The sequence below is a fragment of the Marmota flaviventris genome, chromosome 6 (assembly GCF_047511675.1).
Source record: "Marmota flaviventris isolate mMarFla1 chromosome 6, mMarFla1.hap1, whole genome shotgun sequence".
Taxonomy (NCBI): domain Eukaryota; kingdom Metazoa; phylum Chordata; class Mammalia; order Rodentia; family Sciuridae; genus Marmota; species Marmota flaviventris.
Genome location: NC_092503.1, coordinates 125,956,532 through 126,028,620, shown reverse-complemented (window position 1 = coordinate 126,028,620; position 72,089 = coordinate 125,956,532). Strand labels below are relative to the sequence as shown.

General features: G+C 34.3%; 3 protein-coding genes across 3 annotated transcripts; 2 read left to right on the top strand and 1 right to left on the bottom strand.

Annotated features, from left to right (window-relative positions):
* Positions 1 to 16,511: 16,511 nt before the first annotated feature.
* LOC114083596 (putative olfactory receptor 2B8) lies at positions 16,512 to 17,474 on the top strand. Its single transcript, XM_027924875.2, has one exon. It carries the CDS (start codon positions 16,512 to 16,514, stop codon positions 17,472 to 17,474), a length of 963 nt encoding a protein of 320 aa, XP_027780676.2.
* Positions 17,475 to 28,130: 10,656 nt separating this feature from the next.
* LOC114083594 (olfactory receptor 11A1-like) lies at positions 28,131 to 71,095 on the bottom strand. The gene is made up of 2 exons (XM_071613846.1): positions 70,583 to 71,095; positions 28,131 to 28,463 (listed from the first exon to the last, which is right to left on the bottom strand). Exons 1-2 carry the CDS (start codon positions 71,093 to 71,095, stop codon positions 28,131 to 28,133), a joined length of 846 nt encoding a protein of 281 aa, XP_071469947.1.
* LOC114083597 (olfactory receptor 10C1-like) lies at positions 55,176 to 57,313 on the top strand. Its single transcript, XM_071613962.1, is given in 3 exon segments — positions 55,176 to 55,226; positions 55,228 to 56,057; positions 56,921 to 57,313. Coding segments are annotated over 3 exon segments (1,053 nt in total). The 3' UTR covers positions 57,093 to 57,313.
* Positions 71,096 to 72,089: the final 994 nt, after the last annotated feature.

Genomic DNA, 72,089 nt, shown 5'->3' with positions numbered 1-72,089 from the left:
TGTGCATGGTAAGAAAGAGGGGTTTATTTTCATTTTGTTACACATGGATTTCCAGTTTTCCTAGCAGCATTTGTGGAAGAGGCTATCTTTTCACCAATGTATGTTTTTGGCACATTTATCTAGTGTATGAGATAACTGTATTTATGTCGGCTTGTCTCTGTGTCTTCTATTCTGTACCACTGGTCTACAAGTCTATTTTGGTGCCAATACCATGCATTTTTGTTACTATAGCTTTGTAGTATACTTTAAGGTCTGATATTGGGATGCCTCCTGCTTCACTCTTCTTGCTAAGGATTGCTTTGGCTATTCCAGGTCTCTTATTTTTCCAAATGAATTTCATGATTGCTTTTTCAATTTCTATACACTTGGATTTTAATTGGAAGTGAATTAAATCTTTTACACTTTGGGTAGTATGGCCATTTTGACAATATTAGTCTTGCTTACCCAAGAGCATGGGAGAGCTTTCTATCTTCATTTTTCTTTCTTTAGTGTTTTGTAGTTTTTACTGTAGAGGCCTTTCACCACTTTTGTTAAGTTGATTCCAAAATATTTTATTGTGTTTTTTTTTTTTTTTTTTTTTTTTTTTTGAGGCAATTGTGAATGGGGTAGTTTTCCTAATTTCTTTTTCAGATAATTTATCACTGATTTATAGAAATGCAACTGATTTATGGATATTGATTTTATATCCCGTTACTTTTCTTAAGTTATTTGTTTTCTAGTAGAGTTTTTTAGATCCTTTAAGTACAGAATCATGTCATCAGTAAATAATGATAATTTGAGTTCTTCTTTTCCTATTTGTATCCCTTTAATTTCTTTCATCTGTCTAATTGCTCTGTCTAGAGTTTTAAGAACTATGCTAAATAAAAGTGGTGAAAGAGTTCATCTGTGTCTTGTTCCAGTTTTTAGAGGGGATGCTTCCAATTTTTCTCAATTTAGAATGATGTTGGCCTTGGGTTTAGGACAGATAGCTTTTCCAATGTTGAGGTATGTTCCTACTATTCCTAGTTTTTCTAGGGTTTTGAAATATAAAAAGGTCCTATATTTTGTCAAATACTTTCTCTGCATCAATTGATATAATCATGATTCTTATGTTTAAGTCTATTGATGTGATGGATTATATTTGTTGATTTCCATATGGTGAACCAACCTTGCATCACTGGAACGAACCCCACTTGATCATTGAGTACTGTTTTTTATCATGTTTTTGTACACAATTTGCCAGAATTTTACTGAGAATTTCTGTATTAATGTTCATCAGAGATATTGGTCTAAAATGTTTTTCTTAATGGTATCAAGATGATACGAGCTTTGTAGAATAAGTTTGAAAAGTTTCTTCCCTTTCTATTTCATGGAATAATTTGGGAAGTATTGGTATTAATTCTTTTTTATAGATCTTGTAGAACTCAGATGTGAATCCATCTGGTCCCAGACTTTTCTTGGTTGGTAGGCTTTTGATGGTGTCTTTTATTTACTTTGTTGAAATTGATCTGTTTAAATTGATCTGTTTAAATCCTCTTGACTCAGTTTGGGTTAATAATGTGCCTCTAGAAATTTGTGAGTGTCTTCAAGGTTTTCTATTTTACTGGAGTATAAATGTTCAAAATAGTTTCTAATTGTCTTCTATATTTCAATAGTCTGTCATGATATTTCCTTTTTCACCACAAATTTTAGTAATTTAAGTTTTCTCCCTCCTTCTTTTTATTAGGGTTGTTTAGGGTTTGATTTCTGCCCTGATTTTATTTCCTGTCTTCTACGACTTTTAGTGTTAGTTTGTACTTCTTTTTCTAGGGCTTTGAGATATAATGTCAGGTCATTTATTTTTTGACTTTTTCTTATTTTAATGAATGAGTTTAATGCAATGAACTTTCCTCTTACACTGCCTTCATAGTATACCATAGATTTTGATAAGTTGTATCAGAGTCCTCATTTATCTCTAAGAATTTTTTTTATCTCTTCCCTGATGTCTTCTGTTATCCATGCATCATTCAATAGCATATTATTTAGTCTCCAGGTGTTGGAGTAACTTGACTTTTTAATTATATCATTGATTTCTAATTTAATTACATTCTGGTCAGATAGAATGCAGGATAGTGTCTCTATTGTTTTTTGTGTTTGTTAAGACTTGCTTTGTGGCATAACATATGGCCTATTTTGGACAAGGATCTATGTGCTGCTGAGAAGAAAGGGTATTTGGTCATTGATGGATGGAATCTTCCATATTTGTCTGTTAAGTCCAAATTATTGTTTGTATTCTTGAGTTCTATAATTCATTTCTTTAGTTTTTGTTTAGAAGATGTATCCAGTGGTGAGAGAAGTGTATTAAAGTCACCCAGTATTATTGTGTTGTAGTCTATTTGGTTCTTGTATTTGAAAAAGCTTTATCCCCTTTCACTAGCTTTGGTTTGAAGTCCACTTTATCCAATATGAGGATGAAAACCCCTCATTGTTTACGTAGCCCATGTGAGTGGTACATTTTTTTCCCCACCCTTTTACCTTCAGTCTATGGATGTCCTTTCCTGTGAGATTAGTCACTTAAAGACAACATATTGTTGAGTCTTCTTTTTTTAATATTCCAACCTGTCAGTCTATGTCTTTTAATTGATGAGTTTAGGCCATTCACATTTTGGGTTATTATTGAAATGTGATTTGTATTCCCAGATATCTTGGTTTATTTTTGGTTTTTAACTTGATTTTGTTTCTCCTTTGATTGACCTTTTCTTTAGTGTAATTCCTGTCTTTGCTGATTTTCATTGTTGTTTTTAATTTCCTCCTCCTGGAACATTTTACTGAGGTACTCTGTAATGAAGTCTTTCTCACTGAAAATTATTTTAACTTTTGTTTATTATGACAGCTTTTATTTTGTCCTCAAATCTGAAGCTTAATTTTTCTGGATATAAGATTCTTTGTTGACATACATTTTCTTTCAGAGCTTGGTATATATTGTTCCAGGGTCTTCTGGCTTTGAGAGTCTGGATTCAAAAATGTGCTTAGATACAAATTGCTTTCCTGCTATGTCATATGATTTCTCTCTCTTGCAGCCTTTGAGACTCTATCCTTATTCTGTATGTCAGGCATTTTCATAATTTGCCTTGATATCCAACTATTGTAATTTTATACATTTGGTGTGCAGTAAGCCTCTTGTATTTGATTTTCCAATTCATTCTTCATGTTTGGGAAATTTTCTGACATTATCTCATTGAAGAGATTGTGAATTCCTTTGGTTTGTATCTCTGTGCCTTCCTCTATCCCAATAAATCTTAGATTTGGTCTTTTAATGCTATCTCATAATTCTTGGATGTTCTGTTCATGGTTTCTTACCATCTTCAATGTGTGGTCAACCTTATTTTCCAGATTGTACACCTTGTCTTTATTCTCTGATCTTCATGGGGAAGATGGCCATTGTCTCATTGGGGGTTTCTTCTGCCCAGAGGAATCCAAGCCACACTAAGTAGCCACACTATATATTAATACCTCAAATAATTAAGCCACCCTAAATCTTAATATCACAAATAATAATACACAAACACTCAGAAATATATTTACAAAACAAAGCCCTTGATAGATCTAGAGTTCTTAAACTAGACAAAGACAAAATGGCTCCAGTGGTTTATTTAAGGAGGTACCTTAAAGGCAGGGGTACAGTTTTTTGTTGTTGTTGTTGTTGTTGTTGTTGTTTTGAAGAGAGAGAGAGAGAGAGAGAGAGAGAGAGAGAGAGAGAGAGAGAGATAATTTTTAAAAATATTTATTTTTTAGCTTTTGGTGTACACAACATCTTTATTTTTAGTTGGTGCTGAGGATCAAACCCAGTGCCCTGCACATGCCAGGCAAGCGCACTATCACTTTAGCCACATCCCCAGCCCCAGAGGTATGGTTTCAAGGGCAGAGTCTTGCCTTATGATGTCTTTCAGTTAGCAAGGTAATTGACATCTTGGCAGGTCACAGCCATCTCAGGTGCTGTGTGGGATCTTAGGCAGAGCTTAAGGGGGAAGTTCACCTGCATTTGGTGGTCAATCACTGTGGGGAGTGCCCCAGGAAGTTCACAGTGCCAGACCTATCCCCTCAGAAGGCTACTATGTGCAACATAGTCCACACCCAGCCCACAGATGGCTCATGACATCTAATGTTCTGTCTTCCAAGTGATCTAGTGTGTTGGTGATGCTTTCTATTGAGTTTTTTATTTGTTTTTTTGTTTCCTTCATTTCAAGGATTTCTGATTTTTTTTTTCAGAATCTCTATCTCTTTTTTGAAGTAAACTTTTGCTACATATATTTCTTCCCTTATATCTTTATTGGCGAGATCAATGGTTGCCTGTGTTTGCTGTCTTATTTCTTTGTTGAAGTGATCAATTTTGACCTATATTTGCTCATTTAGGTCATTCTATAATCCACAGATTATTTTAATTATGTATATTCTGAACTCCTTCTCTGACATTTCATCAACTGTTCTGTTTATGGGTTCTGTTATTGTAGTATCCTGGTTTGTTTGGAGTACTTTCTTCCCTTTTTTAATTTTTTTTAATGTTGTCTATGTGTCTTCTTTTTTTGCAGTGCAGATCTGAGGTATTACAGTTTCTTCCCTATAATCTTCTAGTATACATTCAGATTATCTGTACCTCATCTTGCTGTTGGCCTTCCAGATCCTGCTGGTTTCCCAGGATGGATGTTACTGAAACTATAGGTGGTGGCAGCAATAGCAGAGGTAACTTGAGATAGCAGTGGGGGTGTTCCAAAATGGATGTAACTTCTTTCAGAGATGGGGCTGAAAGGGTGGGCCTTACACTGGCTTTGGGTGATCTGAGGTCTGGGCCTGGTCTCCAGCATGGGTCTACTTGTTGACAGAAGTTGTCTTGGACCTAACCTGGGCTTGCGCTCCCACACTGGTGGCGGGGGAAGATTCTAGGTCTGGGTCTGGATCCTGCATAGGTTGCAGATCAACAGGAGTGGTACTAGGCCTGGACTTAGATCCAGCATAGGTTGGCAGGTCAGCCAGAGGGGTCCTAGATCAAGGCCTGGGCTCCTACAGGGTTGGCATGGGTCTGCCAGTGGTCGGGTAGACCTGGATCTAACCTGGGCCTAGGCTCCTACAGGCTTGTCAGGGGCAGTCCTGGGTTGGGGCCTGGGTTCCAGCATTGTGCAGAAACTTTTTAATGTGATGATACCAACTTTCTGATTCTTGTTTAATTCTTGAGTTTTAGTAGTCTTATTAAGAAAGATGGTATTTGGGCAAATATGTTGGAGCATCCACCCTATGTTTTCCCAAAACAATTTACCTGTTTCTGGTCAAATTCCTAATTCTTTAATCTACTTTGAGTTGGTTTTTGTACAGAGTGAGAAATAGGAATCTAGTTTCATTCTCCTACATATGGTCATCCAGTTTACCTAGAACCATATGTTAAAAAAAAAAAAAAAAAACTTTTCCCCAAAATGTATTTTTGACAACTTTGTCAGTGATAAGATGACTTTGTCTATGTGAATTTATGTCTGTGTCTTTTATTTTATTCAATTGGTCTTCCTGTCTATTTTTCATACCAGTACTTTGCTTTCTTTTTGTTACTATAACTCTGTAGTATAATTTGAGATCAGGTATTTTGATGCCTCCAGTATCACTTTTATTACTGACTATTACTTTGGCTACTCTGGGTTTTGTATTTTTTCATACAAACTTTAGGACTTTTTTTCCAGTTTTATGAAGAAAGAACATAATTGATAATTTGATGGACATCACATTGATTCTTTAGATTACTTTTGGTAATATGGCTACATTAACAATATTAATTATGTTTATCCAAGAATATGGGAAGGCTTACAATCTTCTAAGGTTTTTATTATTATTATTATTATTATTATTATTATTATTATTATTATTATTAATATTATTATTATTATTTTCTTCAAAGTTTCACAGTTTTCATTGTAATTACATAGATTTATTCCTGAGGATTTTAGGTTTTTGTTGTTGCTGAATTGTTTCTTTGTTTGTTTGTTTGTTTTGTTTTCTTTTGTTTTGAGATTGGTGTCAAGGGAATTGTTTTCCTGGCTTCTTTTTCAGCAGATTAAATTATACTCTAATATACTCTTATATTGGAATATAAGAAAGCATTTATTTTTGTATGTTGATTTCACACCCTGATACTTTGCTAAATTTATAAGATCTAGAATTCTCCTGGTGATATTATTTTGGGGTGTCTTCTAAATATAAGATCATCTCATCACCAAATACAGATAGTTAGATTTCTTCCTCTCCTATTTGTATCCTTTAATTTCCTTATCTTGATTGATTGCTTTAGCTACAGTCTTCAGAATTATATTTATAGGGTTGGTGAGACTGGACATCCTTGTCTTGTTCCTGATTTGAGAGAAAATGCTTTCACTTTTTCTCTGTTCAGCATAATGTTGGCTTTTGGTGTCTTGTATACAGCCTTAATAATGTGAAGGTAAGTTCTTTCTAGTTTTAGTTTCTTTAGAGTTTTTAACATTAAAATGTGCTGAATTTGGCTGAAGGCCATTTTTTTAACCTATTGAGGTGATTATGTAATTTTTGTCCTCAGTTCTACTTATGTGATGGATTACACTTATTAATTTCTGCATGTTAAACTAATTCTGCATCTTTGGGATGGATCCAACTTGATCATAGTGAACAATCTTCTTTATATGTTTTTAAATGTGGATTTATGTCTGTGAGTAGCGGCACAAATCTGTAATCCCAATAATGTGGAGGCTGAGGCAAGAGGACCACAAGGTCAAAAACAGCCTCAGAAATTTACCAAGATGGAGCTGGAAACATACCTCATTGGCAAAGAACCCTTTGATTAAATCCCTAGTACCTCAAAATTTAAAAAAATAAATGCCAATTGCTAATATTTATTAGCAATTTTTATATCTGTGTTAGTGAAGGATATTTGTCTGTAGCCTTCTTGATGTGTTTCTTTACCTGGTTTTGTTATCAGTGTGATATGAGCTTCATAGGATGAATTTGGGAGTGTTTGCTCCTTTTCTATTTCATAAAATTACTTGAGGCAGATTAGATTGATATTCATTCTTTAAATATATGGAAGAACTCAGTTGAGAATCTTCTGTTTCTGTGCTCTTCTTTGTTGGAATGCTTTTTATTATTGCTTTAATCTCAATGCTTGCCATTGGTATGTTTAGGTTTTCCAGATTCTCTTGGTTCAACTTGGTTAGGTTACATATGTCTAGGAGTTTGGCACTATCTTCTAGATTTTCTAATTTATTGGAATATAGTTTCCAAAATAGTTCCTAGTGTTCCCTTGGGTTCTAAAAATGTTTGTGGTGGTGTATCTGTGTTATTTAGCTTTGAGTTGCTGTCCAAACTACCGGTCCATAACAACTTAAGAGAAGAAAAATTTTATTTTGGCTCATAGTTCAAGAAATTTAGTTCATTGTCAGTCAAGTCCATTTCCCTGGCTCCAAGGTGAGGTAGCATATTGTGCTGGAAGGTCATGGTAGAGGGAAACATCTCCCCTCCTGGCATCCAGGCAGCAGAAAGAGAGAGAGAAAAAGAAGAGAAGAAGAAGCCACAAAGAAGATGAATCCTGGCAGGGCAGAACCTCAGTTACCCACTTCCTTCTCCACCCATTCCCCATCTGCCTACTGGTAATGCCCAATGTAAATAGGATGGACTAATTAGATTACAGCTTTCACAATCCAGTCATTTTACTTCCAAACATTCTTGAATTAATATGGGAACTTTTGAAGAACAATATGTTTAAACCTTAAGAATATCCTTTTCCATCCCTAATTCTGTGCATTTGGATTTCTGTCTAATTCCTCTAACTAGTCTGACTAAGGGCTTATCAATCATGTTTACTTTTCAAAGAATAAGTCCTTTTTTACACTGATATTTTGTATTTTTCAGTCTCTATTTTATTGATTTCAGCTCTGATATGGATTATTCCCTGTCTTCTAATGGTTTTGGAATTAATTTCTTCCTCATTATCTAGTGCCTTTAGATGTACCATTTGATTATTTATTTGGAAATTTTCCTTTTTAATGTAAACACTTAAAGTTATGAGTTTTCCTCTTAGGTTTTGATACATTTTATCAATGTCCTTGTTTGATTCTGGGATTTTTTCTATTTCTCCTCTCATTTTTCTTTGGTCCAATCCTCATTGAAAAGAGTATTGTTCAAACTCCATGTGTTTGTGTGGTTTCTATATTTCATGATGTTGCTTTCTGATTTTATTCCATTAGGATCTGATATTTTGTGTTTGCTAAGATTTGCTTTGTGGCCTAAAATATGGTCTTTTTTTAGAGAGGATTCTATGAACTGCTGAAGGGAAAATGAATTCAACTGTTGTAGAATGAAATATTGTATAGATGTCTATTAGGTCCATATAATACATAGTATTATTTAGGTCAGAAGTGTATTTATTGATTTTTTATGTTTTATATATGAATGACTTGTTGGTGAGAGAGTTGTGTTAAAAATCACCCAGTATCAATGCATTGGGGTCTATCTGAAACTTAATGTCAAGAAGAAACCTCTTTATATAATTAGGTGCATCAAAATTTAGGGCATAAATATTTATTATCATTATGTCTTCTTGTTGGATTGTTCCTTTTATTAATATGAAGTGACCTTCTTTGTCTTAGCTTGAAGTCTGCTTTCTTGAATAAAGCTTACCCTTCCACTTTACTTTCAGCCTATGGCAGTCTTTGCCTATAAGATAAGTCTCTACAAACAACACATATTTGAAATTGTTTTTTAATCCATATTGCCAGCCTGTGTCTTTTAATTAGAGAGGTGAGATCATTTACATTCAGGGTTATTATGAAAAATTACTTTTTTATTTCCTGTCATTTTATTTATTTTATGTATTTAGTTAAGTCTCAATTTTCTTTGTCTGTCATTTTTTTTTTGTACCAGGATTGAACTCAGGGGCACTCAACCACTGAGCCAAATCCCCATCCCTATTTAGTATTTTAATTAGATGGGATCTCACTGAGTTACTTAGCACCTCACTTTTGCTGAAGCTGGCTTTGAACTCACAATGGTTATGATCTATTTTACTGCATTTCATTCACTCAGGAGTCTGGGGTTTGTTCTTGAGGTCTCCAATGAGTAGCATTTCTTAAAATATTTTCTGCAGTGCTGGATTAATAGTCATGAATTCTTTCACTTATTCTTTATCTTGTGAAGTTTTTATTTTTGCTGTATATAGCAATCTTTGTTGTCCATTTTTTCTATCAGAATTTAAATTATCTCATTCCACACCCCCTTGGATTTTAGAGTTTGAGATGAAAAGTCTTAAGTAAACTTGTCCCTTTTTTTGTCTTGTGGCTTTTGATACTAATCTTTATTCTCTGTGTTAGGCATTTTTATTATGATGTGTTTTACAGAGTTTCTTTTTTAATCTTGTCTTTCAGTGTTCTATATGCCTCTGGTATGTGGATGTAATTCTCATTCCTAAAGTTTGGAAATTATTCTGCTTTATTTCACTAAAAATGTTCTTAATGCCAGTAAGCTGTACCTCCATGGCATTTTTAATCCCAATAACTCTTAAGTTTGGTCTCTTAATCTTGTCCCAGAGTTCTTGTATATTTGATATTAATATTTTATTTGTATCTTTGTTACATACAAAGTGTTCAAATTTATATACCCTGTTTTTCAGGCCTGAAGTACTGCTTTCTAGGCAATCTAATCTGTTTATAATACTTTCAAGTGAATTTTTAATTTGATTTATTGTAGCTTTTTATTTCCAGGAATTAGATTATTTTCTTTTAGAATCTTTATGTCTTTATTGGAATGGTCTTTGATCACCTTCAGCTGCCTTATTGACTTATTATTTAGATATTCTTCTAGTGTATTGATCATTTCAATAATCAATTTTATAGTCTCTTTAGAACATCACTTGCTTCAATATCTGTGGGTTTCTTTGTTCTAGGGGGCATTTTTGCCAGTTTCCTAGTGAACTCTACCAAGTATACCCTAGACCACACTACAAGAGTTTGTCAGGAAAGTATGCCAACATTTGCTATGAAATTTTGGTTCCACAGCAGAAAACTTCAGTGTGGCCTATTAATGATGACTCCCAACTCAGCTCTACATTTTTCATTTGGGAAATATGGAGCAAGACCAGCTCAGTGTGCAGGCTATAATTCAGCTAATTTTAGACTGCTTTACTGTTTTAGGGTTTTGGAATATCAAATTTATCCATTGTGTTTTTCTGTTCCTGTTTGTTACACTTTACTTCTGTAGTTAACTGGCAATGTTGCCATGCTGGATTGGCACCAGTATACTCATTGTTGTCTTAAGTTCAAAGCACTCAAGTTTCTGGGTCTTTATAATCCTCTCACTGTTCAATATTGAATTTCCATGAATTTATTGTTATCCACCTCACTGAAAAGTAGTACTCCCACAGCTTGACTCCCAAGCTTCAGGTAAAGTAGAAAGTGCAGCTTTCCTCTACTCAGCTATCTTTGATATTGATAATAATCAATGCATGTATTTTATTCCCTTTCTTCAGTGAAAAGTTTTACCAGTAAGTGGCCCTAGATTTTTAAAGGAACATTGTAAGAATTTCCACTGAAGAGATTTAATGTAGTACTGTAGGATAATTTTGTTTTTAAGTGACTCATTCTTTTTTTTTTCAATAGAAAGTATTCAAATATGTGAACTAGCTCAGATTTAGAAGCTGGCGAAGATATTTCCCACTGGGAGAACCATCCAAATAAAAAATCCAGTAGTTTTTTTTTTTTTTTTTTTTAATTATTAGGATGTTCTTAAAGCTCATAAATAAATACAAACAGCACAAACTAAAAGGAATTATTCAATCTATAGGACATGTACTACCAGATATTAGACTTATTTAAATTTATATTAAGACCACATGTAATTGGGCAGTATTTGTACTATAATTGAAAACCAGAAAGTTGAGAGGCAGAACTGTAATTGTATTTGAAAAATATGTGTGACCAGTGATAAAGGGAACAGAGAAGTGTGTTAGGGATAGGGTTTTCAAGAAATGATTTTTCTGTAAATCAGATATTGGCCTGAAAAAAAGGTTAACATTGACATTTATTCTATAGGAAGAAATGGCAAATGCTTTTATATTAATGACTTTTTATAATTCCACATTTTTGTATTATATAAAATTTATTTGCTTTACAAGTATTTCATGATGTGATTTTTCATATTTTCCCCTATGGCTCAGATACTATTTCCATGATTTCTCCTTAATTGAAACTGGGAGTTTGGCTCCCCAAGGTCAAAATTTCTAGCACACCCCATCCTAAAGTCACTCTATTTTGTAAGGATTTTTTTTAAAAAAGATATTCTGGGTATCTATGCATAATTTCAAATATGGTATAAAAGACAAGTCAATATTTTGGTAGGGTTTATATACAAAGAAAGTTAAACCCATCAGAACTGCAGAAAGTGAATCATGACCTTAAAGTGAAAAAATGTAGCAAAACTAAGAGGTAAGGAACATGACAGAACCTCAGAGATGCTTCTTTTAGAGAATGAAAGACCACAGTTCTAAAAGAAGGAAAGTTACTATTATTTGTTATGCTTTTTCTAGATCTTAAATGTATGCTTAGAGAACTGTAATTTTGATAGCAATTTGTCATATGGTTAGTTAGATTACAGCCAACAGCATAAGAGAGGCAAAACTGAAATAAGTGAATCAAAAATAATCTCATCAGGAATATAATTCCTTTACAATAAAAGAATAAAAAATTGGAACTTAGCTGGGAATCCATCTGGTCCTGGACTTGAAATTGATCTGTTTAAATCGTGTATGACCTAATTCAGTTTGGGTAGGTCATATGTCTCTAGAAATTTGTTGATGTTCTTTATATTTTCTATTTTATTGAAGTATAAGTTTTCAAAATTGTTTCTAATCATCTTCTGCATTTCAGCCATGTCTGTTGTGATATTTACTTTATTTAAATCTGAATAGCATGAGTGAATAAGGTGTTGACTTTGTGCAAGCTATTTTTTGTTTTTATTTCTAGAATTATAGCTTATGGGAGTAGCTAAAAAAATGGAGGAAATTATCTGAGTAATTCTAAAGCACAAATGAATCTTTTCCCCTTCAAACTAATGTGGATTTATTAAGAAATCACATTAGAGTTTTGAAACTGACCTAAATAATCAAGTGGATGGGTCCCTATTTACTAAGAAGTCATGCACAGTTTTTTATATAGTAACTTCTTTTTTGTTTGTTTGTTTGTTTTTGATACCAAAGATTGAACTCAGGGGCACTCAACCACTGAGCCACATCCCCAGCCCTATTTTGTATTTTATTTAGAGACAGGGTCTCACTGAGTTGCTTAGCACCTCTCTTTTGCTGAGGCTGGCATTGAACTCACAATTCTCCTGCTTCAGCCTCCCAAGCTGTTGGGATTACAGATGTGTTCCACCTTGCCCAGCTATATATTAACTTTTAATCTGGAAGGAATCACCAGTGGACTATGAGGCACTAAAAATTCGTTTTGGCAATACAAGTTTGCTGACAAAAAGTTTGCTAACATGCACCTTTTGAGTGCTTCAATGAGTTTGTTATTTAGTTAAGTACCATGCACAGTAAAAAAAGATGAACAGGTACTTGATTTCAAGTACAATTTGATTATGTATCTTGCTCACAATTATGTCCTTTTTTGATTAAAAATAAAGATATTTAACTAGTAAGGAAAACATGAAAAAAACTTTGAATGATTGATGTGAGATGTTTAAAGAAGGATATAAAATTATTTTTCAAAGATATCTCCAACTTAGACTTACTATATTATGATTAGTCTTTGAAATCAAGTCCTGTACAATAAAAAAGTCATTCCTAAAGTTTATCATTTTCAGGAAACATCATTAAAATCTCTTTCTTTCCTTTTCCCTTGCTTCACTGAAATTAGTAGTTGAAAATGGCCTCTGAAGGTGTGAAAGTTATACCTGGCTGTGGAGAAAATTTTGAGTTCAGTGAATTCTGGTCTTAGGAACTTTGATTATATTTTTATTGTTTGATCCCCTTTATGAGATCTTCTCTGGAAGTTCTACAATGTCCAAACTACCACCTATGAATGAAAACATAAATGGCAAATGAACACATTACAAGGGAAGAGCATACATTTTAGAAAGATAAAATATTAACATAAAGGAATTAAACTGGCTGTCAAATAATTCTGTGTATTTTTACTATTAATATGATTAACCTGAAGAAAATATTTTAGCCACTATGAAAAGATAACCACTTACAAAAATTTAATAGTTAGTATTCAGACCTTTTTTATTTTATCCATCTCTGTGCTGTTTTATACCAGTTTGCTGAATCTCCATAACAATAGTTACTTGAAGGAATTACCCAAGGACATAAAACTTTTGATTATTTATATCATAAAATATGGTATAAATGAAATATCTGTTCTCTCCCCTTTTAGGAACTGCCTGCTTGAATGATTTAATCATGGATCTGAGAAGGAAGATAAAAAGCTCAATATCAGTTATACTGTATGGAATTAAAAACTGGAGTTCTTGTATTGAGTTTGTGTTATAAATTTTCCATTGCCATAAAGTTTATCTCATATTGTACTTTGCATCTTTCTTGTTTAATAATATCTAATGTGTATTCACTCATTATAAAAATAATAGTCACTGAATAAGATTTATAAAAGCAGAACACATTTGTATAATGAAAATCATTAATAATCTCAAACCTAGAGATAATTCTAATTAATATTTTTGTTCTGTATTTTCTTATGCTTTGTATATACATATTTCAATGATAATAGAAAAATACTTTATATTTTATACTATGCCTATTTTATGTAATATTATGAGGATCATGAAAAAGTAATACATATTTAAAATTAATTTTAGTGACACAAAAATAAATAGATAAAACAAAATATATTCAGTATTCTTTATTCTGAAATAATATTAATTATTCTCACTTTCATTAATATACCAATTGTGCATCTCCTAGAAGGTGAGTAATTATATGCATCTGATTATATATGAAAATAACTTATTTAAGAGAAATTTCAAGATAAATTATAATATTAAAATTGGAATTTCTTTACACTTACTATTTTTGCTGATGTTTCAAACTTTGTTATAAAATATCTTATTTATATAATAATTTTTTGATATTGTGCCTTTGGTAACTGTTCATTTTATGAACTAAGGTTTTTTAATAATTGAATTGCAGAATAGTAATTATTTCTAAATTATGTTAAAGTGTCTCATTATTCCTAACATTTTTACTTATCATTTGACTTTATGATTTTATTGTGATGTGAAGTAAGCCAGCTTACTGTTCTGTCCAAGATAACATTCTATTTTGCTTAGTGTACTTTCTCATCTCCTTAAAATAGTGACCTTAAATTCAGGCATGCAGATAAAATGGAGGTGATCCATTTTATCCATCATTTTACCATATAATATCCAAGGTTTAAATAAAATGTTACTAAATGCTTGTTTAAATATTCACACAGTGCAGTTTTGTCCATTCATCCTGGTGGCTACATACAATAGTAGTTAAAAGCACAGGATTTTAATTGAGGCAGACCAAGAGTAGGCTTGTTATGCCACTTACTACCTATACCATTGCAAGGCAAGTTATTTAACCTTTCTGAAATTCAGCATTATTGTCTATAAAATGGATATGACTAATGAATTTATTTATTTATTTATTTAGAATGAGAATTTTAATATTTATTCTTCAGTTTTCGGCGGACACAACATCTTTGTATATGGTGCTGAGGATCGAACCTGGGCCGCATGCATGCCAGGTGAGCGCACTACCTCTTGAGCCACATCCCCAGCCCGACTAATGAATTTATGTGGATTAAATGAAATGGGAAAGGCACTTAGAGACAAATACATGTTCTCATATGTTCCATCTGAAAGAGTTGATCGCATAGAACTACAGAACAAAATCGAAATTACCAAGAGCTGGAGCAGTTGAGGGAAGGGATTGGAGAGATGATGTTCAAAGATACAAAATTTCAGTTAGGTAGGAGCAATAAATCCAAGAGATCTATTGTATAACATGGTGACTACAATTAATAAAGATATATTTAAATCTTGAAAAATGCCAACAGAGTTGATGTAGTGTTCTCATCACAAAAAATGACAATTACTTGAGATCATACAAATGTTATTAAATTCAGTTATTCTATTATATGTAGTATAGTGCAGAATTTTATATATATATCACTTTTTTCTATGTAACATACAATTCTATGCCAATTAAAAATAAAATAATAATAAAATAGATTGGATTTCCTTAGAAATGTCCAAAATTCTGCCATAAGAATGAAAAGAATTACATATGATTTTATCATAAAAACAAATGACAATTGTATTAAAAGGAAATGATACATATATAGTACTTATAAAAGCTCTTCATTATGAATCATTTTATGAATAATAATGATTAATACTGTTGAAGAGTAATATTTATTTTTATGTCATGCATTTTACATAGTTGAAAGTTTAAATAAAACATTCTTACTTGAATTGTTTTACATGTAAGCAAAATGAAACATACAGATAGTACATGTACAGATGTGTGTGTGCACATGATAATATATTTGGTAATTGTCAGATGCAAGACAAACAACAGAGAATTTTTAAATACATTATTCAGAGCTTTTCCACTTTCCTATGGAAAATCTATTATGTAAGCATACTTCCCAGAAAACAGAAACTTATATGGCAAAGAAGCTTAATTATAAGAGAGCCTAGTTTTAGAATTTTTCTACTTGGAAGTATGGCTAAGCATGTAATACTGATACAACCTATGGAAATCCCCATTGCTTTTGTAGTTTTTTGTTATTTGATATAAATATATTATTTCTTTTAAATATAGATGTGCTTTTTTATCTAAGCAAAGTAAGTGGAACATTTTATGCTATTAGTCTTAGGCATGTTTACTCCTACTAATGTAATTATTTCTTGGGTAAATATCATCATATATTAATTTCATTAGTGTATTGCCTCACATCCTTGAAGTTTTATCCATTTAAATTTAATTACAGTAAGAAGAAAGGATAAATACACTAAGAAGGAAGGATAATTTGCTTTCATTGACAGTGCCTTGGATGGACAGTAATTTTCATCTTCCATAATACAAAACCATTCAAATGTCAGAAGAAAATAAATTGAACTAAAAGATAAAACATTAGAAAACATATTGAATAGACTTAATGAAGCTCCTATGAGGTTTCCACTTTCTTCAATCTTTCCAATATCTTTTATAACAAATATCTTGTAATACATCTAAACTATGTGTATTCTTATAAAACCTCTCTTCATGTGAAAAATCATGGATTAAATGTAATTGCTAAGATATAGATATACTGAACTGTTGATGCTATTTTTCTTACTGAGATAATGAAAAGAAATACATTAATGATTTTATTTGTCTCAACATCCCCTTTCCAGTTTTTCTATTGTATGCAGATTCACAAGCCAACTTTAAGTTCTAAGCACATAATAAACAGGATCTCAAAATTCTACCCTTGATGTTTCCAGCAAGTAGTGCCACAGCAATGAGAAGATTCAACAACACTTTCCATCACCTCAGTGGCTTTGTTCTAGTAGGTTTCTCTGAATGGCCCAAACTAGAAATGTTTCTTTTTGTGATCATCTCTACCTTCTATATATTGACCCTTCTTGGAAATTCAGCTATCATTTTCTTGCCCCACTTTGACACCAGACTCCACACCCCCATGTATTTCTTTCTGGCTAATATCTCCTTTTTGGACCTCTGCTATACAACTTCCACAGTCCCCGAGATGCTGATAAATATACACAATCACAAAAGAAGCATCAGCTATGTGGGATGTATAGCTCAACTTTTCATCTTCCTAGGTCTAGGATCTAGTGAATGTTTACTTCTCTCAGTAATGGCCTTTGATCGATATGTAGCTATCTGCCAGCCTCTCCACTACACAGTTATCATGCATTCTCGGCTATGCCAACAACTAGCAACAGTGACTTGGATAATAGGTTTCAGCAACTCCTTGGTGCAAACAGTGTTGACTTTTTTATTACCTCGCTGTGGCCAATATCGAGTAGAGAGTTTCTTCTGTGAGGTACCTGCCATGCTTCAATTATCATGTGTGGATACATGGATCAATGAGGTGGAGATGTATGTAGCTGTGATTGTCATAAAGGTTATTCCTGTTGGATTAATTCTTTTCTCTTACATCAACATTTTCAGAGCAATAGTAAGGATTCAGTCTTCTGAAGGTCGAAAGAAGGCCTTCAACACATGTGGGTCTCATCTTCTGGTGGTCATCATGTTCTATGGCTCTGCCATTAGTGGTTATGCATATATGGTGCCCAAGAGTAACTCGGCCAAATTGAAGGGCAAGCTTCTTGCACTCTTCTATGGACTCATAACTCCAATGCTCAATCCCCTTATCTACACTTTAAGAAATAAGGATGTTAAGAGAGCAATAAACAAGCTACTAGGGAGAGAACAAGAACAAGGGTGGAACATGGCTTAGGAGAATGCAGTCTTCTCACAATTCACACTCCACACTTCCACAATACCTACTGTTAATTGCCATCATTCATACCACCCCTCCAAATAGTGGTTGATGATGGCTGAATGAATATTCTCTCCCAGATATTAGAGCTATAAAAATAATGAAAATTCACAAATGTTAGATGCCACCTTCTGGTTAGTATATGTTGTCTTTTCTGGTGAAATTTTCAATTAATAAGCATATAACTTCTTATCCCACAACACATTAAGACTACTGGAAAAGGCAGTAATCCTGAGACTTTTAAAAAAAATCAGGAAGATGACTGCTTGAAATGAATAAATTAAGCCACAATGTAATGTACCGATAATCAAGCTGAAACTTCATTTCCTCTTTGTATATTTTTAGATTATTGGAAGCACAATATTTTTATATCTAATTTTATTTTAATCAACTTTTGGATGACATTCTCCATGAGTCAAGTGGATGCTATGGTCATCTACATTGTTCTGGAGAAAGAAGGGCACACACATAATAACTCTGTACAATGCTTCCAACTCATTTTTCATGTATCTGGTAGCTTTTGTAGCATATTTCTTTAACAATATATCTCAGTTTACAGAAGTTTTTCTTCATGGTTAAAACATGAAGAACACAAGTATATGTACATATTTCAGCAATGGCCTATTGATCTGAGAGACATCTTGCTGCCAAATCAGTGTGTATTTGATTCTTGGTGTTCAAACATTTTTGATCAGCATTATCATAGCTATTCTTAGCAGGCCAAATTGATATGGAATAATTATTTTTTTTCTCCAAACTTAGTGGCAAGAAATCCAATAGCTTCTGAGTTTTTCCCTGTACATGGGGCAGATATCCTTGATACCTCATTTTAAGGACTCTATTATGTATTTGTTGGTGAATGAATGGTCTGTATTTTGATAAAGGTGTTTGGACTTGACACAATTAAGAGTCTCCTGTATGCACTCTGAAAATGGTCCAAATATCTAAAAGAACATTCCTATTAGCAATGTATCTCATTATGTTTGTATCACTTACTTTGTTATCTTCTTTTATAGGTTGTTGTGTACACATAGGAAATAGAAGGAAAAAAACAGAATGAATGTTCATCTAGGTGAGGTTACAATAGAAGAAGTGGAAAAGAGCATCCACTCTCAAAGATTGTAATGCAATAGATCGTTTTATGAATGTGATATACACACCCTTTCCAGATATTTCTGGGCAGTGGATATGGAGCTCATTCCTCTCACAAAATATAGAAAATGAGCAGTTTGAATATACGATGAAAATTTATATCATTTTTCAAGTAATATGTACATAATCAGCTCTTCTTTCTCAATCCAACCCTCACAAATTTTAATACTATGAAAATAAAAATGCTATTGTGTTTTTTCTAACAGTATGTGTGCATACATATTTGTGTATCTATAATTTGGGGAAGATATAAAGGGATTGAAAAATCATGTTTCTAATAGTACAAAAATCCTAGTCCCAATTATTTCCAAGGAAAAATTTTAATATCTGTCTTTTCACAAGAATTTCTACAAATGTGGTGTTTGCTATTTAATGAAATAGGTAATAGATTTGGTAATCATATTTAAACTTTTAAAATACACTGATGTATTCTGTATTTTATTTTTCTTAAGATAAAAGTTAATGTTCAAGTGAAAGGAGTTACTTTATGTTAATATTAATATTAAACTGGTAGCTGAGTTATTGGATAGACAGAACTAAAAAAAAAAATGGAGAGTTCAATCTCCATTTGGAGACCTGATATTAAATCAATACAGAAAAATGAGTGCTACTAAACAGTGACTATTCTGATTAGGCATCCACTGTGATTTTCCTGTGTATCAGTAGCATGGAGTGAAATTTTAAATATCACAAGTGCATGCACAGACCATGAATTTTGGTGCCATTTCTTGGTAATATATAATAATTATAACTCTGGGAATTTTCCATTAAAATTTTTGTTTTCAAGATTTTTCTGTTATTAGATACAAGTGGTTCCCTTTATCATATTAAGGAAGTTCCCTCTATTGTTAGTATGCTACGTATATTTTAAACATTTTTTTTTACTTTTTAAAAATCTATTTATCTTTAATTGATAAAAATGTATATATTTATGGTATAAATGTGATGTTTGATATATGTGTTCATTGTGGAATGATAAAATTAAGCTAATTGACATATATATATTACCACACATTTATCATTTGTGTATATTGAGAAAATTTAAAACATGCTCTCTAAGCAATTTCAAGTGTACAGTATATTCTTAACTATCATAATCATTATGTGCAATAAACATTTTGAATTTATTCATAATGTATAACTGAAATTTTGTATCCTTAGACCAACAAAATCTTCCCCACTGTACTACCCACACCCATTACCCAGCCACTGATAACTATTATTCTGCTCTCCACTTGTATTAATTCAACTTTTTTTAGATTCTACATAAAATGAGATTATAAAGAACTGGTCTTTCTTGTTTAACTTTACATCCCACAGGCTCATGTCACAATGATAGAATTTCATCTTTTAACAGGGTTTAATAGTACCCTAACATGTATGTATAGCACAATTTTTAACTATTCACAAAATGATGAGACAATTAGGTTGAAATGGCATTTTTAAAAGACTTTTACTAAATATATTGAAATGGTCATAATATTTACCTTTTATTTTTTAATAAGACAATTATATAGTTCAAGGTAACAATAAGACATTCTATTTGGGTATAATCTGCTAATCATAGAAAATAATGAAACAAAATAAAAAGAATCACATGGATCTATTTTTTTAAATCACAATGGTGAAAAGAAGTGTGGAAAATAAATAATACTTTGTCAATTGCTTAAACATATAAAATCAATATTGACACTTCTCTCTCAAAAATTATCACCTGGCACACACCTGTAATTTCAGCAACTCAGGAGGCTAAGGCACAGGATCAGGAGTTCAAAGCCAGCCTCAGTAATTTACCAAGGCCCTAAGCAACTCTAAATAATATATAAAAAAGGGGGATGTGGCTCCATGGTAAAGCATTCTTGGGTTCAATCCCTGGTACCAAAAAAAATTATCATATGACTATAGATATATATGGAGTAGCAAAATAAAAAAAATAACATTAGAAAATATCATCATGAAATTGGGGTTGACAATTTTTTTTTTTTTTTAAGAGAGAGAGAATTTCAATATTTATTTTTCAGCGGACACAACATCTTTTGTTTGTATGTGGTGCTTAGGATCGAACCCGGGCCGCATGCATGCCAGGCTACTGTACTACCACTTGAGCCATATTCCCCAGCCCCTGACAAAGTTGTTTTTGATAATGCATAAATAACATGTAGAAGGAACTGACATGCAAATTGGACTTTATTAACGTCAAAAATTTCTGCTAATCACAAGACATTAAGAAAGAAAAAAAGCAAACCATATGGTGTAAAAAGATGTTTACAATACTTATAATATCAATGGCTGAAACAGAATGGATAAATAACACCCTAAAAATCAAGGGGGAAAAACATAAAATCCTAACTGAAAGTAGATCTTAAGTTTTTGAAGAAGTACTTACAAAAAAAAAACATATTTAAACTGACAGTCAATAAGTCAATACACAAAAAGACATTCAACCACATTAGTATTATATAAATAAATATTAGACCCCAAATTTTATACTATTAACCAAAGTACCTAAACAGACTGGTAATTCCAAGTGTTGATGAGAATGTGAGCAGATAGATTTTTTTTACATGGCTAATAGGTGTCTAAGTTGGTTTATCATCAACTTTAGGAACTGTAAGGCAGAGCACTTACTAAATTATATATATATATATATATATATATATATATATATATATATATATATATAACCACTCAGTAATTCTACTCCAAGTTATTTGCACTAAAATACATGAGTTAAAATGTTCATATTAGCAGTATTCATAATAAACCCAAATTTAGGGTATGAATTCACAAATGGGAAGAAGTTCATTCCAGGTGAGGAGGTCCTACAATGCTAATGCACTAAAGATAAAGCATATTGGTGTGTAGAAAGAGTGAGGAACTCACTATTACTTTAGCCACTAAAATGAGTTCAGATCACATAGGCCTAATTTCATGAGGTCAGCATTACTCTGATTAAAAAAAAAAAAAAAAAAGACAACATAAGAAAAAGTAAATAGAACTACAGACCAATATGCCTGATGAACATAGACTCAAAATCTATACAGAAAGTTAATAAATCAAATCCCAAAACAAATAAAAATATAATACATCAACCATATTTGGTTTTATTATTAGAAAGCAAGTTTGGTTTAACATCTGTGCCTAAATGACACAGTTCATCTAATTAACATAATAAAAAACATAAATACTGTGATTTATCAAAATTTAACATTTTTTCATGACAAAATATCTCAACAAACTAGAAATAAATTTCCTCAATATGGTTAAGTACATTAATGTAAAATGTGCTACTAAAATCATTATCAATGATGAAATACTCAATGCTTTCTTCTTAAAATTAGCAACAAGGCAAAAAGACCTGCTTTCATCATTTTTATTTAAGATTATTTTGGACATTGTAGGCAGTGAAATACAACAGGAAATAAAATATCTATAGCTGACAGATATACATGTTTATGGGTAAAGACCTACAGGAAAGGAAGAAGTAAAATGGTCCTAATATGTAGATAACCTGATCCACATATAGACATCCATCTGTAGTTTAGTAATAATAATCTAACTTATTCTGCTATATAATTTTTAGTTGTGACTACTGTACAATGCCAGTGTTAGATGCTAACATTAGGATATACTAGGGAAAAGATATATGAGTTGTCTCTGTAATATCACCATGATTTTTCTGTAAATGTAAAATAATCACAGAATATTAAGTGCATTTAAAGTGAAAGCAGTATCATTAGAAATAAAAAAAAAAACGCAAACTAAAACATGAGATACCATTTCATATAAATCAACATAATTAAATTTAAGAAAATTTGTTACAATTTGGCAAGAATGTGTAACAACTGGAAATATTATGTATAATGGAGGGAGTGGAAATGTTATAGTCAATTTTAAAACATCTTGGCAATTTCTTACATAGTTAAACAATAGTTGACCATATTAAGGTAGAAGGACAATTTTACATTACCCACAGCACCATTTGCCCAATCCAGGCAACATACTGCAAAGAGATATATGCTGTGATTGGGGAAAAGAGAGGAAAGTAAGCAAAAGACTTTATCTAGAAATCCAACATTAGACTGTGAAGAAAAAACTCAGCCTTGAGAAGACTCCATCTCAATATCCACAGACTGAGCCTTTAGACCCACCCTAAGGTTAGGTGGGGCTTTGTAGCCCCAGGCTTCAAAACTTCAAGGCAGATTCAATTTCTAGTCTGCACCACTAAAAGTGTCAAAAGCCCTACGCTTCAGAACCAAGCCAGATGGCCTGCCCAGAATCTTTGGACAGGCTGATTATTGAAGGTTTTTTTCGGACAAATATAGTCTATAAAGTCTGAAATAAGTACCTACTTATTCCAACATGCAGACATTGATGCAATCAGTCAAGTGTAACATCAGCAAGTAGATAAAATAAAGGACCAGAGACTAATCCTAAAGGAAAAGAAATGCATGAATTATCTACAAAGAATTGAAAATAATTGTTTTTAAAAAGCTTAGCAAATTTCAAGAAAATACAAAGAAACGAATCAACAAAATTAGGAAATAATTTCTAGTGCAAGAATTTTAGAAGAGTTTTAAATCATTTTTTAAACTCACACAGAAATCCTGGAACTGAATGTCAGGTTGATGGAGGTGGCTAAGGAATAAAGCACTAAGCAACTTGTGGGAGAGAGAAAAACATCAATCAGGTGCTGACAGAACCACCTAATAATCAGCTAGATTTCCTGGCCAATCCTGGATCTTAGCCAGCTCCCTCCACCAACCCCAGTAAGACAAGAGAATATAAAAAACCCTTTTTCCTGTCCCAAGCCTTCCCTTCCTGCCCTAAGCCCAATAAAAATTCCATTCTGGTGGAGCCCCAAAGCCCTCTGCTTAGACCCACCCTGTTGGTCTGAGGGTCCCTCCAGCAGCCTTTATAAATCTTCCTTCTTTTGGTCGCTGCTGCCTGACTTTACACTGAACAATACAACAAACTAAACTAAAAATGGAATGGAAATATCAACAGCAGAAGAAAGACTCCATGTACTCCAAGATGGAGGAGAAAAGAAAGAATGAGAGTGAATAAAGAAAGTTTATGAAATTCATGGGAAAGAGTCCAAGAACATTTTGGAGTCTTAGAAATTCAGAAAGGAGAAAAGACACATAATGGAGCAGAAAGTTTATTTAAACAAATAATAGTAGACAACTTCCCAAACCTGGAGAAAGATATAAATATCTAAGTACAGGAAGTTCAAAAGTCTCCAATTAGAATCAGTCTAAATAAGACTACCTCAAGACATATTATAAGCAAACTCTCAAAGTCAATGACAAAAAGAGGATTCTAAACACAGCTGTAGAAAAGAAACAAATAAAAAATAAGAGATTTTCAATATGGCTAACAACATATTTCTCTCTAGAAATCTTATAGGCCAGGAGAGAGTAGGGTTAGGAATATATATTCAAAATGTTAAAGGGGGAAAACCTTGTCAATAAAGAATAAGAATAGTATCCCCAGCTAATGAAATGATATCATGTTCTTCAGAAATGATAGAGAAAAGATACATTTCAAAACAAATAAAAATAGAAACCAAAAAACATACCTACATTACAAAATATGCTAAGGAAGCTTTTGAAGCTGAAAGGAAATGATACTAGTGAGTAATAAAAATAATCTGAGAATAAAAAAACTCACTGATAAAATTAAGTATATACTCAAATTCAAAAATATAATAATAATGTAATGTTGATGTATAAATCACCTATAACTTTACTACCAAGTTTCAAAGACAAAACTATTTTAAAAGCAATGCAATAATCTGGTAAAGTATAGTTAATATACAAGAATGTAAATTGCAACATCAAAATTCAAAATGTGGCATATATAGTGAATAAAATATGGTTTTGCTTTTTGTAATCAAAGTTAACTTGTTACCAGTTTAAAAAAATATGCTATAACAACAGGATGTGTTTTGTGAGCCTTGTTGTAACCACAAAGGAAAAACCTAAAGCACAAACACACATACAAAAATCAAAAAATCAAAACATACCATTAGAGAATATCACTTAACCACAAAGGGAAAAAGTAATAGAGGAAAAAAAAAGAATACAGGATCTATAAAACAACTGGGAAACAATTAATAAAATGGCAGTTGTTAGCACAAAAGAACGTGAACTTCCTAGATTAGCTCAGCACAGCTTTCATTCAGGAACAGAGTGAGGCCTCTCCCATTTTCCTGATGGAAAATGAGCCATACGCCAAAGGGGAAGATTAGGCTTATATAGGTTACACTGAGAGGTGACTTAATTAATAATCTAACAGTTTAAGCTATCTTTACTGGGCCAGGTGGAGGGTGCAGGGTCAGTAGTCAGTATCTGGGAAAGAATTTGTTAAAGGTGGATCAATGTTTTAGCCTCTCCCTACAAGCAGTTATTTCAGGCTTGATCCTCCCCCAGGGCCTGCTTTGTCACTGGGAAAGAATGTATTGGGAAAAAAATCAAAGTATTGTATTCTCTCTCATTCACTCTCCCTGGGTCACATTATTTTGAGGTTTGTGACTTTCCATATCCAAAAGCAGTAGTAAGACTTTACCTACTAATAATTACCTTGAATATAAATATATTAAATTCTTCAATAAAAGCATAAACTGATTGAATGGATATAAACAAAATAAGATAGACCCAGATATATGCTGCCCATAAAAGGCTCACTTTACCTATAAGAATACCTATAGATTGAAAGTAAAGGACTAGGTAAAGATAGTTCTTGAAAAATGGAAACCAAAAATGAGATGGTATAGCTATATTTAAATAATATAAAATAGATTTTAATTCAGAAATTGTGAATAAATGGACAAAGAAAAATATTATATAATGTTAAATAAGTCAATTCATCAAGAAAACAAGAATTTTAAATCCACATACATTCAACATCAGAGATCCTAAATATATAAAGCAAATACTAGCAGATGTGAATGAAAAGATAGACTGCAATACAATAATAGTAGAAACCTCAGTATCCCATGTTCAGAAATGAATAGATCATCCAGAAAGAAAATCAGTGTCAAGAGCTTTGTAATGTTTTGAACAACCAATAATAAATAAATAAATAAATAAAAAGAAAAAAAAAGATTCAGATCATTAAAAAAAAAAAAAGAAAAGAAAACATTGGACTTAAATCATACTGTAGATAAAATGGACCTAACAGATACACAGAGAATACTCCTGCTAACAGCTACAAAATATACATTCTTTTTTTTTTCTGATAATAATGGTATAAAACTAGAAATCAATTGTAGGACAAACTTTGGAAAATTCACAAATATATATCACTCCTGAACAACCAATAAGCCAATGAAGATAATAAAAGGAAAATTGGGCTGTGGATTTGGCTGAAGCGGTAACGCACTTGCCTGGCCCTCGTGCGTTGTGCTGGGTTCGATCCTCAGCACCACATAAAAATAAATAAAGATGTTGTGTCCACCGAAAACTGAAAAATAAATATTAAAAAATTCTCTTTCTCTTCACTCTCTCTCTCTTAAAAAAAAAGAAACAAAGAAAGCATAAGTCCATTAATTTTGTTTTTAAAAATGTTTGGCTATTATGAATTTCTACAAATTTTGATATAGTATCATCAGTTGGATTTATTCAGAATAATGACTGAGTAAGAACATCTGAGCACCTTGTATCAGATAGAAGCACTGTACAAGTACAGAAAGGTACTATCTTAGACATATATTAAAATATTGGTATCTTAAACAGTAGATGCAAATACAATTAAGAGAATATATCTCAAAAATTTGTTTGACTATCTTTAATAACCAAGTAGACCATTTATATTATTAATTAATTATTAATCTGTTATTTGAATGGCAGTGTGATAAAAATTAAATATAAATATGAGGTGGCACTTTTGGTTAGTATAAAAATCATTATTAAAAAATAACAGTGATATGACATTAGTTTCCATTAGTTTTTCAATAGAGAAATACCATACTTAAGGTTTGGGAAATGTTAAATCTTGACTGACATAGCTGTTGGAAACTCATTTTCCTGACAATTTGTTTGATTTGAAATATGTTTTTTCCTCTCTTTAATTTAGTCTATTTAATGAGTCATTAAGAATACTGATTTCAAATTATTTGATTTAGAGGCTTTGGCAAGCCATCAAAGATGATGAGTGTGGGAAGCTAGGAATCCAGTTTTACTTTAAGGAATACTTTAAGTACACGTTTTATTAAAGTCAAAAAATCTGTAGGATGGCATACTAAGATAATCTTTAATATACAAATTTCTTTTCTACTGATATTCTTAGTCCTCTAATGGATATACATTTAAAAAGTCCATGTGATAGCAAAAAGGAAGAGTGTTATCTTTAGAATTAATTATATTCATATTGGAGCAAACACAAAATGCACAGTGAAGATTCCAACAAAAATCTAAAAACCTCTCAACCCTGCATATTTTTAAAAGGAAATATAATTACTAGAAATATTAGAATCCTCAAATAAACATGCACAACCATGCACATACACACACTCTCCAAAAAAATTAGATTCAAAGTCCTTGTCACTTTTCACTTGGCAGGATCTGAATTCCCCAAATCTGTCTACCCAATAGAAATCACCTAATTATCAAAACACACAAATCTAAACTCAAAATACACCACCAAGGTAGGTAAGTAAGCTATGAACAATCAAAATTTCAATGAAAAACTAATCTGGTGAGTAATCAAATATGGAGTGTAAAAGTAAAAAAAAAAAAAAAAAAATTCCACCAGGACACATAGGACAATAGCCAAGGTAGGGAGGGAAGTGGGTAAGTGGAGAATCCTCCTGGATCCTCCTGCACAGTGCATACTAGGTGCACTTACAGGAGACATTTCTCTTGATCCAAGGATAAGATCCAGATCGCAATATCTTACTGGATATGCCAAAATAAATTCCCAAAGAATGACTAAAAGAAATCTGGCTAATTAAGAGCACATAATTTATTTTTATACAAAAGATATCAATCAACAGATATATTTTATCTAATAGAGTAGATCCAGGATTTATAAAAGAAAAGAAGAGAAAGAAGAAAATTAACTGCAAAAATTCTGGAAGCAGAAAGTATTATTTGCACTTCATTGAGCAAACTGATTGGCTGGTAGATAACAAAGATGTCAATTTAGATAGGATATCTTTGATTATGATAAGTAGAGAAATAAAAGAAAGCAATATTCATTTCTTATGGATCCTCCAAAGGGTCTTGTGAGTCTAATTTTGTAGTACTTGTGTTAGGATGTCTTTGGGTAAAGCCTTCTAATGTCTTCCCATCAGCATCTATACCTTCGGTCAAATCTTCTTCTTTACCTCATGAGAATCTCTCATTCTACTGTGCTTTTATCTCTTCTCACCAACCTCTTCAAAGTTCCCTTTACATCTTTGTTTCTCAGAGTATAAATGGCGGTGGTGGGTGGGGTTAGAGTGGGAGTTACAACAGTCTACAAAAGCATGATGAACTTTCCTTGACTGTGGGCATAGGAGCTGTTGGGATGGATATAGACAGCCATGATGATGCCATAGATGAGGGATACTACCAACAGAGAAGACCCACAAGTCCTAAGGGCTTTATGCCAGGCTTGAGCTGACTTGATCCTCATCACTGCTTGGACTATGTACCCATATGAGACCAAGATGAGTGCCAGGAGGAGGAAAAGCAGTACCAAAGAAGCCATGAAGAGTTGGACCTCAATAGTATGAATGTCTACACAGGCCAACTTGATCATGGCAGGAAATTCACAGTTGAAGTGGTCAATCCTATGGTTCCCACAAAAGGTCACAGTGCCCTGAATGAGTGTGGTGCCCACTCCACTCAACCATGCTATTCCTGCAAGGGAATTGGCAAAATTGCAGGTGCATAACTGTGGCATAAAGGAGTGATTGGCAAACAGCAGCATAATGATCAAATGCCATGACAGCTAGGAGAACACATTCAGTAGATCTCAGTGCCAGAGACACATAGAGTTGAATGGCACAGTCTATAAGTGTAATTGTCTTGGCTGAACCGCAGAGGTTCCACAGCAGCTGGGGACCAATGCTTGTTGTAAAGCAGAGGTCAATGAAGGAGAGATTGGTAATAAAATAATACATGGGTATGTGGAGCATGGAATCCAGAGAGGAAACTGGTATGGTTGCTGTATTGCCTACCAGTGTCAGGAGGTAAGAGATTAGCATGAGTGCAAAGAGAATCTTCTCAAGTTGTGGTTGATCAGAAAAACCCACCAGTATGAAATAACCTCCTAAACTCTCATTAAGCATCTTCATATCACCTTACTTATGACAAGGAGAGAGATAAATATAAAAGTAGAGGTGTTAGTGGAATATAGTTAGAATCAGAATTATACTTGAGAAACATTGACCCTAAAAAATGGAGGAGGGGGGAATGATATGTATGGAGCATGGAACAAGGAGCGGGAGGGAGAGAGAGAGAAAGAGGAGAGAGAGACAAGCAAGAACATTTCCAAGAGTATGCAGAATTTACAGAGAACCATTAAAATATATGAGGATATAAAATAGACCATAAAAGAAGTAATTAATAATTAGTGGTTGCTCAGTTCTTCTAAATTGTTTCATTTTTTTTCTTAGAAATCCATTTTTCTTCCTGAATAACATCTTATAAGATTATAAATAAAAGAAAAATGAGATGTGGTAAAATCAACAATCATTTTTGTAGCTATTTTTTATTCATTATCAATAATAAAAAGTTGCAAATAAAAATGAGATATTTTTGAAAACTTTTATTTGATTTTTTTAATATTGTACCCTGACACAAACATTTGTCAAAATTGTGCTAAGTATGAAACACCTAATCATCATTTTTAATTAGTTAATATATATCATCTATACATTAAACTGCTTTCTTTAAATGTATTTCTAATAATATGAAAATAGACAGTCTAGAGAATAGTGAGAGTCTTCAGAGAGTAACACTTTCGTAAGTTGCAAATAAATTTTGATGCATTGCCGAAAACATTTTTAGAATTGGATATTTTAATTTTGTATTAATTAAAGTAAAACTTTTTGATAATTTCATTTTCTGTAGATTTCAATGAAGTTGTGTTTGGAGTTTAAATTCTATTTTCCCTCTTATAACATCATACTATATGTTAGCAGAATGATGAGTCCCTTTGATTTCTTACTTCACTTAATTTTTATGAAAGACTTAATTGATCTCATCACAGATGGCAAAATATATTAGGTGACCTTTTATCGTTTGGCTTTTAGTCTTCATTGCCTGCCTGTACATGGTCATCAGAACCAGACACATATTTTTATAAAAATAAAATTTTTGTTTCTTAAAATACCAAATTCACAAACCTCATCATCTAATTCAAGGATCTGCCCACAATTTTCTATCTTCTTTCTGTTTTCAGAATTATCTCCCAACATTTGTAATTTATTCTAGCCAAACAAATCTCTACTATTATGCACAGAAAAAAATTCTAATTTCTCATCCTACTCTATTTCTTTTCCTGACTATTCAATTTCTTTTATTCTTGTCAATTTCTAGTCACTTTTCAATATTTATTTCCAGACTCATGTCTTCAAGAAGTTCCCAAATCTACTATACAAAATGCTTTTTTTTTCTGAAATTCCAATTGTGTGGTTTGCAATTGTGTTTTAATTTACATGAGGACCAATTTAATTGAACATGCCAAGCATATTCCTTAAATGGAAAGGAAACTCTCAATGGAAAAGACATTTCTTTCAAATGTCTTCTTATTATCAGCAGAAGCCTTATTTTTTAAAGAAAATATGGATTGAATAAATGGATTTTGAATAAGCTGATGCCTTTGCTTATTCTATTATACTGTTTTCTTCCTATTTTCCTTCTCTTAACTAGTCAACCATGTTTTGAAAACATACTAAATGTATGGCAATATTACCAGCATATACATATACACAAACCTAAATAATTTGCCTCAGTAACATGTATGAATCCAAAGTTATGGCTGTATCATAAAGAATCCCATCCTCAGTACCCCAGCAAAATATTTTATTTGGAATAATTAAAGAAAACTAGAGTCAGAAGGAAATTTCCAGAAATATAAGAAAGCTACCCTTTCTTTGATTTTCTATTTCTGCATTTTCTTATTCCTAAGTGTACATTCTTTGAACTTGAGAGATTAGAAAATTATCATTTACTTCAAATCTAATTCTATTATAAAATAGTACAAGGCAACTTAACCCATTATCAGAAAATAAAAATGCTGAAAAGTAGGCATAAATGAAAGTAAATTATTGACTGGGGTAGTTTGAGGAAGGCTGAAATGAGTAACTGAAGAAAATAATTACTGTTTTCTCTAGATAGAACATTTGTGGTACATGTAGGTAGGGAAGGAAAAAGATATATTATTATTTCCTCACCTCTGAAAATTCTGACCATTCACTTTTCTAATTAGTTTTATAAGTTGAGAAAGTGATACTTACAAATGAGTTTTCCAGAAACATGAAATTCTGAAAATGAATCTCAAATCCACTACCAAGTTTGGGGTGTGAGTGCGTATTTCCAGAGCCAGAAAACATTAGAATTTGTTACTGTAGCAGGAAATGACATCAGACCAAGTTTGGGACCAGGAGAATTCTATATTCCTAATAGAGCAATTAGTACCAAGCAAAAAAGTGACCAAGATAAAGGTCTCCTAGGGAAAGTGTATGGAAGGAACTACTTCTGAACATTTTTATCTTCAGTCAAAAATGTTTCTAGGCCCTCAAATCTCATACTAAAATAAAAAATCTTCAAAAAGGTGAAAATGAAGTTCTCATTGTCAGCCAGGTGTTTTTAGTGACATGATTCTCATGGAGTTATAATTATCAAGACCCAAAAAGCTGAATGCATGTGCATGCATTACATATCAAAGTATGCCAGTAGGATACTTGTGGATTCTGTTTCAGAGAAAAGACATCAACAAAATTTGGTAGCATGATATTTGTCTTGTCAGCATTTCTCAAAAATTTTAAAAGGTTTCCTTATCCAATAAATTTGAAGGGGCTCAGCATAAGACTTCTTAGAAATTCACAAAATACATACATTGGTACTTCTTAAAAATTTACACAGTACAAAGACTATGTCTGCTCACACTAAATTTCTTCCAGAATATTCGCAAATCATTTAGCTAAATAATATTATGATGGATAGCACTTTACAAGTTCAGAGAGATCCTGTCATATAAATTTGCATTTGGGAATAGAAAGGAAAACTGTATGTTAACATCACCTATAAATTACTAACTATAAACATTCAAGTAACATGAATTCCATGGAAAGTAATTGAAATTTCTGGAGCCACACAGAATCCTACTTTTGTCTACACCTTTGAGAAAATCCTGAAACAAGACTCAGTTCATTACATGTCATACTGAAAAACAAACTGAAAGCAGGCAATATACATAAATATTAGAAAACAGATATAGAGTATGGTAAATTCAAAATAAATACTTTATTATACACAGCTGGAATTAAGCTAAGAATTCTTTATTGAACAGACAAATTTTTAGCTAATGTTAGCCAATATAGAAAAAAATACAAATTATTAAAAATATACAAAAGAGCATGAGAATTAGTAAAAAAATAAGCAGAAACATGCTAAATATTCTAATATCTTCTTATAGTTTGCAGAGCTAATTTTATGTTAATTCAATAAGTAGATCCAGGCTATGTAATGCTTACAGCACTAGAAGAAAATACAGAATCTTAAAAATTGGCAATAGTTATAAAAGGAAAGAAAAAAAAAAAAAAAAAAAAATATATATATATATATATATATATATATATATATATATATATATATATATATATATATATATATATTTTTTTTTTTTTTCAGTCAAGTGCAATAGCACATGCCTGTAATCCCAGCAAATCAGGAGGCTGCTACAGGACTGCAAGTGCAAGGCCAGCCTTAGCAAGTTATTGAGGCCCTAAGCAACTTAGTAAAACCCTGACTCAAAATAGTAAAATAAAATGAGCTGGGCATGTGGTTTAGTGGTTAAGCAACTCTGCGTTCAATCCTAGTACATATATATATATATATATATATATATATATATATATATATATATATATATATATAAAATAAAAGGTGGAATGTGATGGACATCATTATCCAAAGTACATGTATGAAGACACGAATTAATGTCAACATACTTTATATACTTCCAGACATGAAAAAATGTGCTGTATATGTGTAATAAGAATTGTAGTCCATTCTGCTGTCATTTAATTTTTTAAAAAATTTTTAAAAAATGATAAAAAAGAAAAGAAATATATCAGAAGGTATACTAAATAAAAATATAAACTTAAAAAAAAAAACAACTAATGAAGCCAGGCACAGTGGTGTATCCCTGTAACCCCAGCAACTCCAGAGGCAGAGGAAGGAGGATTCTGAGTTCAAAGCCAGCCTCAGCAACTTAGGCTCTGAAAAACTTAGCAAAACGCTGTCTCTAAATAAAATATAGAAAAGGTCTGGGGATGTTGCTCAGTGGTTAAGTGCCTCTGGGTTCAATCCCCAGTACCAAATAATAATAATAATAATATAATAATTAATGAGAATTAGGAAAAAATAAGCAGAAACATAGTAAATATTCTAATATTTAGAATAAATATTTGAACAGCACTAAATGTTTGTTCCTCTACTGAAACATCAAAAACAAGTAGAAACTCAGAACCAATGTTTTCAAAACTCCAGAAAACATCAAATATTTTTAGTAACTGCTGAACAAAGAAAACATCAGATTAAAAATAGTAGGAATGTTTTTGTGATGGCCTTATTGTCCTTGCTCCAGCCACTTCCTCCATGGTGGTGGCCTTATCCTAGCAGCAGCCTGAATTCACAGTATGAGACTTTGTCCCTTGTAAAGAGAAAGCAGAGCAGTTCTTACTTCTAAACTAGTACATCTGTTTTAAAATGAGCTTATCTTTGTTTTGGCTAACTTAGAACACAGGCTAGAAAAGTAGTTGGCACTAAAAACTCTGGCAAAGTTAACTCTTCATACTCCTACAGCAAAAGTCTATGAGTTGAAATAAATGATAGATTACATAAGGCCTAGGAGAAAATTCTATCAAATATTTTTTTGAGAAATTAGAATATTCAAAATGTACCTATATAAATGGGGTATTTAGAAAGCCATATATATGCTTACGGCAATATATACTTCCAGAAAATACAGAAGACCCTTAGCTTTCTCTTTAGGCTGTTCCCTAGGCTCAGTGAAATCCTTGCTAGGTGTTGAGGAATATTACTGAAAAAAGTTAATCTCCAAAGACTGGGAGTGTTGTTTGTTGTTGTTTTGTGTGTGTTTTCTTTTCTGTTTTTGTTTTATTGTTGAGCTATTGGTATAGCTTCTGACATGCAAGAAAATGGCTGCCAAATCTAAAGGAATAGTGATTTCAATTATCATACATGGCACAAAATAATCCCTCTCAAAAATACTTTGGGGGGTGTAGCTTTGTAATAGGGGGTTCACCCCTATTACAAAGCTCTGTAATAGAGCACTTGCCTGGCACGCTCAAGACCCTGGGTTTTATCCCCAGAACTAAAAAAAAAAGTAGGGAAAGTAAATAAACAGAAACAAAGTTATAACCTTCAGAAATATAGCTCAGTAAATACTGAAAGGGAAAGAATCTGATTTCTATAACTAACACATTAAATTAGTAGATTACTTAATTTTCAACAACAAAAATCTTCAAGATTTATAAACAAATAGAAAAGTATGGATCACTTGAAGGGATAAATATATAAACTGTCCTTAAGGAAATTCAGGAATAGAAATTTTTAGATAAAGACTAAAACAACTTAAAATGTTCCCCCAAATTAAAGAAAATAGACTAACAATGTGTGAATGAAATGAAAATACCAACAAAGAGAAATTATAAAAAGGGACTCAAACAGAAATTCTGGAGCTGAAAAGTCCACAATTTGAAATGAAAATTTCACTAGAAAGACACAAAAGTTGAGAAGGCAGAAGAAAGAATCAGTAAAATTAAACATAGAACAATTGGTGTTGGCCTGAGAAACAGAAAGAAAAAATAACAAAGTGATCAGGGAAGAACAGACTCTGTGAGACACCTTCAAGAAGACCAACATGTACATTATGGGATTCCAGAAGAAGAGAGAAAGGGTGAATATTTGAAAAAAATAATGACCAAAACTTTAATAAATTTGATGAAATATGTGAAATGACAGATCTAAGAAGCTCAGTGATTTCAAATATGATAAACCCAAAGAGACTCACAGTGAGATGCATAAAAATAAATCTGTCAAGATCAATGACAGAGAACTTTAAAAGCAGCAAAAGAAAACTACATGTATTCACTCCTCAATAAGATTGACATTTATTTATTCACCATAAACCGTGGAGGCTGGAAATGAAAGCATGACATATTTAGGTTGTTAAAAGAAAAATACTGTTCCTCAAAAATTCTATATCTTACAATACTGTCCCTCAAAAATGAGAGAGAAATTACAACATTCCCAGATTAATTTAAGCTGAAGGAGTTTGTTCCTTTAGGCCAATTGTATTAGAAATGCTAAAAGAAATCCTTTAAGTTGACATTAAATGATTACTCAAAGCCATAAAGAAATACAGATCTCTGGTATAAATAATAAGCAAGTGTAATTGTATTTTTGCTTTGTAACTCAATTTTAAGTTTTTGATATATTTTAAAAGACAAACACATAAAAGTTATAATTCTTATCTTATTGGGCACAAAATGTCCAAATATGTCATTTTGACAATAGTAAAGACAAGGAGCTTTATAGGAACTGAAGTCTCTCTCTGCTTCATGATCATTGTGACATGAGCACATAAAAATGTTTAACAATTCTCTGCCACACTCTTCTTCCATGATATTCTTTCTGCCTCACCTCAAGCCCCAAGAAATGGAGACAGCCTTCTATGGACTAAGACCTCTGAAACTGTGAGCCCTTGAATAAACTTTTTCTCCTCCATATTTGTTCTGGTCAGATCCTTTAGTCTCAGCAGCAAAAAAAAAAAAAAAAAAAAAACTGACTAAAACAGGAAGGTATCAAACTAGAAAGATTCTACAGAGAAAAGGAAACAACTAGCATCATGAAAAAAGAACGTGCATAATGGGAGAAAATTTTGCTAGCTACTGTTCCAACAGAGGATTAACATCTAGAATACATAAATAACTCAAAAAACTCAAAAACAACAACAAAATGCCCCAATAAATAAATGAGCAAATAAGCTAAACAAACAATTCTCAAAAGAGTACATACATATATGTTAGACATACAAATGTTTAACAATTATATGAAAAAATACTCAGCATCTCTAGTCATTAAGGAATTGCACATCAAAACTACACTGAGATCTCATTTCACTTCAGTTGGAATGTCAGTCATCCATAATATAAATAACAATAAATTCTGGTGAGCATCTAAGGAAAGGGAACTCAAAAACTGTTGATGAGAATGTAAATTAGTATGACAGTATAAAAATCAGTATGGAGGTTCCTTGAAATTTTAAAATATGATCCAACTGTATGCCATTTACCGGAGACAAATTATACAGAAAATTATATCAAGGAAACCCAAATCTTGTTCTTTAAAAAGATGATGAAATAGATAAACCTCTAGCCCAGCCAACTTAGATATCACAAATGAAAGAGGGGACATTACTATAGGTCTCATGGACAATGGAATAATAAATAGTGTTACAATTTATTGTATGTCCACAAATATGATAACTTGGATGAAAGACACAATTTGTCAAAACTTTTACAAGAAGAAACAGACTATCTGAATAGGATTAAATCTATTATAGAAATTGAAACAATAATAGTTATTCGTAAAAGAAAGCTAATGGACCAATTGGAGTCACTGGTGCATTATATCAAACATTATATAAAAACTAAGTAGCATAATTTCTCATGGACATCAATACACAGTTCCTTGGTAAAATATTAGCAAGTTGAATTCAACAATATACAAAAAATACAGTACTTTAATTCTCCTAAAAACCCTCTTTTGCTTCACTTATTCATTCTGATCTTTATTTCCATCAAATCTTGGCAAACACTGAACTTTTTACTGTTTCAATAATTTGGGTTTTTTTGAATGTAATATAGTTGAAATCATGCAACACATAAAGTCTTAATATTGACTTCTTTCTCTTTATAATCTGTGGTAAATTTTATTCCATCACTTTCCATTACTTGATAGCCCATTTTTTAAGCACTGAATAATATTCCATTGTCAAGTTATACCACAGTATGTGTATTTATCCATTTATCTCCAGAGAGACATATTGGTTCCTTTCATATTTTGACAATTATAAATAAAGCTGTATAATACTATAATGGTAGATTGATTTCATTATGTGTTTGTCCAAATACAACACTGGCAGGCAGTCTGTGGAATTAGAAAATATTTTCAAGCTATCTAATTGATAAAGCATTAATATCTAACCTATGTACAAATCTTCTACAACCTAATAGCAAAAAATAATTCAATTAATAAGTAGACAAAGAACTTGAATAGACATTTCTCCAAAGAAGGCAGACAAATGGCCACCAGATATAGGAAAGGGTGCTCACCATGATTAATCACAAAGGAAATGTAGTTCAGAACTACCATGAGTTATTACCTGCCACCTGATAGAAAGGATGTTAATTTAAAAAATTGTAAGAACTACTGAAGATATTTGAGAAATCAAAAGCTTTATGTTTATTACTGTTGAGGATATAGAATGGTGCAGCTACTGTGGAAAATAGCATGGAGGTTCCTTAAATATTAAAAATAGAACTATTGTATGATCCAGGAGTCCCAATACTGGGTATACATATCCAAAGGAAAGGCAATCATTATGCACAAAAGATATCTGCACTTTCTTGTTCATTATAGCTTTATTTACAACATCCAAGATATGACCTTAAACTCAACAAACCTGTCTCTAACAGCAAATAAATGAATATATATATATATATATATATATATATATATATATATATATATATATATATACACACACACACACACACACACACACACACACACACTTATACATGCAATAGAATACTACTTGGCCTTAAAAAATAAGAAAATTTAAGACAACAAGGAAGAACTTGAATGACAATATATAAAGTAAAACAAACCAAGCACAGAAAGAAAAGTACCACATGATCTCACTTATATATGAACTCTAAAAATGTTGAACTCATAAAAGTAGACAGTAAAATGGTGATTGGCAGGGGCTTGTGAAGAGGTTGGGGAAATATTGACCAAAGGTTATAAAACTTCATGAAGAATAACTTCCAGAGAGGTACTGTAAAACAGTTATTATGGTTACCGACCATGTATTGTGGTCTTCAAAATTCCAGAAGAGTACATCTTAGGTGTTCTCACCACAAAAATTAATAGTTGCAAGAGACAATGCAAATGTTAATCAGTTCAATTTAGTCTTTTCACAGTATGTATACATGTCAACACAACATATTGAAAATGATAAGTATGTTTATTTTTTTATTTTTCAATTGAAAAACAAAAGTATTAGCAATCTAAATTTCTTCCACCAGTGAAAACATTTAAAAGACTGTTTAAAACAATCTAAAGTTGAACAATTCACTGGCAATAGACCATAATAAAAGAACTATTAAGGGAAGTTCTTCAAGCAAAAAAAATGATACTGGATGAAATTTTGAATCTATGTAAAAAGAAAAGAAAAGTAAGAACTTAGGAATTATAAAAATATAGATAAATAGGAAATAATTTCTCATTGTTTTAAAAAATTGACTCTTCAAGACAAAAGGAATACTAACATGTAGTGCTATACATAACATATGTAGAAATAAAGTACATGACAACAATGGAAGGTAGGAGAAATTAGAATATTTTTTAAAGGAATCTTATGTTATATATCATGCTAAATAAGATTTAGAGATAGGTATTGATAAATTAAAAGTGCAAGTTATATGACCTTGAACAACATTTTAAAAATAAGGCAGATTTTTTTGATCATATTAATAATTAAAATAGAATTACACTAAAAGCATATTCTATTTATCTAACTGAAGATAAGACCAAGAAACAACAAATGATAATCAAATAGAGGTCAGGTTCAGCCCTTATCCATCTCTCTGACCTGTATGGAAGCTCAGGCCCAAGGTAGGACCCAGTAAATCCCATAACCAGCAGACACCCACCTGAGGAGCTTAGGTTCAGCCCAGACCTTCCTCGCTGACCTGTGCAGGAGCTAGGGCTCAGGGTAAGCTTAGGTCTGCCCCCACCCCAAAACCACCTGGGAGCCCAGTTCTAACTCACTCCCATCTTGAGACACTGCAGCCATCCCCATAGCTTTCACCATGCAGTGACCTTTACCATGGGACAACAGATAGGGCCTAGAAGTTGCATCTTGCAGCAGGCATCCCAAAGACAGTATACGTCCAACTCTTTCAGCCACATCTCTGAAAGACATTGTATCCATCTGGGGGCACCTACACTGCTGTTTCAAGTTATCTCCTGCTATCACTGACACCTCCTATAGTTGAAGTAGCATACATCCTGGGACACTGTCAGGGTCTGGAAGGCCAACACCAAGGTGAGATACAGATAATCTGCACAGATACTACAAGATTATAGTGTAGAAACTGTAATACCTCAGATCCACACTGCAAGAAAGGAAATCACATAGACAACATGAGAAAACAAGGGAGGAAAGTGCCCCAAACAAACCAGGATACTACAGTAACAGAACCCATGGACAGCACAGTTGATGCAATGTCAGAGAAAGAGTTCAGAATGTTTATAATTAAAATAATCTGTGAATTTAAAAATGACTTAAATGAGAAATACAGGCAAAATTGATCACCAATAAACAGATAAAGAAGCAAATCTAGGCAACAATTGATCACAACAACAAAGAGGTAAGGGGACAAATACAGGTAGTAAAAGATTATTTCAAAAATAGAGAGATTCTGAAAAAAAATAGAAATCCTTAAAATTATGGAAACAATAAACCAAATAAAAAACTCAATAGAAAGCATTACCAACAGACTAGATCACTTGGAAGACAAAACATCAGATAATGACATGAATGTATACAATCTGGAAACTAAAGTTGACCACACAGTGAAGATGATGAAGAACCATAAGCAGAACATCCCAGAATTATGGTATAGCATCAAAACACCAAATCTAAGAGTTATTAGATAGAGGAAGGCACAGAGTTTCAAACCAAAGGAATGCACAATCTCTTCAATGAGATAATATCAGAAAATTTCCCCCAAATGAAAAATGATTGGAAAATCAAATACATGAGGCTTACAGGTACCAAATATACAAAATTACAACAGGTCTACATCAAGCCACATTATACTGTATATGCCTAGAATACAGAATAAGAATTGAATCTTAAAGGCCACGAGAGAGAAATCAAATCACACATAGAGGGAGACCAATTTGTATCTCAGCATATTTTTTCAGCCCAGATCCTCAAATCCAGGAGATCCTGAAGCAACATATACCAAGCTCTGAAAGAAAATGGATGCCAGTCAAGAATCTTATATCCAGAAAAATTAAGCTCTATATTTGATGATGAAATAAAAACCTTCTGTGATAAACAAAAACTAAAAGAATTTACAACTAGAAAGCCTGCACCACAGAACATCCCCACCAAAATATTTCAAAAAAAGAAATTGAAAAATAACAATGAAAATCAGCAAAGGGAGGTATTACACTAAAGGAAAAACTAATCAAAGGAGAAATCAAGTCTAGTTAAATATTAAAAATAAAAAAATGGCAGGGAATGCAAATCATGTCTCAATAATAATACTGAATGTTAATAGCCTAAACTCACCAATCAAAAGACATACACTGACAGATTGGATTTTTAAAAAAGACCCAACATTATGTTGCCTCTAATAAACTCATCTCATAGTAAAAGACATCCACAGACTGAAGGTGAAAGGTTTGGATAATTCATACCACTCCCATGGACTGCGGAAACAAACAGTAGACTTCAAGCCAAAAGATATAAAGAAGGATATTTATACTACTTAATCAACAAGACATAACAATAATAAATATATATGCCTCCCAAAATAGGGCATTTATGTTCATCAAACTCTTCTCAAGTTCAAGAATCAAATAAACCACAACACAATAATTCTGGGTGACTTTAAAATACCTCTTTCACTACTGGTAGATCTTCCAAACAAAAACTGAACAAAGAAACTATAGAACTCAATAATACAATCAATAACTGATAGACCCAGCCTGAATCCCTCTTAAAATTGGGAGCCATCTCACCACAAAGACATGAAAAGCTAATTTCGGCTTTACTATAAATAACTGCATATTCTGAACCTGCTTAGAATGCCTGCCCATGCCTTGAACTCACCTATGCCTGGCTCCCTCTGACCAGATAGCAGCCCTATCTGAAACTTTAGTGACGCCTCATAAATCTTAGCCTTCCCTGGCCAGATAATGACCCTCTCTGAGGCTCTAATGACCTTTATAAGTTCTGATGTTTGGACCAGCAAAAATATAAACTAGCCTTTGTGTTATGCTCTTTGGAGTTTTGTTATCTGTAAACCCCCTTTTGTGTAACTTTCTGGGCTATAAAGCTGGGCTGCAAGAAAGCTGTGCTGTTGTCTTGTTCCTGCAGTTTCTGTTGGGAGAGGCAGCCCAGTCGGTCAAAATAATAAGCTTGCTTTAATTTGATTTTAATTGGAGTCAGTGATCTTTTCTTTGTATCCTGGTCTAACAAACTTAGACTTAACTGACATATATTGAACATTTTATCCTTCAATGAGCAAATACATTTTCTTCTCAGCAGCACATAGATCCTTCTCTAAAATAGACCATATATTATGACACAAAACAACTTTTAGCAAATATAAAAAAGAAATAGAGATACTAACCTGCATTCTAACAGATCATAGTCAAATGAAATTATAAATCAATGATAAAATAAAAAATACAATCTTTTCCAGCACCTGGAGACTAAATAATATGCTACTGAATGAACAATGGGTTGCAAAAGTCATCAAGGAAGAGATTAAAAATTTCTTAGAGGTGAATTAGAACACAGATAAAACATATCAAAATCTCTGGGACACTATGAAGGCAGCACTAAGAGGAAAGTTCATTGCATGGAGTTCATTTCTTTCATAGAAGAAAAAGTCAACAAATAAATAAGTTAACATTACATCTCAAAGCCCTAGAAAAAGATAAACAAATCTACACCAAAAGCAGTAGAAGACAGGAAATAATTAAAATTAGAAATGAGGGGCTGGGTATGTGGCTCAAGCTGTAACATGCTCGCCTGGCATGTGCGGGGTGCTGGGTTCGATCCTTAGCACCACATAAAAATAAAATAAAGATGTTGTGTCCACCAAAAACTAAAAAATAAATATTAAAAATTCTCTCTCTCTCTTCACAAAAAATTAAAATTAGAAATGAAATGGAAGCAAAAGAAACATTTGAAAAAAATCAGTAGAACCAAAATATAGTTCTTTGAAAAATTAAGTAAAATTGACAGACCCTTAGCTTTGCTAACAAAGAGGAGAAAGAAAGCTCTAATTACTAACATATGCTATGTGATGAAAAAGGAAATATTATCACTCTACAGAAACACAGAATATAATTACAAATTATTTTGAAAACTTGTACTCCAATAAAATAGAAAATATTGAAGGCATTGACAAATTTCTAGAGTCATAGGATTTGTCCAAATTGAATCAGGATGGTACACACAATTTAAGTACATCAATTTCAAGTGATGAAACCGAAGACACCATCAGAATTCTAGCAACCAAGGAAAGCTCAGGACCAGATGGATACACAGCTGAATTCTACAAGACCTTTACAGAAGAACTAATACCAATACTCTTCAATTTATTTCAGGAAATAGAAAAAGAGGAAGCACTTCCAAACTCATTCTATGAGGCCAAAATCACCCTAATTCCAAAACCAGGCAAAGACAATTCAAAGAAATAAAACTTCAGACCAATATCTCTAATGAATATATATATATATATATATATATATATATATATATATATATATATATATATATATATATATAACAAAATTCTCAATAAAATTCTGGCAAATCGAATACAAAAACAAGTCAAAAAGATAGTATGCCATGATCAAGTGGGGTTCATCCCAGGGATGCAAGGTTGGTTCAACATATGAAAACCAATAAATGTAATTCATCATATCAATAGACTTACAAATAAGAATCATATGATCATCTCAATAGACACAGAAAAAGCATTTGACAAATACAGCATCCCTTTACGTTAAATACACTAGAAAAACTAGGGATAATAGGAACATATCTCAATATCATAAAAGCTGTCTATGTTAAGCCCCAGGCCAACATCATTCTAAATGGAGAAAAATTGAAGGCATTCCCTCTAAAACCTGGAGCAAGATAGGGATGCCCTCTTTACTACTTCTATTTAACATAGTTCTTGAAACACTGGCCAGAGCAATTAGACATACAAAAGAAATTAAATGGATAAGAATAGGAAAAGAAGAACTCAAATTAGCACTATTTGTCAATGATATGATTCTATACCTTGAAAAAAATTTCACTAGAAAACTTCTGGAGCTAGTAAATGAATTTAGCAAAGCAGCAGGATACAAAAATCAACACCCATAAATCAAAGGCATTTTTGTATATCAGTGACAAATCCTCTGAAAGGGAAATGAGGAAAACTACCCCATATACAAGAGCCTCAAAAAAAAAAATGCTTTGGAATCAACTTAATGAAAGAGGTGAAAGATCTATACAACAAAAAATACAGAACACTAAAGAAAGAAATTAAAGAAGACCTTAGAAGATGAAAAGATCTCCCTTGTTCTTGGATAGGCAGAATTAATATTCTAAAATGACCATACTATCAAAAGCACAATATAGATTTAACGCAATGCCAATCAAAATCTCAATGTCATTCTTTACAGAAATAGAAAAAGCGTCATGAAATTCATCTGGAAATATAAGAGACCCAGAATAGCTAAAACAATCCTTCGAAAGAAGAGTGAAGCAGGTGGTATCACTATACCAGAACTTAAACTATAATATAGAGCAAAAGTAACAAAAACAGCATGGTATTGGCCCCAAAATAGACTTGTAGACCAGTGGTACAGAATAGAGGGCACAGAGGCTAACCCCACATAATTACAGTTATCTTATATTAGACAAAGGCATCAAAAACATACATTAGAGAAAAGATAGCCTCTTCAAGAAATGGTGCTGGAAATCCATATGCACCAAAATAAAATTAAACCCCTATTGCTCACCATACACAAAACTCAACTCAAAGTAGATCAAGGACCTAGGAATTAAACCAGAAGCACTGCATCTATTAGAATGAAAAGTTGAACAATTCTCCATCATGTAGGATTAGTCCCCAATTTTCTTAATAAGACTTTTATAACACAAAAATTAATATCAAGAATCAATAAATGAGATGGACTCAAACTAAACATCTTCTTTTCAACAAAAGAAACAATCAGCAAGGTGAATAGAGAGCCTACAATTTGGGAGCAAATTTTTCCAAACGTATGTTAGAGCACTAATCTCTAGGATATATAAAGAATTCAAAAATATTTACACACAAAAAACCCAAATAACTCAATCAATAAATGGGCCAAGGAACTGAATAGATACTTCTCAGAAGAAGATATACATTCAATCAACAAATATATGAAAAAAAAATGTTCAACATCTCTAGCAATTAAAGAAATGCAAATCCAAACTTCTCTAAGATTTTATCTCACTCCAGTCAAATTAGCAGCTATTAAGAATACAAACAACAACAAGTGTTGGCGAGGATGTGGGGAAAAAGGTACACTCATACACTGCTGGTGGGACTGCAAATTGGTGCAGCCATTATAGAAAGCAGTATGGAGAATCCTTGGAAAACTGGGAATGGAACCAACATTTGACCCAGCTATTCCTCTCCTCAGTCTATACCCAAATGACTTAAAAACAGCATACTACAGGGACACAGCCACATCAATGTTTATAGCAGCACAATTCACAATAGCTAAGTTGTGCAACCAAACTAGATGCCCTTCAGTAGATGAATGGATAAAAAATGTGGTATACATACACAATGGAATACTATTCAGCATTAAAGGAAAATAAAATTATGGCATTTTCAGGTAAATTGATGGAGTTGGAGAATATAATGCTAAATGAAGTTAGCCAACCCCCAAAACACCAAATGCTGAATATTTTCTCTGATTTAAGGCTGCTGATTCATAATGTGGAGATGGGGGCATGGGAGGATTAGATAAACTCCAGATAGGGGAAAAGGGGAGGGAGGAAAAAGGAGGGATATGAGGGTAGGAAAGATGGTGGAATGAGATGGACATCATTACCCTAAATACATGTATGAAGACACTAGTGGTGAGAAAATACTTTGTGTACAACTAGAGATATGAAAAATTGTGCTCTTTATGTATAATATGAATTGTAATGCATCTGCTGTCATATATAACAAATTAAAATTTTAAAAAATGAAAAAAATCAAATAGAAAAATAGGAAATTTAAAACAAACCATAATGATAAATCTATTGATTATAAATAATTAAACACTCAATTAAAAGATTGCCAGACATCTTAACAAAACAAGACCTAACTCTGAGAGTTCTACTTTAATTGCAAATGAAGAAAATTTAAAAGTTAAATTATGGAAAACATAAACATGAAAATATAAATCATAATATCTGTAATATTAATATTAATATCACTGAAATAGACCAGGAAAAGGAATATTGCCCAGGACAAAGAGAAACATTTCATGATGAGATGAAGGAAGTCATAGAAAGGATATAAGTCATCTTAATCATGTGTGCCTCTAATAATAGTGCTTCTGTATTTACTAAACCAAAAACAACAAAAAAGAAGAAAAAAGGTTTATATGTGGGGATTTCTACACTCCTTTTTCTGTCAGGAACTGACTGAGTAGTTAGAAAACCTGTAAAAATATAGAATATTTAAACAAGATTATTGTGTTAGTGCAGTCTGGTTGCTGTAACAAAATGCCATAGATTGGGTAGCTTATAAACAACAGGAACTTTTTCTCACAGTTCTGGAGGATAGAAAATCCAACATCGAGGTGCCAATGAATTTGGTGTAAACAAACAACAGAGAATATCAATGAAACCAAATGCTGATTCTTTGGAAATTAGTTGAATTGATCAGAGATTCATTGGGCACTGTCTAGAGAGGGGTTCGGGGTGCTGGTGAATTTTCCTGTGGGTTTTCTTGGTGGATCTGTCATTGGAGTTTATGAATCAGACAGCAGGAAGTGTAGCAGGCTGTTGAAACCAGGCCAGTTGTTGTGTGCTTCCTCCCCTTCCTGATCCTACTGTCCATAGACTGATTCAGCCAGGTCAGTTCCTCCTATGGTCTGGTAGCACAAAGCAGAAATAAGACCCTGGGCAGAATCCTTAGGGCTAGGGAAATCAGGCACTAGCTTTTTTTTTTTTTTTTTAACTTTATACCATGTTTTTAGAAAGAAAGAAAGAAAGAAAAACTCAAGTCAAGGTAGCCTCTCTTGGCATGATCTGTGACACCTTGGAGGAAGGGAGATGCAGATAAAATAAAACCTCTCTTCACTGTGTCTGCTCTCAGCTTATTTACTCCAAAAGGATGCTGAAACCTCAGTGAGACTCTAGGCCTCCCTCCAAGGAATTCTTGCCAAAATCAGTATTTTTACTGGGGTATGAAAGCTAGAACATTCTATCCTGCCATCCTGATAATGTCATTCTCTTTATCTTCTTATAAACACATTAATGTCATCATGGAGACAAGACTCTCCTGACCTCATTTAAATTTAAAGTCCAAAGGCTTCATCTCCACAAATCAACAAACAACCTAGGAAACAAGTCTTTGAAATACAAATTTTAGCCAAAAACAAGCATTCAGTCTACAAATCCAATAATATTTCAAAACCAAGAATTATCTATGACTTAAACAACAATAAAAGTTCAACTAGAAAGTTGCTGAAGTTTCTTTGAACTCCTTGATATTTCTAGTGATTCAATGTGAGATGTTAAATGAGATCTATGATGTTCCTGCAAAGAAACTATGTACATAATTACAAGAAAGACCAAAGGTATTAATGTAGGAGAGATGAGGCCAGACACATGAGGAATTTTCAGGAAGCAGGTTCATTTAATCTGTAACATTTCAGAGGACCCAATGCATAAAAATCTCTGGACCCCAGGTTTAGAAATTCTTTGATATTCTTATTAAGTGGGTAGTTACATGACAGTTCCTTCTTGTTCCATATTCTCAGGTTGTACAGACCTTTCACATGTTTTTATCAAGAAAACAGAGATAGTACCTTTTGCAAAGCAAGTTTTCTTGAGACAGAGTTAGTCTACCACACCATTTGATTGTAAACTTGGCATTTACAAAAAAGAGGAAGCTTCAAATGAGTTATCTGTAGAAATTCTGCTGACTTTCATTGTAAACATTGTGCTGACAAGGTGAGAAGCTGCTATGATTATGGCAGGGATCTTTGGGGGCTATAGCAGTATAACTATCAGTATGCTAAATTAAAATGGTACAAATAAACTGTCGGTAAGATTATACCAAATCTGACCAAAATTGATCTCTAACCTGAGAGTGGTTTAGTATCTGTTGTGGTAAATTTTTCAAAGAGACTGCCTTAGTCAAATAAACCTATAAAAAGAAAGTATTTCCAAAATTTCACAGCCTTATAGCCTTAAATTTTCCAAAATCTCCTTTCCAATTTACCATCAGCATTTTAAGACCAGCAATAACCAGGTAATTCCAAGAAGCTGAGGTCAAAAGAGACATTGAGAAATACCATCAGCCGATTACAACACCACAAAAACAATCCATCCTGTCCTCTGCATTCCAAGAAAGAGACTCTGAAGTATTTTTGTGTTAGGTACAAATTTGGGAGGATTCTGAGGAAAAGCCCAAATTCAATGAAATAAAATTCTGGGACTGATTTACTATCTCTTTTGTAAGCCTAAGATGAAATATTAGCATGTGTGCCACGTGTTCCTTCCTTCTCAGAGATATGTTCTGAAGAAAGCATGGGGTTAGAGAACTTCAAAAGTTCCCACTTCAGACTGGAAGAAAAACAAATTAAATGAATTACAGAATTTCTAAAGGATTTTAAATTTAGCCCTAGTGAATGAATAACACTTCATGCTTTTAAACACAACTGCCTGTATTTGAATACTGATCCACAAATGATTAACCAGAAGATAATCACCATGATCCAATTAAATAGGCCAAAACTATCAATGTCTCAGAATGAACACATACTAGTTGGTTAGTAATGTTGATTACTTTTTAAAGTAATTATTATTATGCTTTTCATTATCACACTTTAAAAATTATTCTATTATCAGAAATATTTTAATATATTATCAAATTGAATAGATGTTAATGAACTTTACTGCTACATAAAACATTTAGTTGTATGTATCAATAAGGGAACCTAAAATATTTTAGGGAATAAAAGGACAATGATAGAACTCCTGTTAGTCATGTATCAATTATTAATTGGGCAACTATGTGCAATGCACCAAGTACACAACCATATTTGGAAGCTCTGAAAATTTACCTTTGTTTTCTTCACTCATCTTTCCACTTTCTCTCTGCTCTCCATTAACAAAAATTCCCCTTATTAATTTAACTTGCTATTGACCACGTGCCTTAGCATTCCTTCAGTATGTGGGTAGCATTTAATATTATACAAATCAATGTCCTTATTTTAGAAAGTACTAACGAGTATATTTGCTCTTTGGTACTAACAAAGAGGGAGAGAGAACTTCTTGAGTGAAAGATAAATAGTATGAACAATTACTTTTCTAATTCAACCACCTGCTGGAGAAGTTAATTCTGAATCTACATGGTTCATTTTGGGGTACATAATGAACAATTCAAAATACCCTTAAAAACAAAGTTTACATCTCAAGCCCCAATTCCAATTTGTCGGGACTCCATTTTCTAACTTCATGTGCCAACAACCCTTAACTCTGGCAGTTGTTCTTATTCTGCAGGTGTTGAGTGAAGCTTCAGTCAATCATATTGTTTTCCAAGGCAGGTGGATGGATGAAGAAGGGTAACAATAAAGCATTTCCCTTCCCTGGAAAACCTTCTGGATCCAGCCTACTTCAATTCACATCTTATTAGCCAGAATTAGTTACAAGTACAAGAAAATCTGAGAAATATGTTATTTAACTGAATGTATTTGCCACAACAAGTAAATTTATTATTCCATCAGTAAGGAGTAGAATGTGAGAAAAGGTAATTATTTTGTCCAATCCTCATAAATCTAATAAAAATCCCCATGGCTCTTCATCTGCTTCATAGAATGAAAACTGTTATGAACTATATTTTATGTGGTATATATACACAATGGAATATTACTCAGATATAAGAAAGAAAGAAATCATGGTATTTGCCTGTAAATGGATGAAACTGGAGAATATCATGCCATGTGAAATAAGCCAATTCCCATCCCTCCCAAAAAAGGCCAAATGTTTTCTCTGATATTTGGATGCTAATTTCAAAATAAGGGAAGGAGTTAGAGAAGAATAGAAGTATTTTGGATTAGAAAAAGAGGAATGAAGGGAAGTGAGGGGGAATGGAATTAGGAAAGATAGTAGAATGAATTGGACATTACTATCCTCTGTACATATATAATTACACAACCAATGTAATTCTACATCATGTACAAACAACTAAAAGAATGAAAAGTTATACTCCATATATGTAAAATATGTCAAATACATTCAACTATCCTGTATAACTAATTAGAACAAAAAAAACTACATTTAATCATACTTAAGCAGTCAGATTCTAATTCAGGAGTATTAAATGCAAAAAAAAAAAGTACAAGTTAGAATATGTGGGATTGGAACAATAAGTATGTACTGTGGAATTTAAAAGAGGACATTTATTGCAGTTATAATAAGGAAAATTTCCTATCTAAATGACATTTTGTTCTTCCCTAGTGTTTTGCATTTGCCTTTATATCACTTAAGTCCTATCTTCAGTATTTTTCTCACTTTTCTTTATAATAACAATCATTCAGTTCCTTGCCTGGTTCTTTTACCATCCTAAAACATACTTCTAACACTCAATCTTATTGTACTTACTTTTAATAGAAACAAATAGACACATTGTAAAAGTTATGTTACTAAAATATTATGTAATTTATTAATATAATACAATCTGATTATTAATTATAATCAGAATATTGACTTCTTCAACATACTATGAAATGAAAATTCTATAATTTTCATAATAATGTTTAATAGCATGATTAATTCAGATAAAAATAAAAATAATCAATTTACATTAAAGTTTAGAATGGTCAAAGAATTGGTTGAAATAACATTTCAATTGAGTTTATATCATACTGTAAACATAGCTTGCAATGACAGTTACCATTAACATGTTATTAATTATATTGAACCATTAATTTGTCTGCCTCTTAGGTTTATTTCTTTTGCTTTCCGAATGTCAGCATTTTCCTACAAATAGAGACAGACCTGTCCATGACGACTCTCAAGAGGCAGAATCAAACTGCTTCCTGACATTCTCCAGTGCAAAAAAAAATTATGTCCCTTGGGAAGAGTGTAAAGATAAGGATTCAGAACGCAGAGGAGAACTGAAGTATTATATATTTATAAACCATTGTTTTTCAGGAAAAAGTAAGTTTCAAAAGTACTATCATGTGACCAGTATGGCTCTGTATGCTTTTCTCTCTCCAGTTTGTACATGTGGGGTGGATAGGTACCTGGGGACATTGCTAGGAGAGACAAGGTACTCAGGAGACATGCAATCTTCCTGAGATCAGACATGGCCCATGCCTACAACAAAGGCTTCTAGATGCACCATCTGAAAGATGAGGATGAGGAAGATTTACATCCTCTGAATTTCAGGGTGAAATACAGAGAAAATCAGGGCATATTCATCAGAAACAATAATCAGCTACTTCTCCCATTAAATTTTGTGACTTAAGGAATGCATCATTGCTTATGTGTTAAGAATAGAGGACTTTTGAAAACAGTACATTAAAGTGTGAAAATGGATAGCTGATACTTAAAGCATTTCTATTTCTCATCATTATTTTAATTAGTTACTGTCTTCTTCTCTGAGAAGTGTAACTTTATTCAGAGGCATATTCCTCTTTCAGAAAATAGCTGGGAGTTGGTCTAAACAACTAATTATTTCATAGAAAATTAATATTTATCTTATTGTTGGGGAATGGAGATACCCAAATTATCCTGCACATGGCAATTCAATAAGGTACTAAAACAATTCTACTGGTTTTTGTTAAGACCTTGATGAAGTGAGTCTGGGGTAACTGTGGAAATAGACCATGTGCCTAATAATCTTTTCATGAACAATTGTTACATATTTTATGCACTATTAAACCATTTTAGAAATAACAAATGCAGAATAATGAAGGTTAACATTTATGGACTGTTTCCTGGTGCAAAGCACTGTACTAAGTGTTTCAGATGCATTATCTAACAGTATAGCATATACTTTCCTTTGGCTGATAGGAAGTAAAGAAATATTTCATGATAAAAACAGATGAAATAATACACTGGGACAGTCAATTAATATTTATAATTATGTGACACCAGTCCAAAATGAATATGCTTTCCCTTATTATTTCCAAATAATAACTGTAAAGAGTATATCTATCTTGAATCTTGGAGCTGTGTAAAGTGGCATGTGAAGTCAATCATTGACCTATTTTTTGAACAATTAAAAGTATCTCCTTCCTCATCTCTTGCATATATCCAACTACCATGAAAAAATATATTTCATGATTCAAACCTTCACAACCTCACCAGTGTTTAACAGCTACGTTATAACATTGTATAGCAGTAGAGATAAAACATAATTTACTATCATGTATGGAATTGCTGTATGTTCATATTATATCACAGTACCTATTTAAATGACTTTATTCTAACTCTTAATATAGACTATTTTGTAGATCGATAATAATATGGAATATAGAATAACCAATGAATACTTTAACATGAAGCTTCAAAGGGCAGAATGTTTTACGTTTTTAATGGCCACTGTTTACTGTTTTTTCATGTTTTGCTTCTATAATTTTGTAATTTTTAGTCAACACAGCATAACAAAAAAGATAAGAAGGGCTTGATCATCCTATCTTTATGAAGAAATAACCAGAAACTTTAAGTTAAGAAAATGTATAAGATGAGAGGCAAAGGTGATTTGCATGCTGAATTTTTCTGGTTGCTTGACAAAGCTGCTTCTGAAGACCTTTGACAGCTTTTGTAACATATTAATCTCCATATATGGGTAATAATGAAAATGAAACATTCTTTTACAAAAAGTGTTATTGTTATATAAAGCTGTGTCCCATCCACCAGTTGGTTTCTCCCTTTCCCCAATATGACTGACCCTCACCTCCAAAATAAGGATTTGCATTTGCTGTAACAGTCTAAATACGACAAAGACATTCATGGAAGGAAATCTTCATGAGATTAAGAAATAGTCACATTTTTTTTTTTTTATGGCTGAACCATACCACTTGTTCTCTCCATTAGTGTCCTCAAGAAAACTGCAGTTCCTCCCAAAGGCAGGACTATACAATGGGTAAGAACAATACCTGCAAATTTAACTTATGAAACAAGATGACAACATCTCCACAGAGCCCTCTATGTAACTGCATAACCTATAACCTATTATTGAAGAGTTAAGATAGTTGAAAAAATCTTTGTGGTTTTAAAAAAAGAAAAGTTAACCATTATCTTAATTTTATTTGGCTCAGCCTTAAGTGAATTGTGTTACTACATGAGAAATATAGATGTTTAAATCAATCATAGTTGAAGGAAAAGTGTTTATAAGAGCTTTCAGATAAGTGTTAATGCATCCTAATAGACTACTCAATGTTAAAAAATTGTATACTAGCCATGTTCATTGTGAGATCATATAATTATACAGAGTTGCAGCTTCATATGTAATAGAGATTTTTATCAGTTTACTTGTTCTCCATACTTAACTTTTGGAAAATTTGCAAAGATTTTTGGACAATAAACTTAAAAAAAATTAAAAAATGACCAACAATGCACAACTTCTTTTGTCCAGGGCATAAAATTCCAGTGGCAATTGTTTGTTTGTATATATTATTTGATTTTCATCTCTCCATGATGGTAGATGAATAGTAAAATCATGAGAAAAAGATGAAGTTGATGAATAGGAGAAAATATTATAGATTGTAATGTAAAATTTTCCAAAGGGAGAAGATGCAACGTAAATCTACTGTGACAGAGCATGTACATATGTGTACATATGTGCATATGCTGTGTAATAATGCTTGAGCATTTAATCACTTTTTAAGTGCTCATGGGAATTAACTCAATCCTTCCAACAACTTCATGGAAAATATATTATCATCTAAATGTAAATTAACTAAATGTAAATTAAGTAAATCTAAATGTAAATTAAGTAAATGTTATCTTTAACCCAGCATTAGATGCATAGTCTAAGATTTGAACCCATATATAATAATTCCATACTATTTTTCTTCTCCTTTTTTCCTCTCCATCAGTCCTGGGAGTCAAACACTTGGCTTTATGCATGCCAGGCAAGCATTTTAGCACTGAATCACATCCCCAGCCCTCTCCAGAATATTCTTAACCACATAGCACTCAGTGTATATTTTTGTGTATGTGTTTCTGCCCATAGGTATAAATATATATTTGTATAAGTGAAAATGTACACTTTTACATATTTTTGTAAATGCAAGTATTCTTTTTTTTGCTCAAAATAATTTAGTACCTCTAAAAGCCTATGTTTGAATATACCAGTTTAAATGTGGTATAAATAATGATGTGATATTAAAAATACAGCTTAAACATGATCTTGGGTTATGCCAATGAGAAGACAGGCTATAGAGCAATCAAATTGATATCTCCTTATCCTCTTCCCTGTTCAGGGAAAATATTGCTTAGATTTTTAGTTAGTGACATTTCAAAATGAACAATCCAAACTTTAGTACACCCACAAAAGAGCAAGGAATATCTCATCAAATTTGGTAATTATCAGATTCAGAAAAAAATAACTGTCACATTTCAGATAGTTGAGAGAGATCAGATGAACTTCAGGAAACCTAATATGCAAAATTGGTTAGAATATGTGTAGGTAGTCAGGGTAAAGCTAAGAATTAAAACCTTTTTTGTCACATGAGAACTTGCTGATTGGTAAGAGTGGGAGATATAATGGTAAACAAAAGCAAATAAATTAATAAAATCCCATACCAGTGTCTTTGTCTAAGGCTACTCTCAAATAAGCAAACCAACATTACAGAATGGTGTATGTGTTATCAAAGCAGTTATAGGGTGATGGGAATGCAGATGGGCGGGATGTAACTGACTAGTATACGAACAAAGAAAGGCAGAGGTCAGGAAGGGCTTCTAGAGAGGAGACAAAGCTATTCTGGAATTTAAACATAGAAAGGCAGTTGACCAGGTAAATAATCAGGAAGGCAATTACCAAGGCCCCAGATAAAAATTAGCACAAAGAAAACAAAATATATGCAAGCCAGTTATGTATTAAATGGTGCAAGCAGTTTGAGGAAACTGTAACATAAGGTCCACCTGAGTAAGGAATGAGATTTAAAAAAAAAAAATCTACTAATTGTAAGTGACCTGATTCTTAGATTCTCATTAATCATATTAAGAAATGTGAACTTTAACTTGAAGGAAATGATAATTTTCATTTAGCAAAAGTGCTTTGGTATATAAAGAATGGAAGATGAAAAATACTAAGATGAAGAAATTAATTCCAGAACTGTAATTATCTCAGCAGTACAGCGTAGATACAATGTCTCTGGCTGTGATGCAGCCTTTGCAAGACTGCCCTTCCTCTTTCACATCTCAGCTCATGCTTCTCATTCTCAAGGACCCTCCCCCCATCAGCAATTTAAACTTGGACAGTCACCACAACATATTCTAGTTTTAACTCTATACATTGCAGCAATTATTTACTTCTGTTTTCCTTCACTAAAGTGTAAGCCTTATTTGCAGAGAAATGTTTTTTGTTCATTGCTAACCCCAATGCCTACAAGAGTAAATACAATACAGTCTGAACTTAAAATTTGGTGAATAAACCAGTAAAGAAAGAACATCAGTGGAATAGGAATGGAGAGAAATGAGGACTTTCATTTGGTAGCATTTGACAACTGATTTTTAAAGGAAGGCATGGAGAATCGAAATGTAATTAACATTTTTTCCATTTCTTGCTTGGTAGCTAAGTACATTTTGGGGAAATCAACTGAAGTGGTGAACACAGAAAAGGATTTGGTTTAAAAAGGTATGAGAATGAGTAGTAATTTCTGAACTTTAGAATCACAGGTAAGAAATTTCTCCTTCTGAGTTCTTCAGAAATCATACAATGTTCTATTTCCCTCATCTGAAGAATCCTTCCGGTTACTCTGCTGTTCTTTTTTACAGGACATGAGCCTCAATTGCTCCTCCTGGCAGGACAACAGCTTGTTTGTAAAACGTTTTTGCATTTGCCAAATTCTCTGACATCACTGAACAGTGTTTCCTTCTATTTACCCTTATCCTACTCATGTTCCTCGCATCACTGAAGGGCAATGCCCCCATAGCCCTTGCCATCTGGACTCACCCAGTCCTTCATACCCCCATGTACTTCTTTCTGGCCAACCTGTCTCTCCTAGAGATTGGCTACACTTGCTCTGTCATACCCAAGATGCTGCAGAGCCTTGTGAGTGAGGCCCGAGGAATCTCTCGGGAGGGTTGTGCCACACAGATGTTTTTCTTTACATTATTTGCTATCAGTGAGTGCTGCCTTTTGGCAGCCATGGCTTTTGACCGCTATATGGCCATATGTTCCCCACTCCACTATGCAACACAAATGAGTCGTGGGGTGTGTGCCCAATTGGCAGTGGTTTCTTGGACACTGGGATGCATGGTAGGCTTGGGCCAAACCAATTATATTTTCTCCTTAGACTCCTGTGGCCCCTGTGAGATAGACTGCTTCTTCTGTGATCTCCCACCTATCCTGGCACTTGTTTGTGGGGATACATCCCATAATGAGGCTGCGGTCTTTGTGGTGGCAATCCTTTGCATTTCCAGCCCATTTTTATTGATCATTGCTTCCTATGGCAGAATTCTAGCAGCAGTCCTGGTCATGCCCTCCCCTGAGGGCCGCCGGAAAGCTCTCTCCACCTGTTCTTCCCACTTACTTGTACTAATGCTCTTCTATGGCTCAGGATCTGTTACCTACTTGAGGCCCAAGGCTAGCCACTCACCAGGAATGGATAAACTGCTAGCCATCTTCTATACCGTGGTGACATCCATGCTCAACCCTATGCATGACAATAGTGGCATAATTTGGCATGAACATACTTTATATTCAGAGCTATTTTCTGATTGCAAATTCTGAAAGGTACCTGGTTTCTAAAAAAATTTAGAAGTTAAGTCTAACACTAGACAGGTTTTCCAAAATATTTTAGTCTAGGTTAGAAGTTAAAATTACCAGATTATGTCTCAGAAGTTTTGAAAATTCTCACTCCACATTCTCAGACCTGTTCTAGACTCTGAGCACCCATCTGACTTCTGCCCTCCACACATGACTGTCCCATATGGCACTTAATTCCTTAATAACTCTATGAAATGCATTATTTCCTTTCATAAAAATGTTTTCAAATTCTTCATCCATAATTATTAGCACATAATACAGATCAAAGAATTCTTTTTGCAAACTGTGCATACCATAAAAATTTATAAACACTCCAGAACAACCAAAATTTGGTTTTAGAGGTATTTGCTATAAAATATTAAAAAGAAGATATGTGATATTTTCATCAAGAGTTTCAATGGCGGGGGGATCCAACATGGCGGCGAGAGGGGAGGCAGTGCTTTCGGTACCTCCTCAACAACGGGGTCAGAGAGACGCATGGATACGCTTAGATTCGACCTGCTGAGAAACTCCTAGCAAAATTCCACTAAAGAGAGACCGGCCGGGAATTGGAAGGATTTTTGGAGGTGACAGTCTGCGCTAGACGAGTGAATCTCCGCCACGCAGCGCAGAGGTCCAGACCCGCCAGCCGCTGCCCGCGCGACTCGGCGACTGTCGGCTGCCTGCACGCGGCCCCCGCGTCAGGGCGGATAGCCTCCGAGGCGCAGCGCAGCAGGAGCAGTGCAGGGACTCTAGGAAGAGGTCTCTCGCCAAGCCTTCATGAAATAGCAAACCGGGAGCTGAAACCAACCAGACAGACCATTCCCACCCCTCCCTTCGGACACTCCGGCAAGGAGCCTGGGGCCCGCCATAGCAGAGTGGTGACATCACCAGAGTTCCGCCGACAGAATTCCTTCCCAGCGGAATCCACATTAGCAGGTGTGTGACTCCCACCCCCTCCAGATACAAGCAGCCAGGAAACCACCGGGGGCGTGTCTGTAGGGAAGCAGAGGGGATTCCAGATCCCCACCTCCCCTTAACACCAGCGGCGACACCCAAGATCTTAGCCGCCAGTTTCTGGGGGCGTGCCCACCAAAGGGGTCCGGAAAAATTAAACTGTTGGTTCCCAGATCACCCCACCACAGCACTGGGGCTTAATTGAATGACAGAGAGGGTGTTCATCGTTTGGGATATAGGACACGCGGTGGGGCTGCAAGTGTAATCAGATCCTTGGGGAACCGCCTCTGGTGAACAGGACCTGGCTGGCTGGCTGGGAGGAGGAACAGGGGGAGGGGCCGGATAAGTGAAAGGGCTATGGACTAACAAGATTGAGAGGCTCCCAGGAGCCACCGTACAGGGATTTCTGTCAGCACATAGAGGGCAGAAGCTCGGCTCAGAGGGCACAGCTCCGCCTATTGGAAGAGAAGAAAATGGGATTCAGCCATAGAACAGGGGATGCCAGCATGGCAGAGATCTGATGTCATCGGAGAGCGGCCGAGGTGAAAACTTCATCGGTGCCAGTGGCGACGGAAACAGTTGGTCCCCTGGTAGGGAGGGTGAGTCACAGATACCCGAGTCTCTCTCGCTTTGTCGTCGAGCCAGAGGGGAGGAGAGGGGCTGCCGCCCGCACCCGCAAAGTAGGCAGACCTGCGACCAACCAACCTGCAGATCAGGCCCAGCAGTCTGCAGGCGTGGTAGGAGGGGCAGGGCAGAGCCGCCGCCCGCGCCGGCAAGGTAAGCAGACCTGCGACAGACCGGTGGATCAGGCCCAGCGGCCTGCCAGCGTGGTACACACTTCATCCCAACTGCAGTAGGGGCAGAGCAGAGCCTTCGCCCGCGCCCAGATCAGGCCCAGCAGCCCGCCTGTGTGGTGGTCAAGTGACCCCAATTGGAGTGGGGGCGGAGCGGAACTGACACCCAGCCCGCAAGGTGGGCAGACCTGCGACCAACCTGCAGATCAGGCCTAGCGGTCCCTGGGCGTGGTAGGAGGGGTAGGGCAGAGCCTCCGCCCCCACCTGCAAGGTAGGCAGACCTGCGACAGAACGGGGGATCAGGCCCAGGGGTCCGCGGGCGTGGTAGACACCTCACACCAATTGGAGGAGGGGCAGAGCTGAGCCCCTGCCCGCACCTGCAAGGGAGACTTTTCAACTATACAAGAGCAATATAAATATATAGGGGGGGAAAAACTTTCAAAAACACAACAGTTTCACCAAGAAGAAAGAAACGCAAGCAGTATGAAAAGACAAGGAAAGAAAGGACTACAAGCAATGCAGGTCAGCTCAACTTTAGAAGAGGTAACAGCTGCAGCAGATGGAATGTCAGATAAAGAATTCAGGATATATATGCTTCAGATGATATGGAGTATCAAGGAAGAAATTAGACAGCAAAATCAGACAATGAAAGATCACTTCGACAAGGAATTACACAAACAAATCCAGGAAGCAAAGGATCAACTATACAGGGAGATAGAGGTTATAAAAAACAAACAAACAGAAATCCTAGAAATGCAGGAAGCAATAAACCAACTTAAAAACTCAATTGAGAGTACTACCAGCAGAGTAGAACACTTAGAAGATAGAACATCAGACAATGAAGACAAAGTATTTGAACTTGAAAAGAACATAGACAGCTCAGCAAGATTGTTAAGAAACCATGAGCAGAACATCCAAGAAATATGGGATAACATTAAGAGACCAAACTTAAGAGTCATTGGGATACAGGAAGGTATAGAACTCCATACCAAAGGAATGAGCAATTTATTCAAGGAAATAATACGAGAAAACTTCCCAGACTTGAAGAATGAGACAGAATCCCAAATTCTAGAAGCCTACAGGACGCCGAATGTGCAAAATTATAAGAGATCCACACCTAGACACATTATAATGAAGATGCCCAACATACAGAATAAGGAGAGAATTTTAAAAGCTACAAGAGAAAGGAAGCAGATTACATTTAGGGGCAAGCCAATTAGGATAACAGCTGATCTTTCAACACAGACTCTGAAAGCTAGAAGATCCTGGAATAACATATTTCAAACACTGAAAGAAAATGGGTTCCAACCAAGAATTGTGTATCCAGCGAAATTAAGCTTCAGGATGGAAGATGAAATTAAAACCTTCCACGACAAACAAAAGTTAAAAGAATATGCAGCTAGAAAACCATCTCTTCAAAACATCCTCAGCAAAACATTACAGGAAGAGGAAATGGAAAATAACAATGAAAACCAACAGTGGGAGGTAGGACAGTAAAGGGGGGGGGGATAATCAAAGAGGAAAACAAACCATGTTTACTAACATAAATAAACAAATATGGCTGGAACAACAACCCATATCTCAATAATAACCCTAAATGTTAATGGCTTAAACTCACCAATTAAGAGACACAGGCTAGTAGAATGGATCACAAAACAAGACCCAACAATATGCTGCCTACAGGAGACGCATTTGATAGGAAAAGACATACATAGGCTGAAGGTGAAAGGTTGGGAAAAATCATATCACTCATATGGACTTCGGAAACAAGCAGGAGTGTCCATACTCATATCAAATAAAATAGATTTCAAGCCAAAGTTAATCAAAAGGGATAAAGAGGGACACTACATACTGCTTAAGGGAACCATACACCAACAAGACATAACAATCATAAATATATATGCCCCAAACAATGGTGCAGCTATGTTCATCAAACAAACTCTTCTCAAGTTCAAGAGTCTAATAGACCACCATACAATAATCATGGGAGACTTCAACACACCTCTCTCGCCACTGGACAGATCTTCCAAACAAAAGTTGAATAAGGAAACTATAGAACTCAATAACACAATTAACAACCTAGACTTAATTGACATATATAGAATATACCACCCAACATCAAGCAGTTACACTTTTTTCTCAGCAGCACATGGATCCTTCTCAAAAATAGATCATATATTATGTCACAGGGCAACTCTTAGACAATATAAAGGAGTAGAGATAATACCATGCATCCTATCTGATCATGATGGAATGAAACTGAAAATCAACGATAAAAGAAGGAAGGAAAAAGCATACATCACTTGGAGAATGAACAATAGGTTACTGAATGATCAATGGGTTATAGAAGACATCAAGGAGGAAATTAAAAAATTCTTAGAGATTAATGAAAACACAGACACAACATATCGGAATCTGTGGGACACATTGAAAGCAGTTCTAAGAGGAAAATTCATTGCCTGGAGTTCATTCCTTAAAAAAAGAAAAAACCAACAAATAAATGATCTCATGCTTCATCTCAAAATCCTAGAAAAAGAAGAGCAAAACAACAGCAAAAGAAGTAGAAGGCAAGAAATAATTAAAATCAGAGCTGAAATTAATGAAATCGAAACAAAAGAAACAATTGAAAAAATTGACAAAACTAAAAGTTGGTTCTTTGAAAAAATAAACAAAATCGACAGACCCTTAGCCATGCTAGCGAAGAGAAGAAGAGAGAGAACTCAAATTACTAGCATACGGGATGAAAAAGGCAATATCACAACAGACACTTCAGAAATACAGAAGATAATCAAAAATTATTTTGAATCCTTATACTCCAATAAATTAGAAGATAGTGAAGGCATCGATAAATTTCTGAAGTCATATGATCTGCCCAGTTTGAGTCAGGAGGATATAGACAACCTAAACAGACCAATATCAATTGAGGAAATAGAAGAAACCATCAAAAGACTACCAACTAAGAAAAGCCCGGGACCGGATGGGTATACAGCAGAATTTTACAAAACCTTTAAAGAGGAACTAATACCAATACTTTTCAAGCTACTTCAGGAAATAGAAAAAGAGGGAGAACTTCCAAATTCATTCTACGAGGCCAACATCACCCTGATACCTAAACCAGACAAAGACACTTCAAAGAAAGAAAACTTCAGACCAATATCTCTAATGAACCTAGATGCAAAAATCCTCAATAAAATTCTGGCGAATCGGATACAAAAACATATCAAAAAAATTGTGCACCATGATCAAGTAGGATTCATCCCTGGGATGCAAGGCTGGTTCAATATACGGAAATCAATAAATGTTATTCACCACATCAATAGACTTAAAATTAAGAACCATATGATCATCTCGATAGATGCGGAAAAAGCATTCGACAAAGTACAGCATCCCTTTATGTTTAAAACTCTAGAAAAACTAGGGATAACAGGAACATACCTCAATATTGTAAAAGCAATCTATGCTAAGCCTCAGGCTAGCATCATTCTGAATGGAGAAAAATTGAAGGCATTCCCTCTAAAATCTGGAACAAGACAGGGATGCCCTCTCTCACCACTTCTGTTCAACATAGTTCTCGAAACACTGGCCACAGCAATTAGACAGACGAAAGAAATTAAAGGCATAAAAATAGGAAAAGAAGAACTTAAATTATCACTATTTGCAGATGATATGATTCTATACCTAGCAGACCCAAAAGGCTCTACAAAGAAACTATTAGAGCTAATAAATGAATTCAGCAAAGTGGCAGGATATAAAATCAACACGCATAAATCAAAGGCATTCCTGTATATCAGCGACAAATCCTCTGAAATGGAAATGAGGACAACCACTCCATTCACAATATCTTCAAAAAAATAAAATACTTGGGAATCAACCTAACAAAAGAGGTGAAAGACTTATACAATGAAAACTACAGAACCCTAAAGAGAGAAATAGAAGAAGATCTTAGAAGATGGAAAAATATACCCTGTTCATGGATAGGCAGAACTAACATCATCAAAATGGCGATATTACCAAAAGTTCTCTATAGGTTTAATGCAATGCCAATCAAAATCCCAAAGGCATTTCTTGTAGAAATAGAGAAAGCAATCATGAAATTCATATGGAAAAATAAAAGACCTAGAATAGCAAAAACAATGCTAAGCAGGAAGTGTGAATCAGGCGGTATAGCGATACCAGACTTCAAACTATACTACAGAGCAATAGTAACAAAAACAGCATGGTACTGGTACCAAAACAGGCGGGTGGACCAATGGTACAGAATAGAGGACACAGAAACCAATCCACAAAACTACAACTATCTTATATTTGATAAAGGGGCTAAAAGCATGCAATGGAGGAAGGATAGCATCTTCAACAAATGGTGCTGGGAAAACTGGAAATCCATATGCAACAAAATGAAACTGAATCCCTTTCTCTCACCATGCACAAAAGTTAATTCAAAATGGATCAAGGAGCTTGATATCAAATCAGAGACACGCCGTCTGATAGAAGAAAAAGTTGGCTACGATCTACATACTGTGGGGTCGGGCTCCAAATTCCTCAATAGGACACCCATAGCACAAAAGTTAATAACTAGAATCAACAAATGGGACTTACTCAAACTAAAAAGTTTTTTCTCAGCTAAAGAAACAATAAGAGAGGTAAATAGAGAGCCTACATCCTGGGAACAAATCTTTACTCCTCACACTTCAGACAGAGCCCTAATATCCAGAGTATACAAAGAACTCCAAAAATTAGACAATAAGATAACTAACAACCCAATCAACAAATGGGCCAAGGACCTGAACAGACACTTCTCAGAGGAGGACATACAATCAATCAACAAGTACATGAAAAAATGCTCACCATCTCTAGCAGTCAGAGAAATGCAAATCAAAACCACCCTAAGATACCATCTCACTCCAGTAAGATTGGCAGCCATTATGAAGTCAAACAACAACAAGTGCTGGCGAGGATGTGGGGAAAAGGGTACACTTGTACATTGCTGGTGGGACTGCAAATTGGTGCAGCCAATTTGGAAAGCAGTATGGAGATGTCTTGGAAAGCTGGGAATGGAGCCACCATTTGACCCAGCTATTCCCCTTCTTGGTCTATTCCCTAAAGACCTAAAAAGAGCATGCTACAGGGACACTGCTACATCGATGTTCATAGCAGCTCAATTCACAATAGCAAGACTGTGGAACCAACCCAGATGCCCTTCAATAGACGAATGGATTAAAAAAATGTGGCATTTATACACAATGGAGTATTAATCTGCATTAAAAAATGACAAAATCATAGAATTTGCAGGGAAATGGATGGCACTAGAGCAGATTATGCTGAGTGAAGCTAGCCAATCCCTAAAAAACAAATGCCAAATGTCTTCTTTGATATAAGGAGAGTAACTAAGAACAGAGTAGGGATGAAGAGCATGAGAAGAAGATTAACATTAAACAGAGATGAGAGGTGGGAGGGAAAGGGAGAGAAAAAGGAAATTGCATGGAAATGGAAGGAGACCCTCAGGGTTATACAAAAGAACATACAAGAGGAAATGAGGGGAGAGGGAAAAATAATACAAGGGGGAGAAATGAAGGTCAGTAGAGGGGGTAGAGAGAGAAGAGGGGTGGGGAGGGGAGGGGAGGGGGGATAGTAGAGGATAGGAAATGTAGCAGAATACAACAGACACTAGTATGGCAATATGTAAATCAATGGATGTGTAATTGATGTGATTCTGCAATCTGTATATGGGCTAAAAATGGGAGTTCATAACCCACTTGAAGAAAAGTGTGAAAGATGATATATCAAGAACTATGTAATGTTTTGAACAACCAACAATAAAAAAAAAATAAAATAAAATAAAAAAAAAAAAAAAAAAAAAAGAGTTTCAATGGCAATTTTTTTTTAAGAAACAGAAATGATTTTAAAATTCAAAGACGAAAGAAGAAAACTAAACTAAAAATGATTACTATAAATAATTTTTAAGATTTTTATATAATTTACAGAATTTAATGTGCGCAGATGAATCCTGACTCAATTTTAGAGATCATCCAAAAACTTGTTCTTAAGGGAAATGAACATGATTACAACATACTTCAGTAACCAAGGCACCATAAAGGCATTGTCTTAGATTTGAACATCTAGTTGTCAGGAAGGCAACTTAGGAGGAGTTAATAGCTATTTGTATAATAGTTAAAGATGAAAAATAGTACAAATGGAGAACTCTGATGCTACCATGACTTAAGGTTATTTGCCAACTATAGGGTATAATCCTCTCATAATGTGATATTTTTACCATCAGGGGATAATAGCAATGCTCACTAATGATCAAGGTGTGTGTTTTGCTAGATACCCTTATTTGACCAAATACTGTTCAATTACTGTAAAGATATGTTTTTCACCTGAATGTATAAATACTAATTAACAATGGAAATAATCTAAACATGCAAAAATAGCTTAATGGTTGGCAGATATGCTACAATTTTGGAAAGGAATTATGTGCAGATATTAGAGATGATGATGATTTCTATTCGTTAGTGTAGGGAAAATGAATGGTTTAGTAAGAATTAGTGAATTAAAAACAGTTTGTATAAGAGGCCCTTTTTATTTTTTAAGAACTGTATAAATAAATTTGAAAGGATCAAAGTGAAATGTTGGGAAGATCCAACAGGGCGGCGGGTGGGGAGGCAGCGCTTTCAGTACCTCCTCAATAAGGGGTCAGAGAGACGCATTGATACGCTTAGATTCTACCTGCTGAGAAAGTCCTAGCAAAATTCCACTGAAGAGAGACCGGCCGGGAATTAGTAGGATTTTGGAGGTGACAGTTTGCCCCAGACAAGTGAATCTCCGCCACACGGCGCAGAGGTCCAGACCCACCAGCCGCTGCCGGTGCGACTCGGTGACCATCAGCCACCGGCCCGCGGCCCCCACGACTGGGCGGCTAGCCTCCAAGGCGCAGCTCAGCAGGAGTGGCGCAGGGACTCTAGGAAGAGGTCTCTAGACAAGCCTTCATGAAATAGCGAACTGGGAACTGAAACCAACCAGAGACAGACCAGTCCCACCCCTCCCTTCGGACACTCCGGCAAGGAGCCTGGGGCCCGCCATAGCAGAGAGGTGACGTCACCGGAGTTCGGCCAACGGAATTCCTTCCCAGTGGAATCCACTTTAGCAGGTGTGTGACTCCCACCCCACCCAGATACAATCAGCCGGGAAACCTCTCCGGGGGGCGTGTCTGTAGGGAAGCAGATTCCCGATCCCCAACTCCCCTTACCACCAGAATTGACACCCAAGGAATTAGCCGCCAGTTTCCGGGGGGGTGCCCACCAAAGAGGTCAGGAAAAATTAAACTGTTGGTTCCCAGATCACCACTCCACAGCACTGGGGCTTAGATGTATGACAGAGAGAGTGCTCAGTCATTTGGGAAATAGGACACGTGGTGGGGCTGCAAGTGTAACCAGATCCTTGGGGAACCGCCTCCGGTGAACAGGACCTGGCTGGCTGGCTGGAAGGAGGAAGGGGGGGAGGGGCTGGAGAAGTGAAACGGCTCTGGACTAACAGGATTGGGAGACTCCCAGGAGCTGCCTTACAGGGATTGCTGTCGGCACATAGAGGGCAGAAGCTTGGCTCAGAGGGCACAGCTCCGCCTACTGGAAGAGAAGAAAATGGATCTCTAAGACTTCATTTTTTTTCTCTCTCTTTTCTTTTCTCCCCTTTTCCTTCTTTCTTTCTTTCCCATTTCAAGTTTTATTGTTCTTTCTATTCTCCTCTAATCTATCTATCTCTCTCTCCTTCTTTCTTTTTAAGAGCACCTTCCTTTTCCTACCCCCCAACTTTCATCCCTAGCATTACGTCTTCCATTAAGTGTAATTGTCTAAATGCAAATAGGGTAATGTTTTGAGGCTGTCTATAGGGCTCCTAAATACCTAGCTACTACTAAACACCCTGATCCAATCGCCTTTTAATATCGCCCTTCAGTAGAACAATCTTCCAAAGTAGCCAAGACATACTAACCCTCATACCATCATAGCACCTAACCTAAACATAAAGTCCTAAGACCAAACAACAGATCACTATATGCATACAGAATTTAGAAGCCTTTTATGAATTGAATGAATCAGATTTAAAGTACAATAAAGCCCAACATTTCTAGGCATCATCTCCCACCACAAAGGAGAGACCACAGAGATATACAAAACCAAAACAAATTTATAGGAGAAAACAGAAACACAGCAGTTAAACAGAGTTGGAAAGTAACATGAACAACATGAAAATACAAGGGAAAAAAGGATTACAAACAATGCAGGACAACCTAAATCTATAGGAGAACCTAGAGGCATCAGAAAAATGGACAGAGAAAGAACTCAAGGCATACCTGACTCAGATGGAATGCAATCTTAGAGAAGTCATGAGACAGCAAGTCGAAACAATGAAAGAATACTTTGAAAACGAATTGCATAAGCAAATTCAAATTGCAAAGAAGGAACTCTACCAGGAGATAGAGATCCTAAAAAAATCAAACAGTAATCCTAGAAATGCAGGAAACCATAAACCAAATAAAAAACTCAAACAAGAATATTACAAATAGACTAGATCAAGTAGAAGCCAGAACATCAGATAATGAAGACAAAGTTAATCAACTTGTAAAGAATATAGTCAACACAGAAAGGATGCTTAAAATTCACGAGCAATCTATCCAAGAGATATGGGATGTCATAAAAAAAAAAACCAAACTTGAGAGTCATTGGGAGAGAAGAAGGCATAGAGGTTCAAATCAAAGGAATGAACAATCTATTGAATGAAATAATACTAGAAAACTTCCCAGATATGAAAGATGGAATGGATTGCCAAATCCTGGAAGCCTACAGGACCCCAAACATTCAAAACCATAATAGACCAACTCCAAGACACATAATTATGAAGATATCCAACATACAGAAAAAGGATAGAATATTAAAAGCTATGAGAGAAAGGAGGCAATTACATTCAGGGGTAAACCAATTAGGTTAACGGCTGATTTTTCATCACAGACTTTGAAAGCGAGAAGATCCTGGAACAACGTATTTCAAATGCTGAAAAATAATGGATTCCAACCAAGAATACTGTATCCAGCAAAATTAAGCTTCAGATTTGACAATGAAATTAAAATATTTCACCAACAAAAGTTAAAAGAATTCACAGCCAGAAAACCAGCACTGCAAACCATTTTGAGCAAAATACTACAAGAAGAGGAATTGAAAAATAGCACCCAAAAGTAACAGTGGGAGGTATCTCAATAAAGGGGGAGAAAAATAACCAAAGAGAAAAAACTAGCCAAACTAAAATAAATAAATAAATAAACATGACTGGAAGTACAAACCATATTTCAATGGTAACCTTAAATGTTAATGGCTTAAATTCACCAATCAAGAGACATAGGCTAGTAACCTGGATTTTTAAAAAAAAAACAAATCCAACAATATGCTGCCTTCAGGAGACTCATGTGATAGGAAAACACATACACAGGCTGAAGGTGAAAGGTTGGGAAAAATCATACCACTCACATGGCCCTCGGAAGCAAGCAGGAGTGGCCATACTCATATCAAATAAAATCAACTTCAAATCTAAATTAATCAAAAGGGATAAAGAAGGAAACTATATACTGTTAAAAGGAACCATCCACCAACAAGACATAACAATTATCAATTTGTATGCACCAAACAATGATGCCGCAACATTCATAAAACAAACTCTCCTCAAGATCAAGAGTCAAATAGACCACAACACAATAATTATGGGTGACTTCAACACACTGCTCTCTCCATTAGACAGATCCTCCAGACAAAAGCTGAATAAAGAAACTAGAGAACTCAATAACACAATCAATAACCTAGACTTAAAAAACATATATAGAATATATCAACCATCATCAAGTGGATACACGTTCTTCTCAGCAGAACATGGATCTTACTCAAAGATAGACCATATATTATACCATAGGGCAACTCTTAGTAAATATAAAGGTGTGAAGATAATACCAAGCATCTTATCTGTTCATAATGGAATGAAATTGGAAATCAACGATAAAAGAAGGAAGGAAAAATCCTGCATCACCTGGAAAATGAACAATATGTTACTGAATGATCAATGGGTTACAGAAGACATAAAGGAGAAAATAAAAAAAATTCTTAGAGATAAACAAAATACAGACACAACACACCAGAATCTATGGGACACAATGAAAGCAGTTTTAAGAGGGAAATTCATTTCCTGGAGTTCATTCCTCAAAAAAAAAAAAAAGAAAAAAAAAAACAACAACAAATAAATGAACTCACACTACATCTCAAAACCCTAGAAAAGGAAGAGCAAAACAACAGCAAATGTAGTAGAAGAAAAGAAATAATTAAAATCAGAGCAGAAATCAATGAAATTGAAACAAAAAAAAAAATTGAAAAAATTGATAAAACTAAAAGTTGGTTCTTTGAAAAAATAAATAAGATTGACAGACCCTTAGCCATGCTAATGAAGAGAAGAGAGAGAACTCAAATAACTAACATACGGGATGAAAAAGGCAATATCACAACAGACACTACAGAAATACAGAAGATAATTAGAAAGTATTTTGAAATCCTATATTCCAATAAAATAGAAGATAGTGAAGATATCAATAAATTTCTTAAGTCATATGATCTGCCCAGATTGAGTCAGGAAGACACACACAATTTAAACAGACCAATAACAAAGGAAGAAATAGAAGAAGCGATCAAAAGACTATCAACCAAGAAAAGCCCTGGACCAGATGGGTATACAGCAGAGTTTTACAAAACCTTAAAAGAAGAATTAATACCAATACTTTTCAAGCTATTTCAGGAAACAGAAAAAAGAAGGAGCTCTTCCAAATTCATTCTATGAGGCCAACATCACCCTGATCCCGAAACCAGACAAAGACACTTCAAAGAAAGAAAACTACTGACCAATATCTCTAATGAACTTAGATGCAAAAATTCTCAATAAAATCCTGGCGAATCGAATACAAAAGCATATCAAAAAAATAGTGCACCGTGATCAAGTAGGATTCATCCCTGAGGTGAAAGGCTGGTTCAATATACGGAAATCAATAAATGTTATTCACCACATCAATAGACTTAAAGATAAGAAGCATATGATCATCTCGATAGATGCAGAAAAGCATTAGACAAAGTACAGCATCCTTTTATGTTCAAAACACTAGAAAAAAAAGGGATAACAGGAACTTATCTCAACATTGTAAAAGCTATCTATGCTAAGCCTCAGGCTAGCATCATTCTGAATGGAGAAAAACTGAAGGCATTCCCTCTAAAATCTGGAACAAGACAGGGATGCCCTCTCTCACCACTTTTTTTCAATTTTGTTCTTGAAATACGTGCCAGAGCAATTAGAGAAACAAAAGAAATTAAAGCCATAAATATAGGAAAAGAAGAACTTAAATTATCACTATTTGTGGGCAACATGATTCTATACCTAGAAGATCCAAAAGGGTCTACAAAGAAACTACTAGAACTATTAAATGAATTCAGCAAAGTGGCAGGATATAAAATCAACACGCATAAATCAAAGGCATTCCTGTATATCAACAACAAAACTTCTGAAATGGAAATGAGGAAAACCACTCCATTCACAATACCCTCAAAAAAAAAATACATGGGAATCAACCTAACAAAAGAGGTGAAAGATTTATACAATGAAAACTACAGAACCCTAAAGAGAGAAACAGAAGAAGATCTTAGAAAATGGAAAAATGTACCTGTTCATGGATAGGCAGAACTAACATCATAAAAATGGCGATATTACCCAAAGTACTCTACAGGTTTAATGCAATGCCAATCAAAATCCCAACAGCATTTCTTGTAGAAATAGATAAAGCAATCATGAAATTCATATGGAAAAACAAAAGATCCAGAATAGCAAAAGCAATTCTTAGCAGGAAGTGTGAATCTGGAGGTATAGCAATACCAGATTTCAAAATGTACTACAGAGCAATAGTAACAAAAACAGCATGGTACTGGTACCAAAACAGGCAGGTGGACCAATGGTACAGAATAGAGGACACAGAGACCAATCCACAAAATTACAACTTTCTTATATTTGATAAAGGGGCTAAAAGCATGCAATGGAGGAAGGATAGTATCTTCAACAAATGGTGCTGGTCAAACTGGAAATCCATATGCAACAAAATGAAACTGAATCCCCTTCTCTTGCCTTGCACAAAAGTTAATTCAAAATGGATCAAGGAGCTTGATATCAAATCAGAGACACGGTGTCTGATAGAAGAAAAAGTTGGCTACGATCTACATTCTGTGGGGTTGGGCTCCAAATTCCTCAATAGGACACCCGTAGTACAAAATTTAATAACTAGAATCAACAAATGGAACTTACTCAAACTAAAAAGTTTTTTCTCAGCAAAAGAAACAATAAGACAGGCAAATAGGGAACCTACATCCTGGAAACAAATCTTTACTCCTAACACTTCAAATAGAGCCCTAATATCTAGAGTATACAAAGAACTCAAAAAATTAGACAATAAGATAACAAATAACCCAATCAACAAATGGGACAAGGACTTGAACAGACACTTCTCAGAGGAGGACATACAATCAATCCACAAGTACATGAAAAAATGCTCACCATCTCTAGCAGTCAGAGAAATGCAAATCAAAACCACAGTAAAAGCAATTGATGTGGTTGGAGCCAGAGAACCTCAGCTGGGCCATCAGGACCACAACCAATCCATCTACCATGAAGCCAGACAGCCAGACTGTGAACACCAGCCCCATGCACCATCTAGGCCCCATCAGGAGTAGATAGCGGAGTGGGTAGCAAATTGCCAAGAAGCAATAATATGCCATAATAGCCAGTAGGAAGCATTCTGCTGTGGCTAGAGAACCAAAGATGAAGAACTGGGTCAAGCAACCAGTCACAGAGATGGCTGCCTCCTGCAAGAAGCCCTCCAGCATTTTCAGCACCACTGTGGATGTATAGAGGATCTCCAGGAAGGACAGATTAGCCAGAAAGAAGTACATGGGCGTGTGCAGCCTCTGGGATCTAATCACTACCACAATGATCAGCATATTCCCTATGACAATGAAGGTGTAGACAACAGTGAACACAATAAAGAAAAGGAAATGCAGCTCAGGGATGTCATAGAAGCCAAGGAGGAAAAATTCAGCAACAGTTTGGTTTTCTAAGAAGGCAATTTCCATGTGGATCATCCAGGTTTCTATTTGGCAGTAATTGGAGAAATTTTAGTGCATCTCTAGGAGAAATTGTTGTGCATCTCTATTTCTTCTATAGCAAACAAGATTCATAGGACTTAAACAAAAAAGGATGAAAATGAGTTTTCAAATGAGGATTACTTTTAAAAAGTCTTTGTCTATACCCTCTTCATTTGTTACTCATTCTCCAGCTCTCTTTCTTCTCTGCCTTCCTTAATTGTGCATGTTCAAACACAATTTTAGTCTCTCAAAACCCTTTGACCTACTAATTTCACCTGCTACTATACAGTGAATTCTAGCAGCCAAATCTGTATTACCAGTCATGGTTTCCTTCATCTGCACCAGTTTTATTACCTCCAAATGTCTGGTAGACATTTTCCAAAACAATAGACCCTTTTATCCTCCACAGTTATAGCCAGCATTTTTATGAGTGGCTTTAAAGTTCTATGTGAATCCCGTGGTCACTCTCTCAGAGTCATCTTATTTCAACACCCTTTTTCCTTCTCCATCTACAATCAGTGAAATTTCATCAACTATTCCCTGGGAAATTTATATATATATTTCTCCCTCTCTTCCTACTCTTACGTGAGGCTGATGATCTACTGTGTAGTCATCTAGTCTCTGTTTATGAGTCTCTCTTACCAAAATAACTTTCTTGAACTACTAGCTTCATTCTTTCAATACTGTGCAAGAGTTAATAGTTAAAATGTGATGAATAATTATGAGCGGGAAGTATGGGTGCAGAGAGAAAAAAAAAAAAAAAAACATGATCAAGGCTGTGGGGCAAAGGGTATAGGAATCAAGGTCAGGGATGTCTTCCTGAACAATGCAACTTACAGGCTGTTTTGAAGGCCAGGTAAGAGAGGACCAGGCAAAAGGTAGGGAATATGGAAAGCAGTATGGAGATTCCTTGGAAAGCTGGAAATGGAACCACCATTTGACCCAGCTATTCCCCTTCTCAGACTATTCCCCAAAGACCTTAAAAGAGCAT

What these genes read in the sequence shown, in the direction of transcription:
- LOC114083594 (XM_071613846.1), bottom strand. Translation starts at nt 71,095, where the DNA reads ATGATCCACATGGAAATTGCCTTCTTAGAAAACCAAACTGTTGCTGAA. An exon ending in TCCTGATGGCCCAGCTGAGG is followed by an intron (nt 28,464 to 70,582) that starts TTCTCTGGCTCC and finishes GGCACTGTGACC; the next exon opens with TTTTGTGGGAACCATAGGAT.
- LOC114083596 (XM_027924875.2), top strand. Translation starts at nt 16,512, where the DNA reads ATGAGAAGATTCAACAACACTTTCCATCACCTCAGTGGCTTTGTTCTA.